Source organism: Vanellus vanellus (assembly GCF_965231255.1).
Source record: "Vanellus vanellus genome assembly, chromosome: 13".
In the NCBI taxonomy this organism is placed as follows: Eukaryota; Metazoa; Chordata; class Aves; order Charadriiformes; family Charadriidae; genus Vanellus; species Vanellus vanellus.
Genome location: NC_138918.1, coordinates 16239637 through 16311725, shown reverse-complemented (window position 1 = coordinate 16311725; position 72089 = coordinate 16239637).

Genomic DNA, 72089 nt, shown 5'->3' with positions numbered 1-72089 from the left:
CTTATTGCTAAAGACTAGAGCTCACAACAACACCTTCCACTCCTAAATTTAAGAGTTGCCTTAAGCCTCTATATTTTTACCTTCCGGGGCTTTATGGTAAGTTTCCTTCCACCTTGAACTACCCAGCACTGCATGAAAACTCACCTATTGACTCCACTAATACATCACTGTTGGCCTAAGAGACATTTTCATGCAACTTGTATCAATGTTTACGATGAAACCCTTCATGAAATAAGGAAAAGAGCACTTGGGAAGATGAACGGAGAAGATGCCACTTAAGTTTTAGAGATGCTTCCTTTTTAAGCAGCTATAGAAAACAACTTCCTAATTAGCGGGCAGAAAGTGTTTCTGTAGTCTCAGTTGCTGAAGCAATAATGCATAGACACAGAGCTGCAGAAAGCTGCCAACCACCTTTGCTTCTTCTCAAAAATCTCTAGTATGTTTCTAGACTCAAGTTAGACTAAATCTGAGGCTTCAAATATAATAATACTTCTGTAATTTTCATAAAAATTCATCTAGTAGCAGAGAAAAATCTGAATCAGTGGCTTTGGGAGCAGAGATTTGCACTGCGGCAGGCATGCCCATTACCCGCGGCTGAGCAGGACACACAGCCAAAGGACACGCTACATGGCTAGTGGGGAGCAGCGTGATGCACATGGGGACAAAAGAGGTGACAGGAGTTACTGTGATGGAGGGTGTGGGGACCCAAGGCAAAACAGAAGGAATCCTGTTTCACTGCTCTTGTGGCAACCTGTTCGCAAGTGATCAGGACTCTTTTTCAGAAATATTTTAACCTCCAGAGATGCAGCACCTGACAGTGATTAAATCAATTATTTATATACCAAATATACAGAACATAGATTAACACTTAATTCTTCTAAATTACTGCACAGGTTCTGAAAGACTGAAAAAAGCAGAGAGGCTTCCATAATTTATGTAAAGCGTGGACTTCTATTTCTGGTAGAATATAATTTTATGTCAGAGTGAGTTTATATTTTCAGTCTAAATATGATTTTCTCTCACACAAACTATTGTTGAACTCATATGTTCCATTTTTATTTTTTTTTTCCAAACTTGATTTTATTTTAATTAAACATAAAAAATATTATTTAAACAATGTGGAAAGATCAATTACATAAGGAACATTTCTGAATTATATGTCATTAAAAGATTTCTTTATGTGTATTTCCTTAACTTAGTATTCACCTCATGGTGGAAAATTACTTCAGTTGTACATTGCATTTTAGAGCATCCTGGAAAATCATGTCAACATTTCATGAGACCAAGTCTCATGTTGTAAACATGAAGCTTTAACTTTAGCAGCCGTTGCCATTCCCCAAATGCCTTTATGGAAACATCCCTCAGAGAAATTTATTTCAAAAGGGCAACTATAAGAAAAACAAAACTAAAACCAGGGACTTTGACACTGGCCTCCAAAGCACTAAGAGCTACGAGCCTTGTCTTGAGATGACCCCTTGGACTTGCCTATGTTTCTAAGGTACCATAAATGAAACTCTGCAAGCACATCGTATTTTCCTAATGTATGCATCAGATTTTGCTGTCTTTGATCACACTAAGAAATATCTTATCTCGAGAATAAGACAAATTTAATATGGTTCTGTGAGGAGTAGGTCACCTTTTGACATGTGAAGATGTCAGGTAGCACTTTTACACATTTATTTTCTATTCTTATTGAAAAACAGGACACCATTAAACCACAGTCAAAAGGATAAATTAAACCTGTGAAATGAGTATATTTGAGAAAAATGAAAAAAAAAAAAAAAAAAGAGAAAGGATGTTCATTTTATAAATACACTGCACTGTGTCAGAATGATTTCAAAAATACATTTCTTAAAATTCTGGGACCAGCAATAGAATATAGCCAAGCCATCAAAGATGTTGAACATATACTTAATTTTCAGCTTATCTTTATGCCTCCCTGGCCTCAGTGAGATTTAAGGATGTGTTTAAATTTTCTATTTAATCAAGGCCTCAGTTATGAGGATAATAACACATTTACAGCATATATTTTTCTACTGTAAGATGCAACTTACAAACCAAATGTGGGGAATATCATGTTTGGCAGCATTCCCTAAGGGAGTCTGGATCTATAAACACATGGATGTAATGCGTTTGTTAATGCAATTCTTCTTCCATTCTCTGACAGTTATAATATAAATAACATTTTCTCCTTAGGAAGCATTCCAAATACAATCAAACCAGTATATTAATATCTGTTAAGGTAATCTTCTACTTTGTAACTGTTTTAGAACTCTGTTTTGTGACAGACCATAAGAAACTGGACATACACATAAGGCAGCAGCCATACATCACATCACGTCGCATAGACCACGCAATACCAGGACAGGTCTGTTACACTTTGTGTTTCTTTGTTGTGGAAGACAGAGGTATCTCTTTGTCTGCCTATAATGGCTACTTAGACATTATTCTTTAGCTTTAACCTCTTCTTTATTCTTTCAGTTTACTCACAAACAGCCATTGTGTGAGCCCTCTGCAATTTAGGACCTAACCTGAAAGCCTGGACAGACGGGAAGGCAGGATGCGGTTCCCGGTCCATACTCAGAGCCATTCCGCAGGAGAATGTATTACTGAGAACGTGTAAGGGGAGGGGGTGTGTGCAGCTTAGATATGAAAGTCACATCTGCTTCCATGATCTGCCACTTCAAAGCAGTTCATTCCCATGGAAAATGTAAGTCAGGCCATCAGGTCTAGTTGAGAGTGGAAAGACCTTTTGTATATCAGCCAGAATGAATCAATTCAGTCTGTATCAAAATGAAATAACTTGCAACTAAACAAAGTCATAGCAGCCACTCATTCCTATGTGCCGGACTAATGAGTAGACATTCAAAAGAGCATGACAAAAAAAGCCAGAAATCAGCCTGGGTTCAGAGGAACACAAGGAATCCCTAAGATGGTTTTTTTCAAGAACTTGCCAGTTATTCAGGAATTATACAGAAGCACAGAATCAACAGATTGGAAAACTCAGCAAAAGATCCAGAAGTTGGAAAAAATGTGGGTTGTGAATATTTTGTTCAAATTAATATTCTGGCAGTTACATTTTGAACAAGCTGTAATTTGTATAAGGCACCTTCTGTTAAATTTGTGGCACAGAATTACAAGGACCAATCCAACTTGAAATCAAACCATGGATTTGCATCAGTACATCTATTTACCCTTACTCACCCAGGTCTAAACTACTGAGAATGAGATATTTAAAATAAGAGAATGCATATAAACACTTAAAAATAATTTTCCTTCAAAAATAAAAGATGCATTTTATCTCTCCAAAGAAACAAAAGTAAAAGGACCCACCTAAGTCTTTGATCAACACTCATGCTCTGATAGCCTTTGTTCTATGTATTAATTTTGTGCAACACAAATTCATAGCTAGCAATGGAGTTTTAGGAACAGAATTAATACACGGGCTAATCTATCAGCTATGTTGTCAACTCTGTATTTAGAGAGATGAAGGCAGAAGTATTAATCTGTCAAAATCAAAGTCATGGACTGCTCACTTCTGCAGAGCGGCTGAATCAAAATTTTTCTGCCATGCATTTTATTTTTGAGTGCTAACCAAAAAGGTAAATCAATTTAAGAGGGGTATGTAGCACAACAGTGACAAAATAATCTAGTAGAGAAATACAGTTGACAAATTACAACTTAAAGAAAAATGACTGACTGACTGGTTTTGGTAGGATAATATGGAAACTAATGGGAAAACAGAACAAACAGCATACATTTTTAAAATAAAACAAGAAAAAAAAAATGTTAGCTTTATTGCAACACTTATGCATACTACCAACATTATTTCAGCTCCTATCCAATGTTTTACATATCTCAATTTTTTGCTCCTTATGTTATTGGTAGTGACATCAGCCATACTGCTTATGGTTATGTTCAGTACAAGTATCAATACATAAGAATCTAAACACTTAATTTTACTTTCCCACCAGTGACCAGATGTTGATTTTTCAGAGGTATCCTCAACTGTTTGATGGCACAAATATCATTTACTGAACATCACAAACCAAAATGGTTCTTAGAATCACTGATTTAGAAAATAACCTTTTAATGCCAGCCAAGCTTTAGAGGCCACTCAGCATTAGGTGGATTGTACATGCTCTTCAGAATGATACCACTGATTTCAGCTATGCTACCATGCCATTTGATAGGTTGATCATGTGCACAGTTTCTCTAAAGTCATATTTTATGTATTCAGTTGGATGGCACATAGTGGGCATGCACTTGATCTATAATTCAAAATAGCAAAGCACATTTCAGTTTTGACGGAAAGCACAGTATATATCTGATATTTGCCTGTTTTCATTAAATACAAATGGCTTTTATAACCAGTACCAAATTATCAATGATCCAACCAGCTTTCATATTTTAATGATTAAAATAATCTGGTTATTATAATAAAATAAGAAAGAAAATATTTCCAGGTCACTGCAGACACAGAATTTGGATACTCCTAAAGACACTCCTGAAAGTTGTATCAAAAAGGTGTAAGAGTCTGTGTATTAACCTTGTGAAGAGTGTGCTGGAAAAGCTGCATCATCCAGGCTTTGGAAGAAGAGTATTCATCCTCCTCTGTTGTTTATTCGAAATGAAATCATTCTACAAGCAGTGTGAATTATACAGTCATGGAATAATTTAGGTTGGAAAAGACCAAAGGAGGTCACCTAGTCCAACATCTTCAAAGTTTGATTCAGGGTGTGGTGGATATAGCTATCTGTTTCTTAAATGAGGTGGACCAGCCAGCCAAAATCTAATATAAAATACCACAGAGGGCATTGATTTTATGAAGTCACAAAACCTAGAAGCACTTCCACCTAATAGATATCACAAAAAGGCCTACATAACACCAGAAATAAATGCATATACTACAGTCGCGTTCATCAATATAATACAGTACCAGCAAACCCATCGTACTGAAGTCTATGAACAACTGCTTGGAAATACATCAAGCACGCACACAGCCTCTCCATTTGCAGTAATTTTTTTCAGTGCAAGATATAAGCAAATATCTTCCCCATGTTAAGCCCCAGAAGGATGTGGGTCGTTGTCTTTGCAAAGTTCCTTCAGAATGGAAGCACAACTCCAGCTGGAAAACTAGCTTACAAATATCCATACCTCTGGTAAAAGCAAAACATAATCCCCAAACCCAGAAAGTTCTGAACTTTTCTCTGTGGACTACAACGTGGCTCCACAAACAGTTTGTTTCAGGCTCCACAATATCAGAAAAAAAGAGCTGTACTGCAATTCTGAGAGATGCAATGTGAGCCTCAAGAGCAGAACAACTGCTCAAGATGTCAAAAAAAAAAAAAAAAGTGAGTGCCTGAGAAGACGGGCACCATGAGGTATACGTGGCTTAAATACCAGGACAACCTTGTGAGCTAGGATGCCTATCCTATGCATAGGAGCACCACAGCTCACCTGCAGTGAAAGGTGCATTTCCTAAGGAGGTACCCCAGAACAAGCTTGGGACCCTGCCTGGGTTGCAACAGACACAGTAACAGACGAATCTCTCTACCTTCCTATGAGTATCTAAGCAAAAAATGTTTGCTGAAGCACCTTTAGTTTCTTCTCGCTCTCTTCTTCAGGCTGAATATAGAAATGTAGCAAATTTCTTAGAGCTGCAGATTAATATAGCTCCTACTTACAGTGATGCTGTCCAAGGAGGAATATTTTAATACAAAGAGCAGAGTCTTCACATGACCTTAAGAGCTGTATGGCCACCCCATATTCAGACTCTGCAAAATTGTGTATTGCGTATCCAAGCTCTGCTAGTGGTGGGTAAGACAAAGCGCTTGTCAGTTATAAAGCTCCAGAGTTCAGTTTAACAGGAAACACTCAGCGCTCAAACCAGTTTGCAAATGGAGTAAAAAAAAGGCTTACATAAGGGTGCGACCGTAACATTTCATAAGCTACCTGACTAGCTGAGCAGCCCCCCAAACTGCCAAAGAGCAATTGCTCTTCAGACATCAGAACCAGCCACTACAACATCTCCTTGCTGAGCAAAGTCACTGGCAGAAAAGGAGCTGTTCTTAGAGACGATGTACGAAACCTCTGACCTCCTGCTAGAGCTATTCCTCTTTCCCTCTTTTCTCCTTCACCATCACTATTATGATTGTAAAAAACTTTAAGCAGGGAAAAGGAGCCCAGATCAATTTGATTTTAATTAACTTTATCTAAAAACCCCTGACAGACTCATTGAATCTGTGTTACAGTAAAACAAAATGTTCCATTTTCCAGAGCACATGAGTTCTTTCTAATACACATGAAACTTTCTTCTATCTCGTCAACGAGCATCAAGCAAAAACCACTTATGTAAGGATATTTTGTGAAGGATATGGAGTTGCATAAATGACTTTGGAAAAAATTGCTTTACATTGTTCTGTTTGACATATAATTCTTTTTCCTCTTCATGCGTAAATTGTAAAAGTATTTCTAAACAAAGTCTTATCATGAACTCATCAGTATGCACATTCTGTGCTCACATTTAGGATCTATTTATAAAATCAATTCTGTTCTGGGCTCTGACAAACAAAACTGAAATGCAGCTGTGTGACATGTTGATAATTTTCATTAGTTCTAAAAAGCCTCAATAGAAATTACAATCTTACTTGTTATAACCAAATAATTCCAGAGAACCCACAGGAAAGGTGACTTTTCTATATTAACTTATTTGTTAATGGAAAGAAAGAAGGGGGAGGAAAGAAGATAAAAATTGAAAGGCAAGAGTAAGATGAAAACTTAAAAATAACAGATGTACATGCTTGAAGCCATGCTGACTGGAGAAAGTCTTTAGCACCACTGTCAGAGACAAAGGTATATTGAATTACCCTTGCATTATTTGCACATCCTTTATTACATTGGAGGAGTATTTGCTCAAATTTTGAACTAGCTTGTTATTTTAAAATCTGAAAACCTAATGGTATTTAATATAAAGACCCAAAATTCAGCAACTAAATCGTTGAAGAAACAAACATAAGCATATTTTGTGCCAACAAAATACAGTAGAGTTTACAATGATTCCTTTTTGAGAATTAGGTCATGGTAAAGAAAATCACAAATACTTGAAAGTAGCAATGGAGGGAAGGCTTCAGAGAAAACGCATCATTAAATTGCCTTTAAATAAAAGTCCATAAAGTAACAGAGTTAAATTAATGTTTATTTCTCTTTTTCCTACGTTTGATAAAAAAGGCACATAAGGCTGTTCTATTTTTTCCTCACAAGTATTTGTGAGGGGTTAATTTTGTTTCCTTAGAAAACAATGCTTTTTAAAGTTTTCTGAAGAACTACCTGAATTTCTTTTTTTCTTAGGGAGAGTTGTTGATTAAAGAGAGATTGTTCTGAAGTATTCTTTAGGCATCAGAATTATAGAAGAGTTGACAAAAAATTATAATAAAAAAGAAATGCCCTAATTAAACATTCCTTCTAATTTAAATTATTAAATTTTCAGTCTTTTATTTCATTAATTCTCCTGGCTACACATGAGTCGCAGAGCAGGCAAACATCAAGTCTCTAAGTGTACAACCGAAGCAGGAATAGAAAAAGGAGGCACTATGTCTGCTGGTAAGAGTCAGGTTCATCCCCCAGGCCCGATGCCAAACCAGGCAGCCACCGCACTGGCCTTGCACACACTGCCCCTCTCAGAGGGCACGGCAGCTCACCCTCGCACACACGCCCTGGTCCATTCTTGTGTGACAAAGTTACTATAAATTCATCCTTCAATTGAGAAACTAAATTTCACGTGGAGAAAAGTTCTAGATATGCCCTTGTTGTCATCCTCATCTTCCGGCTAGCGTGGAAGTCCCCATTGAGCCCCTTCCCAAGGTGCCTGACTCTCCAGGCACTGATAGGGGAACTTCCTCCCACACCTCGTGGCTATGAATTCTTTAACAGCGGTGAACATAAAAATCAGCAGCCCTACTCCTAGCTATCAAACTTCCCTAACTCCTACCTAGGCTAACACTGTGAAGCTTGCTGTGCAGCCTGAACACCGTTTCAGAGCAGACAGAGCCCAAGCTGCTCATTTTTAAGAACAAGACTCAAAAAAACAGGAAAAAAAAAAAATCAGAAGAAAACTGTACTGCAGACAAACATCTGAGGACCGTATTTATTGACACAGAGAAAGAAATCAAAAGCATTTACTTGACTGAGAAGACAAAGTTTTCCCCTTCTGCCCTCCCAAATGACTTAAGCAGTAGTCTTCTAAATATCCACAGAGCAGATCTTTTTAAAGATAGTTCTGAAGAAGCAGACAAGCAGTGACAGTGATGTTCAGAAGTTCCAGACTACATTTGTTTCAAAGGAAGTTATTATATAAGCACTTTTGAGAAGCCACTAACCAATCCTTTACACACCATAGGTATTTTTTTATAGAAGTCACTTTTGAAAAATGAAACATAGGCTCATAAAAAAGAAATAAGCATTTTTCATTTTTCTTCATTTTCTGAATATCACAATACAAAAGAAGTTGGTTGGCTTTTCCCTTTTTGATTTGTTTAAAATGTTACTTAAATTTGCACGTTTTTGTTCAAACTGCTATTTCTTTAATTCCATGAGAGAGATAATGAGGACAGGTTTCTTTGTAATACTAGTATGATATTTTCGTGGGTGGTTTTCAAAGTACATGGTATGTAATTAGGGATAATGCAGACAGTTCCTCTCTTTACTGATGGATACTCTTTTTTTGTTGTTTTTTAATTTGGGGCCTGCAGGGCTGGTGGTTCTAAGTAAATGCTATGTGATTGGACAAAAAGCTGAGAGAGAATTGATGCTTTTATTCACTTGTGGGTATTTACACTTTAACACAAAAATATCTGATTTTAAATCGCATGTCCTGCAGAACATTAAGAGAGAAGGAGGATTTCTTCAACCCAGATGCAAACGATTTAGGAAAGACTGGCAATTATGAAACAGATGACTGCTCAAATCTTCTTGCAGGACAATTGACATAAGCCAGCAAGAGCCACTTGTGACTGCGAAAAGCAAAATCTGAGTTAAAAGTGCATTATTGTACAGCAGTATCAATCTACTGTGCATATATGGCCATACTTTTGAAGATAATGAAAACAGAGCACCTCCTCAGATTCACTGAAAAAAGAATGTGTTCAGCAGCTCTGAAAATCAGGATAACACTGAATGAATGGTTTGTATATAATTATTGGGTATAAAAACCCCTATACTGAATAGCAAAATGTGCTTCTGTGAAAAAAGATCCCAACACCATGCTCAGGTGATTTCTCTTTGTGCAACAGTATGGCAACAAGTGTCTTAAGAGGAATTCTATTACACGTAACCTGAAGTATCATGCTGCTAATGATTTTAACGCATTCTTACTAAATAGGTATAATCCTAAAATGTTTGTATTCAAAGATCAGCAAAAAGAAGAATACATGATATGTGGAATAATAATGTATTGATTTACAATCTTCTATCTATAGTTTTACTTTGAAGCTCTACTGTGAAGAAAAAGAACTAGAAAATTCCAACCACTCTTCATCTGTGTAACTGCTTACATGAACACTTAATAAGACAACATAGAAGACTGTAAATAACTGGTTCTTTCCATTATCGTAAAAAACTAACATGCAGTCAGTTATGAGGGAAAGTTGCCCCAGATCATCTTAAAAGGACATATGGTTCACCCTTTTCACTCTGTTTTTCTTCCTTTGCCTCAATTTGTTTTGCTTTGCTTTCTTTTATACGTTTTACTTAAACTGAGAAGAAAAGACTAAAGCCCTGCTATCAATATTCTCCAGAGATGTAAAATCCTGTTGATAAGTATCCCTTTCCAGTCCTGGAGACAACAGGTTTGAACAATTAACTTCAAATGTACACACACAATGAGCTCTACAATCCACAGCTCGGGTGCATTACTGTTATAATTGTTTTCCATGACATTCAGTGAATTAATTTTGGTTTATATTAGCAAAAGAAATATCTAAACACTGCTCTCATGGAAGCTTGTGCAAACACTGAAATAGAAGTTAACCTCAAGGATAATATAACTTTGCATTTAACACCAATGTGAATAATGTTAACAGAAATTCTGTAACAGTAAATATGAATAAAATAACACATAGTATAGATTAATAATAGATTGCTTAATTTCTCTGTCAAAATGTAAAAATAACCCTTATTATGTTGCTTATTCATTGTTACATTCATTTTGAAAGTCAAGAAAAAGCTTGTGTTTCCTGTTCATGATATCTTACGAATATTATCTTAGTGGAAAATTAATTAAAATATTAATAATGTCCCAAGGTTTTATTCTAAACTCAGTGTTAAGAGGAGTCTGATTTAGCCTACTAAAGGACTAGACCTTTTTCAAAGCTTTTATATTGAGTATTTTTGCCTTGATCACAAAGCAGTCATGGTATGAAGACCCAATTTACAGAATTCTTTTAATGTAAACAATATAGAAAGCCACTTGAAAGTGTATTTGAAAAATTGGTATCATCGATACATTTACCAAGTTACCAGCCACAAAACATACTTCTAGGACTTTTTATTTTAAAAAGATATTGCAGAATTTCAGATTTCCCTTAAAAGACCTGCAGATATAAGTAATTCTGTAACCATTACTTTCTCTTTTCACTACAAGCTGCAGTCCTGTCCCTGCCATTCAGGGAACCAACCCTTCCAAACCCCGGAATACTTGTTTTCCCTGAATTTTACAGTATCTGAGATACAAAAGACCTGCCAAACCATTTTTACACAAAAGGCAGGAATAACTTAAAATAAAACCAAATCTATTTCAAATAGGTAAAACCACAACTTACTTTGCCTTCTTCTCACTTGAAATTTACGTTCAGTTAATAGCCAAACAGACAATAAAGGAACTTCACTCAACAGAAAATGAAGAATAAAAACAGCAGCTGAGAGCATGCTCCTGTAGTCTTTTGGCACTTTATCTGCACTTTATGTGGGTCTGTATATGCTAACATTTTAGCATATATATTTCTCAAGTTTAACAGCCAGACAAAAAAATATACATTAACAAATTATTTTGATCATGTTTCATAATAACTCCTGACAATCTTTTAGATTTGGCCCATTGACTCATTCTTTTAAATGAAATGAAATTGAATCATATTTTCATCATTCATCCACCATCTAGATTAAGAGATTCACTTCCAAAATCTTAAAATGCTGCCAGGGATCAGATTACTGGGAAACACACATACACTTTTCTTTCCAGTGCACAGTGTTAGTTTTTAAAAGTTTTCTGAAGTTTCTTTTTTCCATTTTACAGTAGTCCCACAATACTTCAGATCCTCCGTCCCACATTTAGACACCAGTACAGTTTCCATAATTAGTAAACCTGCCTCTTTAAAAAGCTTTGTTACCTATTAGACCACAGGTTATATACTACAACATTCATTCAGAGGAAGAAAGTTGTGTTCTTTTAACATTTTCAACAGAAGCACCTATAGGTCAATATTTTACGTCTGTTAAGTTTTATCCACACAGCTATTGCTACTAATTTCAAGTGAGAGTGGGATCCCATCATGCATGGACCAGGCCGGAGGCTGACTCAGACAAAAGACTTAGGATTGCTTCCTAAGAGAAAAGAGGCAATTCCAGAAAATTAAATCAAAGGCTGGACAGATGATTAACAGTGAAATTAATGATATACTGTTTCAACTTCTTGTAACAGAAACGTAAAGATTATAAAAAAGCATTCATGGCTAAGCTATGCAGAATTTATTACCATGAACAGGGGATTGGTGCATATGTTATTTCTGTGGACAAGAGGTGGACTGTAAATGAGGGGGCTGGCAAAGCAGGGCAGCTGACATGGAACTGTGTTTGCAAACTAAAAAGTTACAAGCATACTTAGCTGACTCAAAGTTGTCTTGTATTTACGACAGGAGCAAAAAAACCCACTCTACCATTAATGAAGTCACAGAGCCACGTGATTTTTGTTTCCATACAAATCTCCTGTTTGTCATTACATTGTAACAATTTGCCACATGCAGTTTGTACTTACAGTACTTCTTAGATGGGCTACGTAAGAAATGAAAAAAACGCTACAGTATACACTTTCAAAACCATGGAGCTACAGCTGGCAAATCCAAAGCCTAAAAAGAAACACCCAGAACCTCAGTAAGTTCCTTAGCCTTACAGGAAACCAATACTAGAAACGCAGCAAGAGAAACCTTACTTGTTATTGAGATATCCATGCAGGATGAAATACAAATTTCACCATTTGGAAGGAGTTTGATAGAGCTGGTTATGAACAGAAAACATGTATTTCGCAAAGCAACAATCAAAATCCTGTGTGCCTGAATTAATTGCTTTGCGGGCAGGACATCACCCACAGGTTGCAACAAGATAATGCATTGAGAATATCAGCAATGTTGGACAGGCTCAAACCCCTCAGGAATACATTTGCTGAAATATATGGCCTTCTCTGTATTCCAAAATGCAGGCTCACAGACTACTGTAGGTTAAAAAAAATGGCAAGGTTCTCTTCATTATAAAAGAAGGTTGCTTATTTTTTTCCAATCGGTTCATGGTATAGATTCCTCTTCTATGATCACACTTGTCATACTGACAATGCCAAAAAGAACAGATGTGACAAAAATTCGAAGAAAGATACAATTTCTGGAATGGCAACAACAGAAAAGGAATAAGGGGAAAAGGAATAAGGGGAAAAGGAATAAGGGGAAAAGGAATAAGGGGAAAAGGAATAAGGGGAAAAGGAATAAGGGGAAAAGGAATAAGGGGAAAAGGAATAAGGGGAAAAGGAATAAGGGGAAAAGGAATAAGGGGAAAAGGAATAAGGGGAAAAGGAATAAGGGGAAAAGGAATAAGGGGAAAAGGAATAAGGGGAAAAGGAATAAGGGGAAAAGGAATAAGGGGAAAAGGAATAAGGGGAAAAGGAATAAGGGGAAAAGGAATAAGGGGAAAAGGAATAAGGGGAAAAGGAATAAGGGGAAAAGGAATAAGGGGAAAAGGAATAAGGGGAAAAGGAATAAGGGGAAAAGGAATAAGGGGAAAAGGAATAAGGGGAAAAGGAATAAGGGGAAAAGGAATAAGGGGAAAAGGAATAAGGGGAAAAGGAATAAGGGGAAAAGGAATAAGGGGAAAAGGAATAAGGGGAAAAGGAATAAGGGGAAAAGGAATAAGGGGAAAAGGAATAAGGGGAAAAGGAATAAGGGGAAAAGGAGTAAAAGGGGAAAAGGAGTAAAAGGGGAAAAGGAGTAAAAGGGGAAAAGGAGTAAAAGGGGAAAAGGAATAAAAGGGGAAAAGGAATAAAAGGGGAAAAGGAGAAGGAGAGACCGTGGTGTCATAAAATTGCAAAAGCTTGTTTTAGCGTTGCATGCCCTCAACAAATTCACAGTCCTCTCAGAGGCTTGTCATTTAAAGATATCATATACGCAACAGCCAGAAAGCTCACAGGGCAAACAAATTATCATACAAACAGCAAAGGGCAAAAGTATGCAGTTGTCCCTACTACTGAGAAACAGAGGGACTAGCCATTAGCGAAGATACTTAGGGTGAAAGAAATAGATACACACGCAGATACTCTGTGCAGTGCAATGAGATAAGGCTCCTACAGATAAGAGACTTGTAAACCACTAGGAAAACACTTCGCTGAGATGAAGTGTCATCACCACGTACAGCTCCATGGCTGGCTGATTTTGGAGAGGCTGAATCTTGGTGAGCTGCTACTCTTCTGAACTGTTTATCCATTATACACCACACCGTGCTGAGGGCTCTGAAATTTGCATGCCTCAGGGAAAAAAGAATAGAGCCAATCATATCAGAAGATGGAAATAGACATAGGTGGCTCACCAAACTGAAGTAATTAATACCAAATGTGAAGTGAATGATAATCTATTTTCACAATAAATTTCTATTCTGTAATACTTTCACTTGTGCTTATTTACTGTCATTAGAACAGAGATTCAATAATGTATGTATGGCAGAGGCAAAGTGAAGTGTATAGTACAAAGTGAAAAGAGAAGAAAGCACCCAAAACTACTTTCCAATTTTTTTGAGGAACATTGTTTTGACTGGCATTTTTTTGTAACTTGGAGAAATATAAATATTGATTTCTTCCCAAATATTATTTGATACACAAACTCCAAAGACATTTGTTTGCATTTTAAGAGATAAGTGTATTTCAATACTATCAGTACGAAAAGAGAGCAAACGGAAAGAACAAATGGTAAAAAATGTACCAACTGGAACGCAGACTAGATTTAAAAGGACTTGTAAAGAGGCTTAATAGGTATGTATAAAGCTAGTGAAATATTTATAGTCCTAGAAACTTGTACTCTCAGGAAAGATATCACATCTCCCCATTTCTTCACCCTGTCATATGCCAACACTACCTAAAAGAGCAAAGTAAAAGTTTTGGATAAGAAAACGACTGGGTTTCTACGCGCTGGCGTTCCTGCGCTGGGCGCCAGCAAGGCCGGGCTGGGGGGCAGCAGGGCTATACACCCCCTGCATGTGCTGCCCCAGAGTTGCAAAGTGATCCCCGCTGGCTCCTGCCGCAGGTGCCACAGGAACTCAAGAACTTCACTCAAACACCTACTCTGCCTGTGTATGTACAGAGAACTTGCAAACAGATTAACCAGCTTGATCTTAAATGTAATTTACACTCACACCTGATTTCAAAAAGGAGCACTCCTGATGACGCGAGCCCTGTTCTCAGCCACTCTCTCAATCAACCCCTTATGACGCAATCCAGATTGCACGGAAATAAAGCGTACCATGCAGCCATGTACAACTCACTCAAGCATCTATGGGCTCGCATTACATTAACATGTTTGAAATCAAAATAAAGTATATTACTTTGAAACATCCAACACACAAAGGTAAGTTACCATGTTTGAAAAGGCAGCAAAACATTTGCTGAGAAGGTTTCCTGAAATGGTAACATTAGAGATTAACACAAAAATCTCTGTCTTCAATATTAAATAAAAATGACATTCTATTTTTAAAATATATATACATATAAAAATTGGGATTTGAACTACATTCCCAAACTCAGACAGACTAAGAATCTTATAAGGAGAGAAAAAAAATCTTATGTTTATTCATCTTTAGGAAATGCCAATATATTGACAGAGATATGAATAAACAGAAACTCACCATCCAGTATTATCAGAATTAGAATAGCGAATATTGCTGATGGATTAATTATGTTTTTCCAAGCTATTCAGATAATTAGACATACTAAGTTCAGAGCTATTTTTGCAATGATAATGGACTTGTTTTGTTGTGGTCTATTTAACAAACTGTTGGACGTTTTTTCTAAAGCTTGTTTACATTCGTGTACATCCTAGCTTTATTGATATTCTGTCCTTCGGATTAGAGTGTCACGCCAGCAACACTACTGAAATAGCACAAGACAATATAAACCTTGCTTTTCAGAGCTCCTACAATAAATCAGGCTACGGTAACTCTTTAGATCCTTTTTAATTTTATCAGCACGCACACGTGTGCACGCGTGTGAGAACCCTAGACATAATGACTTCCATTCAGCAAACCGCTCCAGAGCTTACATTAGTTAAAATTGTTCAAAATTGTATGTAACCTTAAATCATACATAGAGCACTCACCAAAGTCACAAAGAAACAGAACACAATTTTTATCTTTGTGGTCTCAGTGCTTGTAACTAACACATTCAAATTCAGGCACATACTTGCATGAATAAGCCTAATCATACTTTGCAAATTCTTACCTTTTTACTGAGTCATTTTTTTTTAAGATGCAGTGTATATTGTAGTGATGTCCCACCGGTCTCAACAGCCTAGTATCACATCAGTCACACCAGTCTTTGCATTTACGCTACCAAAGAAGGAGCGCGTGAGGTGCCAGACATCCTCAGCTTCCAGCACAGTCTGACACAACATTCTGCACCTCATGCAGTCAAATATTCCAGAAAAAGCACGTAACCAGCACTGGCTATTCTGAAATATGGAAAGATTTAAAGAGAAGCATTTATACAGCTTCACACTTTCTTCTGCTCGTTCAAAATCTGATTAAGCGATCGAAAGAACTATCTACTCTAGCTGCCACAGAAATCTCATGCATAACAAATATGTATATGCATGCATATGCTTGCTTAAGATATACGCGTATATATTTGTAGTCATTCACGTTGTCTGGCTGCAACGAAACTAAACACAAATTGCATAGCATTTTTGAAAGACTACAAACACTTAACACTAGTATTCTTGAAAGGTATAAGTTTCTATTAGCCCAAATACTTTCCAAAACATGCCTTGGTGTTAACGAGTTACAAATTAATAGAATCAAAATATGAAAGGTAACAGAATTGTAGAATTATATAATTAAACACCACTTCTTTCCTTCTGGGTACCATCACTCACAATGTTCAAATGTATTATGCAAAATAACACAAAAACAGAATCTTCATTTTACCCTAGGGTTCATTCAATAGTCAGGATGAGTTACAGAAAAAGAAGTTAATTTAGGATGAAAATAAGGCATTTAAAAATAAGATTTTTCATATTGTCCTTCAAAGATCAATCCAGAGCCTTGAAAAGAGCAATATGTCTGTTTCAGTGTAGGTCAATTTACATCTCCGCTTTTTATTCATATTGCACATCCCAAGAGTCCCGCAAGCACTGTTTTCTTGCTTTGTTTAAAAAAAAAAAAAAGAAAGAAAGAAAAAAAAAAAGGACTCAGCTATTCTTTATAGTGGAGTATATATATATAAAAGCTCTGAATACTAACTTTGTATTTCCAAAGTTACAATTATGTGGGTTGGAAAGGATTACACAGTCCTGAATCACCTTATGTAAGCAAAATTTTAGATGAATATCCATTGTATAGTCTATTCTATAATCCCAAGATACAAAATTGCATCTATACCTCATCTTTTTAAAGTTGTTTGTGTGGGTTTTTTTTATTAATCCCTCATGCAAATTAGAAATGAAGATTTATTTATTTATAACATTCATCCAAATCAGCTTTGCTGGTTTATTCTTGTAGCTTACCATTTAGCTTGAGATTCATTTTCTCAGGGGATTCATGTTCTCTGTCCATAACAGCTTTGCTTCTTTAAGCAATGCACTGACTATGTACAAGACCGGGATCGCAGGAGTTCATTTCTGTGTTCTTTACTGAAAAATGTTATTCCGTAGGTGGCAATTAAACATTGTATAGTGTGAAACAATATTCACCTCCTTAAGCGGCAAGCCTAAATTCTGTCCTTGCATTACCCTTGAGTCTCCAAGAAAAAACTGAGCTGATGCATATGAGGACTGACACGCTAAGCATGAGATCGCACTGTGGTTTTGGTCAATTTAAGCAAGGATTCCACCCAACAACCCTGCCCTAACTTTTTGTGTCCTTCCCTTGGGCTAGTACTGTGCTTTTACAAACACATAGTGATCTAGTTCATCCTCCCCATCACCCAAGCCTCTCTCCCCAGCAATATTTTGATTATACCCGTACCCTAAATTCTCTCCACACCCAGCCACCAGATTGACATTATACAGAAAAGGTAAAAACACAACATAAAGGCAGAAAAAACAAAGGCAGGACTGTTCCCGGCCTGGTCACCCTAAGAGCCACTTGGCTTTATCTAACCTAGTCTGCACTGGTATCCTGAAACAACATTTGAGATGATCTTCACCTGCTCACAAGGGAACCGTGCCTCAAGGATCTCACAGCATGACAATTCTGGAAGTGGGCTGGCAGAGAACACCAGGGACGGATTCAAAGCCGTACTATATCAATCCCCAACACAGAAAAAGAACAGTGAAGTAGTTAATAGTGCTAGAGCCATGACAGTATAATACTGATGCTTGTTCAGAGAGTGTCCCAAATCACTGACCAGTGACATACCCTGTTAAAAACAACTTGCATATCCAGAACTTCTTTTTAGTAGTATTACCCATTTTGGTTTATCTGTCCTTATGTGAAACCAGTTCGTTCAGTGCTAGGCAAAAAAACATGGCTTTCAGTCAGTTATCAAGTATTAACACTTACTTTTCCATCTAGAAGAAATTCAACTGCAGACAGCAATAAAAATAATAAACATTTCCAGTGTCTTTCCTCTCTCCTCCTTAAAGGAATTAAACTACTGCTGACACAGGAAGAAATGAATTGCTCTTGACTGCAGGTAACACTTCATAACCCCTTCAAACTCTTCTGGCAATCTCAGTTTGAGATACAATGTCCAGAGTGAATGAGCATCTACTATCCCATAAACAAGCCACAAAAATTTCCTTATTATTTATTAGAATAGAATTCTTCATCACCCTTGGCATCTGGGTTTTGCACCTCAAATGACTTGTTAAAACTCAAAACTTCAGTCAAAACTAATTCATATCACAAAACAGTCTTAACGGATAGCAAGAACATACACATTTGTTCAAAGTTGCTCAAAAGTCACTGATGATGGAAAATCAAGTAATCTTTATGCTCCAGGTCTCAGTATCTCTAGCTAAAATGCATTAAAAAAAAAAAGTTTATTATCCCTATCTACATCTTGTGGTATGATGTTTTCCTTTATAGCATTCTGAATCTTCCACCTCCCAAGAACAATGAACTTCAGAAAATAATACAAAAGAAAAATCTCTCTTGCTTTCAAGAATATAATTTCAGAAGTGATTCATTGAAATTAGTGTCGAATGAAAAAGAGTTTGGATAAAAGATGAAAACGGTTGTTCTATTTGCTTTGTATTGATTCTGCTTTAATCTCTGTGTCAAGACTAGATGTTTTTAGGTGTGGGGCATGGCAAGTAAGTGGAATGAATGGGACATCAAAATGACATAATAGTACTTAAAGTCTACTGTTCTTTGTTATATATACTGCTGTATCTATGAGAGGCTTCTCTGGTCTGTACACCTAATTCCAGGAAAAGCAAAGAGAATACTGCTGCTGTTACTATTTTTTTTCCCCAATTTTTGGAAATCATTCAATCAGGCAATTTACTTATAAATCTCACAAAATCAAATTCAGATGAATCTTCTATTCATGTAAATATATAACAGAGAACAAACTTGATTAACTGAAGTCTTCTCTGTTCCTGAATTCAAGCAGCAAGCTATTTAACTTGAACTGGTTTTCTGTCTGAGTTTTCCCAATGGTCACTGGAAACTTGAGGGGCTTCCCCCCTTCTGAGAACAAGAGAGAACTAAATCAAAATTCAGATGCTTACGTCTCAACACAAAAATGAAGCATTGACCTGAACATCAATGCTGGGCTGAACTCCTTAGGAACAGGCAGGCTAATAGACTATACGATTACTCCACTGAGCCAACATGCTATTTTCATAAATGGATTATTAAAAGCCTAATAAACGTTTCTATGAGCCCGTCACATTACTTTTAAGTAAACTGTGTTTCTTCTCTTTTCCTCTCTTCTTGCCTACGCGAAATAATAATGATTTGATTCATAAAATGCTCAAGGATCAAAAAGACAAGAGGCATCCTACTTGCCAATAATACATACCATAAAAATGCAGGAGCAGGAAACAAAAGCCCCCAGCTACTTTAAGGCAGTCAAACTGTAGGTATCCTAGGAAAGCAGCACAGTAACAGCCACACTACAGAATAAATGAAGTGTCATATCCTGAATGAAAATTGACTCATTGATCAATGAGTCAATAGATAAAATGAGCCTACTGGTCATTGTACAGTTTACAGTTTAGCATGATGCCATTCCTGCTGCAGCTGTGCCTGGACAACAGGACCAACTTAATTCTACCACTAAGAATCTTGTAACTGAGCTTGCCATTTAGTAAAGCTCCTAAGGACATTCCAAACCTCAAGTGCCACTTTGTATGTTTAAACTTTTCTGTGTTCACTGTCACATACTTCTCTTTTGATGGCTGGGTTCGCATTTATATTTAAAAGACACATACCTAAGTGCTTTGCTACATGGTATGTTCACAAAAAAAAAAAAATCCAAAGAATAACAGAAATAAGTGGGTACTTGGCTGCCATTATCTTTTTGCAGTATCAAACTCACCTGGGAAAGGTAGCCATTTCTTGGGCAGTACATTTAAGATGCTTAAAAAAATTTACATTTTTAAATATTGCGGAACAACATTTTTCCTCATATTTTTATTCCATCTGACATACTTAAGACTCCATTTTATCATATTATACCAGTGTTCATCCAGCAAAATATTTGTGTTCAACTTTAAGCACATCTGTAGGCTCATGTCAACAAGATTATTTAGCCAGCTAAGAACGTTTAAATGTTTTTTTTGCAGTTAAAGACAGAGAGCTCTGCACCCTGCTGGACAGGACCCTTCTATAAAGCTAGGATAAACTGTAACCCTGCTAAGAAATTATTGCAACTAGTTAGGAAACCAAAAAATAATCCTGTATAATACATTAATATTTTCTTGCACCTTGTAGGATTTATCTGGACCAATTTCTAGTTCTGAAAAAGGTTTTCACAATACCTTTTATTGCTGTTTAAACCACTATCAAAATTGTTTAAAAGTAACAGAACATGATTTTATGGTAACAAAATGGATTTCTTGGTAAATATTTTACAGAATAGATTCAAGACATGACTGACGGAATTCTACTAAAATGTGAGAGAAATGTCAAAAAAACCTCATACTACTTGCAGCAACATTTTTACCACAAACAGTGCTTTTGAGAAAAGATAAAAGATCTTTACTCATAATGAACAGCAGCAAGTTCTACAAATAGACCCCATAACATAATTTAATGTAAGGAATCAATGTTTTGCATGACTTGCTGAACTTGGATTAGAAGAACTGTGGGCTTGATCATGTGTAGGCGCTGACTGCTATGATACAGTGTATCGAAACAAATAGGACCAGTTTCACAGAATCACAGAATGGTCAGGGCTGGAAGGAACCTCTGGAGATCATCTAGTCCAACCCCCCTGCCAGAGCAGGGTCACCTACAGCAGTTGGACAGGATGGCATTCAGGCAGGTTTTGAATATCTCCAGAGAAGGAGATTTGACCAGCTCTCTGGGCAGCCTGTGCCAGTGCTTTCTCACCCTCAAAGTAAAGAAGTTTTTCCTCATGCTGAGACGGAATTGCCTGTGTTCCAGTTTGTGCCTTTTGCCTCTTGTCCTGTCGCTGGGCACCACTAAAAAGAGTCTGACCCCATCCTCTTGACACCCACCTTTAGATATTTATAAGCATTGACGAGATCGCCCCTCAGTCTCCTGGGCTAAACAGACCCAGGTCTCTCAGCCTTTCCTCCTAAGAGAGATGCTCCAGTCCCCTCATTATCTTTGTAGCCCTGCACTGGACTCTCTCCAGCAGTTCCTTGTCTTTCTTGAACCAGGGAGCCCAGAACTAGACACAATACTCCAGGTGTGGCCTCACCACGGCAGAGCAGAGGGGGAGGATGACCTCCCTTAACCTGTTGGCCACGCTCTTTTTAATGCATCCCAGGATGCCATTGGCTTTCTTGGCCACCAGGGCACATTGCTGGCTCATGGTCATCCTATTGTCCACCAAGACTCCTAGGTCTCTCTGCAGAGCTGCTTTCCAGCAGCTCAACCCCTAACCTGTAGTGGTGCATAGAATTATTCCTTCCTAGGTGCAGGACCCTACACTTGCCCTTATTGAACTTCGTCAGATACCTCTCCGCCCAACTCTCCAGTCTCTCCAGGTCTCGCTGTATGGTGGCACAGCCTTCTGACGTGTCAGCCATTCCTCCCAGTTTTGTGTCATCAGCAAACTTGCCGAGGGTACATTCTGTCCCCTCATCCACGTCATTGATGAGTATGTTGAACAAGACTGGATCCAGTACTGACCCTTGGGGAACACCACTAGCTACAGGCTTCCACCTAGACTGGTCCAGTCCTAACTACTCGTCAGTACATACAGAGTCTTCTATTCACACCATTTTCTTCCTCATCATGCTATAGAAAGCATTTCCTCCTACATCCCTCTAGAATTATATTGATAAGAAGCACAGACAGAAGCTGTTCACCTACTTCTCACTTGGGCTGTCCAGCATTGCTTTTTCCTTACCCAGTGGTGGAGCTTACTCAGGCAATGCATGAGGGAACACCTTGTGCTACCGGGGAAGAGAAAAGCAAGCATTGTTGGTCTACAAAGCCCTGACATTAGGCACACTGATAAGAAGGGGCAGGTGCTCACTGTAAGTCATGGGACTCTGATTTATTTTACTTCCATCACCCAATTCAAAGGCTAGATGAAGCTTTCCTGGCTAGATGAAGCACTCCGTCTAGCTACGCACAAAGGAATTTTGAGTAATTCCTCTTTCATAATGTGTTTTGAGAGCAGCTGACTGGTGTTATTTGCCACAGCCATTTGGGATACAGATAAGCCTCTGAAGAAACAGAAGCTGGAGCAAAATGAATATATGAGTGAGCAAAGGAGGAGGAAAGTTCCTGCAATGTTTATAGCTGTAGCTACCACTGCTCTGCACTCTCCAGGGAGTAGAATACAGCTAAGTATTTACTTGGCTTCTCCTTGTAATGGTGCATCTAGAGACAAGACTGGCAAAGAGTGCTTAGTTGGTGTGCATTTTCAGTAATCTGTGAAATCCAGTGCTAAATATGCATTTTTAAGGATGAGAATTTCTGCCTACTCTAATCAGCGCTTATAAACAAGGACCTGGCTGAGAATTCAGCTATCTGGGCTGGATCAGACAGTAGCCTTTTCAGGAATGTTCCCATTCAATGAGAGATATTCAGCATATGTAACAGGGATGATGACAGACATAGGACTCTGTACTTGAATAGTCCCTTTAAATCTGGCAGGAAAAATAATACTAAGTATTATGCACAATAATACACTGAAATACTTGTTGATCATATAAAGGATGAAAAACTTGCTAATGTTCAGGGTGCATAAGCCCAAATATTACTAAGTAAGAGTGTTGCTCCCAAGAGGTCACATTCCTGCTGGTAAGGCAGAGCTCTGCTCCTAAATTAGCATGAATTAGGGTGCCCAGCAGTACTTAATGCTTTTTAAAATCTTCCCACAAAGTAGATTGCTAAGCCTGTCTATGCTAGTGTATATTCAGACTCGTTATGAACTCTAGGCAAGTACTTGATGGAAGGAAGTGTCCCACAAACTCTCATGAGTGACTCTTTCACATCACAGTTCTCTGAGTTTTATAATTCCCATTTTCAGTAACTACAAGACATTACTTTCTGCTGATGAAACTCAGTAAGTCATTTGCAAACAACTCCCTTAGTCCTCTTCTGTTCCACCCATTGTCATGAGCACACAACCAAGTCCTCAGCTTTGCTGGGCTCCGGGTCAGGAATCAGAGATGACAGAGGAAACTCTGGACTGTGCGCTGTGCACGATCCCGAGGATTGCGAACTAGTCCAGCCCACACTGCTACACCTGGTACTCAACTAACAACAGCTGCCATGGACCATTCTGGCATTGGTGATTATTAAATGTTGCAGTGCCTTAATCACTCTTCCTTCTATTTGAAGAATGTTTGCTGCTCTGGGGCTTGTAGAGAAGTTTTATAAAGCAAAACAACCTTCAACCGCTCAACATCCAAAGGACCTTTTTTTGTGTCCGTGAGGCAGCACACTGTACCCAGACAGCAATGAAAAATTAGACTTTACGTGTGTTCTTATAATGCATACATATGAAAACGATAACCTCTCTTTAGTCAAAGTGTCATCACGTAGGCAGTTTAAGTCATGTTAACTGTTCAAATATTTAAAAAGTCAAATGTATTCATCCGTATTTTTTAAACTTCAAAGTCATTCTGATAAATCTTATTTTGTGAGAAAAGCTGCCTTCTTCCTACTAAGCAAAAGAACGGTTACAGAAAGAGATTTAAATATCAGAATCTGTAGTTGCTAGATGTTCAATCCTAAAGATTTTACTCCGGCACACTGTCTTTGAAGTTAATACAGAGTTTTACCTGAAAAAGGACAAAGATTTAGCATCGACTTCTGGCTTCTTAATTGCTTTTAAAGCATGCAGTAGCTTTTCCTTTGCTTTTCATGAAACCTCTCAAACGCAGACTTAGGACAGTTGCCACTAAAGCTTCGTATGAGTGTTCAAAACATCCACCATCTGCTAAGAAGTGGAGAGAAGAGCCAGTTTCTCTTCTGAAGTTGCTATCACATCACATGACAAACAACCCAGTCAGAAAAGAACAGCAATAGTTCTTTCAAACTTTTGTTTCGGTATAAAACACAAGTGAAAACACTATTCAATCTTTACTAGCTTTATAATTAATTTTAGAAAAAGGCAGAACTGAGGCCTGCTTTTGTAAGATAAAATACCAATCCTTTCACCTCTAGGACATCTGTTTTGTCTAACAAAAGTTCCTAAACAACGAGAATTGGGCTTTCTGCTTTCCGATAGTAGCTCATATCACAAAACTGATCACCACAGGTGATTCAGAACAATCAGTAGTCTGGCAGAGGGACTCAGCGTTAAGCTATTACAGGCTGTGAATCATCTCTCATCCTAGGAAGTGTGGAATCGGGGAAAAAAGGGCGGAGGTCAATAGCAATGCAGTGTAATGACAGCATACATTTTTGACCAGATGCAGTATCCGGTTGTACGAATAAAAAGTCAGAACTCTCCATTTTCACCACTACTCTGACCTTCACTGTCCCACTCACTCCAGGATTGGAAGGAGTAAATGGAAAAAGAAAATTAAAATGTTAAAACAATTACAGTCCCATATATGACCTTTAGAAATTTAGATTTGAACTACTGAGTGAGGTTGAATGCATAAAGGTCTGACCGTTGTAAAGTTAAACATTTAATACATATCAAATCCATAATATACAAATGGAAAGCTTTCCAATGAAATCTTAACTATAAGCAGCCTCTGCAAATTTTGAACTGTCAGCAACAGGATATTCAGAATTCTGATCAGTGCTTAGTTTTTGAAGACGTTTACTCTGAAACATTCTCTATTCCATAACCTATATGCCTTGTTTGTCAATGAGTCAGTTCCTGTTACTAAGTCATGCAAAATGATGCAGATTGAAGTTATGCAAAGAAAATTATCTTTCTTAAAACTACTGTGTAAGCTGATTTGCCTACTTAACATGTTGTGACAGCTTCAAGATCTTGAAACTGTCTAGAGATATACACAAACCATTAAAAACTCCAGAAAAGCTGCATTTGAAATAATAGCAAGTGTCAAAATATCCTGGAAAACGTAGGGCAATAAAATATTAATAACAAAACAGCTGTTAAATGGCAGCCTAGCAAACACTTACAACATGTTGATGGTATTTATACAAGAAGAGAGGGTATGTCACATTTGGAAAATGATGTCCTATGTTTCTCCAGGATGGTTTAGGCACGTATTAGGGGGAAAAAAAAAAAAGACCTATTTAACTATTTAAATTTAACCAGTGTAGTAACAAAAAAGACAACTTACTTAACTAAAAAGCTTTCTTTGTACGCTGGCTTTTGACAGCCTTCAAAAAAAATAAGAACAAATAATGCCTTATACTGACGTTACATGTTACCTGTCAGTGATTTTTGTTTATTGTTTGGTTTGTTTTTAAATACCACACACACAACAGCAGCCAGAAGACTCCCATTATCCATACAAGTTGAATGAACTTAAGTAGATATACATGACCTCCAGCTTTACAAGACAAAAAGAAAATAAAAACTTCAGGTGGTACACCGAATATCTAGATTATTCTACAGGACTAAGGATCATCTGAATGAATGGATACATTTTTTTTTTATGGTCTCCAATTTTCAAAATATTGTAAATGTGTAAAATCCTTTAAAAAAAACTAGACAGTGACAGGTTTAAGCACTCCAGTATGAACCTGTAGCTGCAAAACTTAAAGAGCAGTTGCCTTTATGAAAAGGGGTACCTCATCCTGTTTTTTTCAGTTTGATTTTCTGGACTCTTTAAAAAAAAAAAAAGACAAACTTCTACTTTTTTTTTTTTTTTTTTAGAGTGCCATTTTCTTAATGAGAAATTGATGAATGATGACATCTGGCAAGAGAAAAAAAGCATATGGTCTAACTAGCTGTTTCTACAGAGGTTAAAATCAGCTTTGCAATTTTCTCTGGTTGCCATTATGATTGACAGATCATCAAATAAATCACTCTTCTCCCCCCTTGTGCTGGCCCTCTGTACCACCAAAGACACCAGGGGGTAAATTTGCACTGTAGTGTATGAGGAATTAGACACGCAAGATCCATTAACATAAATGGGATTTTTGCACCTAATTCCCTGTACACCATGCTGAAAAATGTAGCCGTAGGATATAATACTCATGTTTTCTTCTTTATTCTATTTATAATTTTTAATTATTAATTTTTAACATAATTGGGTTCTTCTAAAGAAAATGAAATGCCTAGTACATTACCTAAAATATTGTTTAAGACCCCTTGGGCTTGATGTAGAAGATGACAGGGAGCATGTACGCATTCAATCAAAAAACTCAAAGAAACTAGGGTGAAATAGGATTGTTGATCACACGTTGAAATTGGATGCGTCCTGCCCAGCTATTATCTAAACCTTACCTCCCAACCCATCTTATCCTCATCTCTCTCAAAAAGTAATCAAAATGGATATAGTATTTGAAAATTAGAAGAAAATAAAGGGTGTTTAACTCAGTCACTGAAACATAGATGTTTTTGGTTTTAGTTTTTGGGGTTTTTTTGATGATTATTAGAGCAACAATGGTTCAATAAAATGGGTTAGAAGGGTATTGGTTTTGAGGCTTTTCTTTCGTGACCCCTTAAACTGTTAGATTAAAGCAGTTTTTCTGAACGATACTTAAATGCAGTCTGTTTCTATTCCTTTACTTTCATTGAAAAATTCTTAAATTGATTTATCTAATTTCAATCTGCAGCAATTTTAAGTCTTTCATTTTAATAAATGTGCAAATAACCAATTTGGGTTGATCTATTTTCTTTTCTCAGGGGCTTAATGACTATACTGAAAAAATTACAATTCAACTGCATCGACACAGAAATGAGATAAGAAATGAGATACCGAAAGTTCATGATCAGGCCATGATTTGCTATCCTAAAACATTTCCAGTTACAGAATGTATACCTTTCTACAAGCAGACAACATTATTCTTCACTTTTCTGTCTTAAACTGACAAAAGCACCAGAAAGAGTTGTTGAGACTAGTCTGTTTGTCTACGTTAAATCTGTGTGGTATGACCAACATTTTCCAAAGATTCCAAAAGAAGTGTTCCTTCATACTGAAGGGCTCAAAAAGAAAAGGCAACATACAAAGTTTCAGGAACAAAAAAAAAAAAAAAAAGTGCCATGAGGGAAGATGGTGCAGGTTCATAAATGAGTTGAAGAGCAACAAAGAGTTGAGAAGGATGACTTTGCTATCATACAGCTTAAGATCTGCAGAACTGAGATAACATTAACAAATTGCCGGGTCAGACAAAGAATTTGTTACATTTATTAGGCACTGAAGAGAAGGCAAAGCAAAGAATGCTGTATCAGTAAAGAAGTTGACAATGAGGATGAAGCAAGCAAGTCTGATATCAAATATCTTGTTGGGAGATACTGTGAGATTTTGACATAATGGGCAAAAAGAAAAAGTCCAAAATAGCTCCTGGCTCACAGATCTGAACAAGAACTGTCTTTTTGAAAGTGGTGAGGAAGAAGGGGGAAGAACGCTGAGAGATAAAATGCCTCATTCATTTTAGCCAAGATTAATATTACAAAAAAAGGTCAATGGAACATGCCAGATAGAGAGAAAAAAACTAGGTGAAAGAAGAAAGGTCAGAATGGGAGTGTTAATCTTGCAATCTATTCAATACATTTAAATTTGAAAGATACAATATAAAACCATAGGACCTTTATTTCCAGTGTTTGCTACCATGTTTTCTTCTATACTGTCAGAATCCGCTTTGTAAAAAGATACTGTCCTGGTTTGAGGTAAAACAGAACCAAATTTCATTTCAGTAATTTTACTTTTCAGTTAAGTCTCTTCTACCTAATGGCACTCTATAATTAACAGCATGTTTTTCAGACATTTTTACTTTAATTACAGTAGGTTTTGTTTCTTTTAAACACATAAGTCTCTCTCACTATTCTCTCTCCCTCCTCTTCTTCAGAGCATCTGGTGTTTGTTTAGTGGCCAGCCCAGCCTAAACCACGACAAACAGAAATTCAAAGTCTAGACAAAGCATGTTCATATAAGAATGGTATGAACACAAAGCTCATTTTCTATCTTGCCCCCTTTCTGATAAAGCCTGATGAACAGTGTCTGTGTTCTTTACAGGTCAGTTTTATATAACATAAGCTTGTTTTGAACAAGTATTTTAGGAAGCAACAGCTATCTCTGAAATTATTTCAATAAAATAGTCTGCTTACTTTTTAATCTAACAGCTTTACACATCACTTCAGACAACAGAGAAGGGAAACCTGCACCTGTTTGTTTCTTGTATGACAAGTTTTTATACAAGAATGTATTTTCATACAGTATAAGATGCTTTTCATACTTTCATTTTCTTAAGATTTTTGTTTCTTTGTACTTTTCAGAAGCACTTATTGAGAAAATGCTGCAATCTCTTCAATTTCCAAATAGAAAAACACAGCAAGCCTGTTTCCTTCTGTAGACATTTTTTAAGTTTATACAGATATTTTTTTTCTCTCTTGCTACAGCCAAACACAATGGGAGAAATACCTCCAGTTCATATTAATGCTCTTTTAAATGTTAAGGTCTAGTTCATGTTAACATCATCTTATATATGGTCCCCTCATATCTGACATAACCATTTATCCAAACAGTGCTAATACTACCTTCATTTCTGAAGTATATATACATTTTTCAATCAGTCCTGAAATTACTGCGTAGGAGCTTTTTTGGATGGCTGCTAAAATGCACATGGCCATATTTGTCATAATTTCTCTCAGTTTTATTAGTCTGCATTTTTCCGTGATGAACAGAACTTGAACCAATGGCTAAATTTCTAATGTTTCCAGAACTCTTGTTTTCATTTACCTAACAGCTTATGGTAGTCCAACTGAAGCTGTGTGCCCTATGAACGTACTTTCTGTTTACTGTTGGTAGATTACAATTAACATAATCAGTAAGACACAATAGGCAACTCACTGTGTGTCAAACATGGGATATGACTAATTGAGAGTCCAACAGATCCAGTTTTATTTCTGTTGAAGACATGAAGAAACGTCCAGCAAGTTACCAGAGATGGTGCCAAGAGATTAAATCTTCTTGTTAATAGCACAGAAAAATCAATGTTCCTTTCAAGAGATTGCTGATAAATGATTACAGAAATATTCTGTCTCTTACAGGTAACACCTACCCCTGTTGCCTTTATCTTTATTAGGAGATTGAAAATACTCCTGGTGACATACTTAATACAAATTTTTGGATTTTTATGGATTCACGTTTAAGAGTTTGTTTGTTTCCATTCACTTGGGGAATATTGTTCTCTGGTGCTCCAAAGAATTTGATTTCCAACAAGAGCACAAGACACACTGCATATAGGAAGAGTGATCACTAGTTTAATTTGTATATAGGTATGTAAAATAAATATATGCGTGTTTGTGTATAATTTAAGTTGCCTTCATTGTGTTTTTTACTTACCTAGTTTTGTTCAGAAGCCAGTGGCCCAGATAGTCAACATTAGATATATGTTTTGTACCTTTTAAAACATGTAAAGAAAACTGTGAAGGTACTTATGCATGTAACTGCACTCTGTTTGAGAAAGCTGTATGAAAATAGTATATGTTATGCACCTCATCTTATACGTGTCTAAGAAACTCATTGTCTGCCTACAGTATTTAAGCTTTAAAAATGTGGCCTTCAGCATCTTCATTTTTTAATAACAAAGCTTGCGGTTTTGTTGAAATGTAGTTGAGTAGATGAACAATATATCCCTTAAAACGTTAAATGAAATTGCTATTTCCAAATATTACTGTTCTTTAAATCTGACTCTAGCTACCTTATCTATCTTGCTTTTCTCTAAGCAGATTATAATTGATCAGACTTATCAGTAATGTGGTATCTTGAGTTTATTATTTCATGAGGTTTATTGAAAGAGTCTCTTCTTCCCCATTCAAAAGTGGGATGACTTCATATATGCTGCTTATGGTAGTACTGACCACTTTTGCAGCTATATCACTGTGCAGATTAACATCTAATTTGTTTCCCCAATATCACCTCAAAGTCTCTCAGTCTTATTTCTTCACAGTCATTTTCTGTCTGTTGTATGAGTTTTCATTTTCCCCTGATGAACTTTCATTATGAGATTCTACTAAGATAATCTAACAACAAGATATACAAGGCAACAAATACTCCTTTTTTCCAAATTCCTGACCAATTATCCTGAAGAGGAAGGCCCTAAAATCATCATGTGAAATTCTCAGTAATACTCCTTCTTGCTCTTTATCAGAGGCAGCACATTTTTGCCAAGCTACTTAAGTAGTGTCATAAATATTTTTTGTCATAATTTATATTGTGAAAATATACAAACAAATTTCTTCAAATGTATTGCAGCCAATGGCGTAATTACAGCCAGTTGGGAGGTGCAAGTAGAATTTATTTTTGTTTTCATTACACTGATGAGAGACACTGTTCCTTCATTGGTCAACATAATTCTGTCTTCATATTTAGCTTTACACTGTAGAATCTTCCTACCTCGTAAGAAAACCTTAAGCCAAACTAGTTTATGGAAAAATAATTTTTAAAAATATATCAATTAAACTAATTGGCAATATGATTAAAGTCAAATTTATGATACCATATACCTAAAGATTCAAAATCACCAGAGAAACGAAGTTAATTACTACAGCAAAGTTACTCAAATATAAAGTTTTTTGGGGTGGTCCCTTCATTCAGACACACACTATCTTATTTTCTATGGTAATTAATATATTATTTTTTATATATATACACACACACACACAAAACTTTTAAGTTGAGAAACAGATATCTACATGTATGCTCAATCTCTTAATAAAGTATCATATATGATAATTATTTATAATAAGTTACGTGCTAATGAACATTAATTCACCTATTTCCTACAAATTGTTTATTGACTAATGAATGCAAAAATCTTCCCCCACCCCATGGCCAATGATCACACTGAGAAAATTTAGTCCCTCATACCCTTGATGTGATTGTCTATAATTTGAAACTGCAATGCTTGCACATGAAGGGACCACTTTATGGCAATAAAGTTCTTCAAAGATGGCGCCATCTACTGAAGTACCATTTGCGGATCTTAATTATTATGATTGTTTACAGGAAAACTGTGGAAGAAACCTACCATGCAGTTAAAACTATTGGATGAAAGCAGCTTCTCTTTCAGTGGTTTGTTGCTATATTCCATAAAGAAATACACAGAAAACAGTATCATATATAGTCATGTGCATAAAACTGACCAGCTTAAAATGAGCAGATTTTTTGTGTGGTTGTTTTGAATAGTTATCAAGAATGCTAATACCCAACTAATCAATTAAAAACAAAATAATCCCAAGCAGCAGTAACTGACCTTAAATTGATTTTTTTAAAGGTGAGATATTTAAGCATCCAACTTAGTTATGGATTATTTCTTTCTTAAACAGAAGAAATATGTAAAATATTTTATTTTTTTACGTTTTGCATAAATGTGTTTCATAAATCATAAGAAAAGTGCTGTGTTTTGAGGCTTTATTGTAAACATAATTTCTCTTCATTTCATTCGGAATTATATTTGTATTTCCAAACTGAATACAAAAAACAGATAATAAAAGAAGTATTCTTGTGCATAATTTATGAGTAAAACAAAAAAAAAAACATCAAAAAACCCACGGAAAACTATCATCAGGCATTGACCTAAAGGAGAGGCAAGCATAGAAAGGATGTAAAAATTAATTCAAGAAAGAAACAAAACTGCCTATTTATGTTGTTAATTTCATAAAAGAAATGAACAAAAAACGCAACACGAAGAACAGGACAGAATCTGCTTCCTATCTCACATAACAATATTGCAAGTCCACCACGTAGATGTTTTCCTCAGTCTTATTTCTACACATCAGCTGTGCAAGCTAGAAACTTTCAAGACTTTTGTTTTCATGGCTGTGAAAACAAAATTGGAACTGCAAACACCTAAGCCTCAAACAGCAAAAAGGAAATGAACCCATAATATTTGAGTCTTAATTTCAAGCCTGTTTTAGTTCATACAGGTTTCCTATTTGACTACGTAGCATTACCTGTGCTAAGACAGTATCTCATTTTGTCTACTAAACCCTGTACTAAGAACGGAGGAAAGAAGGAAAGATTCTAACCTAAAATATACGGGTAATATTATAGAGAATATATGGAAACTACTAACTATGTGTTAGTGGGCCCTGACCTTCCAGACTTACTTAAGGAATGGACAAAGTGTCTAGCAAAATTTAAAGGAAGCAAAGAACTCCAGACAGAGTAGGTGGCAAGGATAAATCCAACATTAATGATAAAGACAAAGGTCAGGGGGCAAATACATGAAAATTACTTTGTACAAGTGAGGACAGCAACACTATCATATCTGTCATTTCTTTAGAGCCTCTGAATAATAATTTCCCTTGGATCAGGACCCAAATGAGCCCAAACCTCCTTTAAACACAATGATAGCTTAAAGATTACTGGAATAGGAACAAACAACATCACTTGATCACACAGAGGAACTACACCGTTATAAAAGATTCCTCATTACCAGAATGTCCACAAAAAGACATAGGCAGTGCAAGACAAAGAAAGAGCAAGCTTCAGCAAAAAAGGATTCAAAGTCATCAGAATTGGAAGACTAAAGGAATTCCTTTCTCAGTTTGGATATATACTACAGGTTAAAAAGTTCTTTGCTGTGACAGAAGCGTTTAGCCCATGACAAGTTGAGGTGTGTATCCCCCTTCTCTGAGGCATGCTGTCCAGCACAAACGGTGGCTTGCACAGAGAAGTGAAAGATGCGTAATCTGCATCTGTACTCTAAAGATAAAAGAGTAGAAGCCTAGAAAGATTAAAGCAGTACTGTCGTGCAGTTAATGCGAAATCAATGGCAGCAAAATATTTATTAGAGCTTCCAGTGAGGCACAAGCCCAGAGGAGTAAGAGGCCACCACAGGCTGGGAAAAAGAAGTACCTTTTGATGCGAGACCTCCTCCTATGCAAACAGATCTGAACCTCCTTGTTCCTTTGCAACATTGTTGGGGTCTTCAAGAAAGGAAAGATTAGTCTCAAGCTTTAAATATATGTTATTTAGAAAATTATACACAAACTGGTCTCAGCACTCGGACGATAAAATTGGCTACTGTCTAAAATGGAAATATATCAAACTAAGGACATTAATCACAGTAATAAAAATATTTTTTTCTGAACTCCTTTGCAAGATAAAAGCTACATATCTGATAAATTGGCCCTTCTACATTTGTTTTTTGCATTTCCCATATCTGATGGAAGAAAGCATATGCACACATGTGCTCCGCAACTTTGCATCAAAACAATCCATATTCCCATCTGATAAAGCATTATGTAACCCTGTCTTCAGACAACATAATTGCAATGTAAGTGATAAATTCTGAATAAATCACTTATACTGGCAAGTATTTCTGTGCAAATGAAAGTCTAAAGGCACCCCAATACTAGAGGAAACATTCAACCTAAAATAGGAATGACAATTATACAAAGTATTGTCACTGTCTTCATGGCATCCAGCAGGACTGGACAACGTACAACACACTGTTAATAGGATTTCCAAGGGGAAAAAAAAAAATCCAGCTGCATAATTTAAGATTCCTGTGTGGCAGTGTAGTATGCAGCCAGGATTAATCATGACCATAATGGATGGTAACATAAACACAATGCCTTTGTTATTAAACTCTCACATCAAAGTCATAACACTTCCCATGCAGTAGCAGTACAATTCATAAATTAGGGGAAAGCATTTGACATTCATTGGTTAAATAACCTGTTTCTGAAATGGAACAACAGGTCAAGATAAGCCAATTACTATTTACACATTTATCCAGCTGTATGACAGCTGTAGTCATAGGTAAAGCACACACTTGCATGAGGCAAGAAGGCTGTTGCGAATGGAAAATGAACCCGATAATTTGCTGCAGCCGTCTCCCTTCCCAGCTTTGGTCTGTGCCATCCTCCATCCTGCTCCCCCAGCCTCCTCCCCACTGCAAAGGGGTTTGAGTAATGGTGGCAGATCTTTCTAATTGCACTGAGTAAAAAAAATTATTGCTGAGCTTACTTTCCCTAGAGCTAGAGTCACAAAAGCTGAGAAGAGTTTTGAATTTCTGTAACTGCTACATGCTGCCCTTGGTCTGGGGTTGTAATGAGCTTTGCCTCTGGAGAAGGGCAAATCCCCATGCTTGGAGTAGGAAAGGGCGAAGTGAGGAAGGAAGGATGTTGCTTCATCTTCCTCCTGGTTTTGGTGTGTGTTTTGAGAAGAGGACTGTAAAATTAAAGAGAAATTGAGAGATGAAAGCAGAAAATTACAAGAAGGGGGAAAAGGAAAAGACAAAATGTAGAGATAAGTAGGAAGTGATAACACACCACCCTCCCCCAACAAACAAATGAAATACTTGCAGTAGCAAGGAAGCAACAGGATAAGAAAGTTACTCTTCAGTTACTGTTTTACAGGATTCTGTTTACCCAAAGCACAGAGTTGAAACATAAAATGAATAACAGCTGATGGAGTAAGGAATATTTATAACCACCTATCATTGTAGAAAGTAAATTCAAGTTAATGTAAAAAGAAATATCAAACTTGCTGGCATTTAAAATAAGACAGGGTTAGATTATTTTAAATTAAATTTTAAATGCAGGTGAAATTTATAATTTGTTGTACAGCTGCTGACATTTTTGTTTTTCCCCAGACTCCTGGAGAGGCTAGAAGGCTTTATCTCAAAGAGAGGGAGGACAGGAATCATATTCCTGCTGAAAAGATGTATACTTTAAAAACATTCAACCTGCAATATCTCATGGTTCTGATCGCAATCTTAGCCTTTAAATCAGCACAGCTCATTGTCAATGAGCAGAAGATATGGAATGGGGAGACAAATCACACAAGTACATATGGGGAAATAGCAAATCTAGCAAAGTAGATTTTTAGGTGACCTAACAACCCTTCGTTAATATTAAAGACCAGGATGCAGCTACCCTACAGATGATTTCTATCACCAGTTAATCTGTGTACTCCTTTATATCAACAGGAAGTTAATTTTAAATACTTGAACAGACTTTCTTCTTTGGTAGTGTTTTATGCTCGCTTTGCACTGATGCATGATTCAACAGTCATATAGGGAAAAGGACAGTAAAGTCACTGCAAAGAGGTCTGGTGGTTTTAAATAACATTTTAATTTGAATTATAGTAAGGTTAAGAGTGGAATTCTGAAAAGTTCACGACAAGCAACTCCATAGGCCATTACAGCTGTGATCATTTGAACTTAAGGTCAGGGAGATTTTGTTCTAATGATTCAAATTTCATTATGCTTTAGCATCTGTATGTTTCTTTAAGTCAAATAATTGCATTTAAACATGCCTCTGACACTTGGGGTGAGGCTCTGAAAGATTACCGCAAGGTAACAGCAGACAACACATACACATGCCTGAAGTGTTACGTTTGGAACGTATGAAAAAAGCCATCTGGCAAATAATAAAAGACAGAATAAAAATAGGTACACATGGGCAAGCTTGTCACAGAATTTGAGAGTTGCCTGTACTTCATCTTCTGCACCAAGTCATAGCCGTAACTGTGGTCATGGCTTTTTTCTTGTGCTGACATTTTCTTTCCTTTCTTACTCAAATGAACAATTAACTGCCTCCCAAAGATCTTGTTGGGTAGAGATCTTCTGTCTTCGATTTTGGAATCAGTCTTTGGAATAATACCCACCTAATACAAGTGGATCAGACAACACCAAAAGTTTCATACAAACTACCGATTAAAGCATGAATCTTACACATGTATTACACCTGAAGCCAGAATGAAAGTTTATCTTCCCCCCCACCTAATGAGGGTATCCTAAACAGGAAGGTCTGCTTAGGGCAAACTCCTTTTCAAGCACCAACCCCAACTCAAATGCTGGCAATCCCTGTTAATCACTCTAAGTGCATCTCTGATTTGTTTACTAGCGAAACTGCCACTTGTCAAACTGCTCACAGTACCGTTGTTTACAAGCTGCAGATGTAAATCATGATACAACCATAGCAAGGTGACAGCAACAAAATGTCCAAGCTCCTTTGAGGAGACAAGATGACAGGGAATTGAACAGACCTGCTCAATTGTTAATTCCCTGACACCTAACATAGGTTGCCAATTTCAGCCAATATTTTTTTTAGTTTTAAATAAAACATGCATCATTCATTGATCTACAGATACAATCGATGGACATTGCTGAGGAGAACCCACCTCACTTCACAGAGCTGTGGGTCACACAATAAAAGCTGTCAAAGGAGGAATAATGTAAGAGGGTATTTGGCAATGAGATTTTGTCCTGTCTGGTGATTTCACCTGAGTCCACCATGCCCTTCGCCAGGGATAAGATGCATTACTATCATAATGGGGAGTAGACAAGAAGACAAAGACATCTTTTATTTCTCTTTGGCTATTCTTCATGAAGGAAAAATGAACTTCGTTTAACTACAAACATAATGACTTAGATATTTTCTCAAACTTGAGTACCGTGAACCCTTTCATATTATAAAAAAGATTCCTACCTGAACCAGGTCCACTGAAAAATGGAAAAAGTAGAGAGAAATACAGAAGAGAACGTAAAACTGGCATGATAATTTTGTCAGGACTACATAATTAATCGGAAAAAATAGCAACGAACACTCATCTTCATTCAGTAAAATGACCTTTTGTTACCCCTTAAACAGCTTGTTAGTACTCATTATGGCAACAGTTTGATCCAAACCTATTGTAAGTAAAAAAATACTGTAATAAAAAGTTGCTTCGGGTGCACGGGGGCACAGCTGTTTCTGAAACCCAGCTAAGCTGTTGTGACCCCTGTGGGTTCCAACTTGGCCTTCACATGAGATGTACAGCTGGGGAAAAGGGAGAGTGGGAGATAATGACCTTTTAGTCCCCATTATGAACCAGATCTAAAATCTGCAGAGGTCAACAGAAGGATTCCTGATATTTTACTTTCTCCAGAGGTGTTTCAAAGCTTGCTATCTTTTTCTAATTTCTTAAAAGAAATTGCATACATGTAAAATTGAACATACAAACAAGAATGCTAGGAACACACTTAATGGCTTTTCCCAACTGCCCAGTGTTTCATTACTAATTACAAGTTAGTCTAATTCACCATTCCAACTTTGATTAAAAAAAATATTAACGTATATGCTTTAAAAATAGCTTAAAACTCGCAACTAGTGTCCATCCAGAAGTTTGATACCCACTTCTATAGAAAACATGGTCATGAAGCCATACTATCAGGTCGTTTTGTTTCCTTCAGTCCTGTTAAATGTGAGGCTATCAGCAGAAGCAGGATTAACACAGATGCTTAAACAGCACCTAGGTTGGACTGTGGCCTACTAAAATCTCCACCCCGTCTTAACTTTCCACTGTTGAGGAGAGGGTCAGAAAAGCTAAAGAGGCTTGAGAATTCACCTGAGGCACCAAAGGCAGGCCCCAAATACTGTGCTCGCTAGTTTTTTGTTGTTTTTTTCCCTCCTCTCCTATCACGGGCATTCACTGTAAGTGCTCAGCAAGTTTATGACTTATTTATTAGCACATGTACAGAGCACAACTATTGGTACATGCACAGATATTAGTAGATGCACTATATTAGGGCATATTACCATTTTGTGTACAGATTCTGCATGGGTTACATACAGACAAAGAACACGCAAGGGAACTGGACGGCAAGTTTGGTTTTCTTCGCTGCTTAAGCCGAGGACCAACAAAAAGACCACTGACATAATATCAGAGATGCTAACGTAAATATTACTGTCTGGAGATTCAGGTATTCACTACCATAATGGGCTGTCCCTGGCCAGCTAAAAGTCAGACAGGAGGACTGCTTCTCACAGCTTTCTGGTGCTGTTAAGATTATGAACTGAATTACTGGGATAAGCATTTGAATCAGGAATAGATATCAAAGCATACATTATTTCATCAAGTCTCACAGGGAGACATGGCTGCCTTCAGAACATTTCCTTCCACAAAAAGCATGAGTAATGCAGCAGGGAGGAAAAACAAAGAACAGACGGCAACCTCAGACTCTCTAAACGGGGGCACTGTGTTGTCATTAATGACTAACACCCGAAAGTGTCTAGAAAAACTGCAACAATAAGCATAAGGGAAACTGAAGCAATAACATCACACTTTCACAGTTATAAAATCTCTCTGACATGCTTGGCAAGGGAGTTTAGTGTGAAGGGACTAGTATATGCAGGATGTAGTAGCAGCAGAAAAAGAATGAAAAAAAAGCCTCTGCATTCGTTGATTAATCACAAGCGTGTCCTTGAGTTGCCTTCAAACATTTGACTATGATAAAAAAAAAGACTATCCAATGAAAGAGAATGACACCATCTTTTGAAAGCAAAGACTCAAGAAGGCACCATCAAATTTGACAAACTGACGGGAATACACTGTATCTTAGCCTACCTGACTGGATGAAATTAGGGTATTTCAAAGTCAGCAGATATCTAGTAGCATTTTGAGACAGATGCAACTTGTGAAGAAATCCGGAACACTCTTTGCAATACTCTTCTTGTACCCACATCTTTTTTTTGAGCAATTAGTTTGTTTCACTGGGAATATAGATTAAAAATGGAAGAAACTTCCATTTGAAGAAGCTGGAAGTCCTTGCTAAAAATGAGATTTCAAATGCAACACTTGTGTGCTTAAAACATGTAGCAATTTTGGTTCTGGATAAATACTGAGTTTCTCCATGATCACAGTGCTCGTCTTTCATATGGCGTGGCAATTATTTCCTTTTTTTGGGATTCTGATTCTCCATCTAAAAGAAAGCTGTTTTCCAGCTTTTCCATTTTATAAAGACTGTGCTTAAAGTATCCTTTGTTTGGAGTGGCACAGTTTTCCATGAACAAATAGATATTTTGGTTAACTGATGACTGCATTGAAATGAACCCCAGGACCAATACCCATTGTACATTGACAGATTGTTGCAGGCATGGCAACACCTAGATTCTGTTTGCTTTTTTCAGGTAAGTGACCTGACATAAGGAATATGGGCAAAATCATCAAGAAATTAAGCATCTTTTATGAGACTTCTTTTCACCCCCACCGTTTCTTTTTTGGTTTTGTTTGGTTTGTTTTGTTTTTTTGTTTTTCTGTACTGCTGTTTGCTTGGCAAAGCATTTTCTGAGGTATGCTCTAAAATTTCTCTGAGCTATTGGGGACTAATTTCCTCAGCCTAATCTCCTCCACAAGACTGTAAAAACTGTAGGATAAAAGGGGAACTGTGGCGATTTACCTACTAATTAGTTGCTCTTATTAAGAAAAGCGAGATAATTGATTTTAGGATGCACTACCCCTTATTAAGACCTAATTTAACTGTATATCAAAGACTAATTAAATGGCATTATTCCATCTCACTGATGAGTTTTGATGCTTGGTGAATAGATTTGGGTGGAAGATGAACACACGGTAATAGATTTCTAACTCACACAGATAACTACAAACTAAGAAATAGAGCAAAGGGGATTTTGGATTATCTAAAACTAACACATTTATTGATATCCCTTCACACTGATAGTTTGAATTGAAAAATTAAAACATTTAAACACCTGCTGAGCATTACAGGGAAAGGGAAAGACAAAGATTAGGCTCTCACTGTAAACTGTTTATTTAAACATTTAAGTAATTTTCTTGAAGAATTGCATTTGTGAAAAGGATATATGCTTTCATAGCAAATTTCTTTGTTTACTCTGAAGAGTTAGGTAGTTACAACAAATCAAGGAACTACAAATAATAGAGACTATTTATTTGTGCCATTTTTCAAAAGTGTTTAAAGAAAACAGACAGCATCTCTTTCCACCTGAAGAATTATTTGAATTTCTGATTATTCGAATACCTTGTGCCATTCCAAGTTTATTTACTGCTGAAAAGGAATATAGAGACAGGATCATATGCCTCCAGTTCTTCCAAATAGTCTGCAAATTAAAATAAACATAAAATAAGAAAAGATTTTGTTGCTTTTGAGCAAAGGAATGGTGGGAAATGAGTTTACTAATAAATTCTGAGAGTTTTGATCCTTCACTCTTCATTTAAATGAACTCATCTGTCTTAAAATAATTCCTTTAACAATCCAGTGGCTGGTTTAATAAAAAACAACTTACAGTGAATTTGTGTGTGTAAAGTAAATCAATTCAAAGCTTTAATCCCATCAATCTACCCCCTAAATAAAATGTTTTGTCCTCCAGACAGAATTGCTCTGACAATACAAACTCATCGTTCTATTTAATCTGTTAGGTCATGGCCCCAGAGATTATGAAGAGCTGTCTCTCAAAGCCCCAGTGCACTGCAATACAATGTCTCTTGGATAAATCACAAGATCCCCACTAAAAAAAAAAACGACTTCACAACAACTCTAGGGCATATTTCCTTGTTTTTAACAGTTTCTTTCACTGGCAATAAGATAATCTGCACAGAAGCATCAGTCATATGTCACTTTTTCATTCATTTTTGGCCAAGGCATAACTATCCAGCAGCAATAATCTATAGTTTTTAGACATCTAAAATAAACATCACCCTGTAGGGTATTAATCTGAAACTGAAATTTTGCAGGTATAAAGTTTATTCTCTATTATCTGTAGGATATTTATGTGTTAATTATTCTTTTACTAATCCAAATAGAAACAGTAGTACTGTAAAGGGTAAAAATATTTATTTCATCATTTGCACAAAACATTATTTATAAATAGCTAAGTGAGCAAACTATCTGTGTAAACAACCCCTACAGAACACAAGGTATGATCAACCTTGCAGCTAAACTATATGTAGATTTTAGAAGAAAGAATTACATCGTAGAGTTTACTCTTCACTTCATAGAAAGTGATGAGGCTTTCACATATGAAGAGAACCATATCCAAATACTTAAACGTTACTAGACAAAACTTACAGCTTCGTAAAAAGGAAGAACTAAAATGCAAATAATCTTAAATATTACATAAGAATATAATGCTTTTCCTTCTTATTTAACATGCACGTCCTTTCCCAATACCAATAAGCCAACAACTGGATTCAGAAACGCGTATTTCCATGCCCTTCAGTAGACATTCATGTTCATGAACACACATGAACACTGTATGCAAAAATGCTCAACAAGAGAAGTTGCTGTGCAACTAGGCATTGTTTTTATTCATGTTTTTGCCTAGCACTCAGTCTCACTATCACAGCTGTTTGCTAAAACTGTAGGCAAAGAATGAGCACCTTCAGTAATTTGCAGTCAAAATGCAGAGGTTGTACAGCTACTAATCTAACATAATACGCAAAATAAACATTGCTCCAAGACCTTTCCTCAAAGTCTTCCCTGTCCAGCTTTTCTCTTAACTTGGTATTTCATTAAAAACTAGCGGGTTATCTTCCAAAACAAGTCTTTGCACTTATCTTGGACTTAAAAAATAAAAATAATATATCCCACAACCCTCTGGCACTTCTACACAACTCTCTAGCTCCCTATTTTCTTTATTTGCATTTTGCTCTTTCAAGATTTCTGCTGGCATTTTCTGATTAACACCTTGAGAGATTACAGTACCATCATAGTGCTTTCATGTTCTACTTCAGGCCTCTTCTCTCTATACTTAAAACAGAGACTAGTATTATGTGAATGCAACCTTTGATATATCCATAAAGTTCCCATACTACTGACATGAAAAGAGACCTCACTATTGCACCAGAAAACATTTTAGGGAGAAAAATAAACAGTTTGGAGCCTCCACATTAATGTGATAGCACTGCCTCTTCATGGAGTACTAGTTATAACAATCATTGCAGACTTTGGTACAGGAGTCACAGAGAGATTCTATTTCTCAAAAACTTTTTTTTAAGAAGTCCACAAGCAAAATGGCAAAAAATATTATCAGTGCTCAATATGCAGATCCACTGGCAGCCCCTCTTTTCATTTTGTTAAAGATACTGGCACAAAGATGGATTTGGCATTAAATACAGGACATTATACTGGAGAGAAGAACAACTATTTCATTTAGATTTTCACTACATCCTTCTGATGAAAAGGTTAATCATATGGGGAAGTTAAAATATCAAGTTTGATTTTTTGTTGTTTACTCACAGAGCAACAGGAACATAAGGCAGCTAAATAAAAAATAAAAAAAAGGAAAAAACAACTTCCCCCCTTCAAGTAACATTTTAAAAAAGGAAAATCTGACAGTATTCAATAGCCAAACTTTAGGAATTATTAAAAAGCATGACACAAATACATAATCAAGTCACATATTACAAAAGAAAGAAGCAATGCTAGAACATGCTAAACAGCAAAACAAGTAAGTGCTAATCCAAAAACAGAGATTCAAAAATGACTGATAAGGTTCTCCAAAGCGATAACATGCTATCCTGGCTGCAAGTTACTATTGCGTAGACACTTTGCTTCCTTCCGGTGAGCAGTAACTAAATAACATGGTCAGCAGAGTTTTATATTCTTTTCAGGTCTCTTGCCCACCTTGCTAGAATTTCATCCTTTCTTCTATGCCTTTCTATCCTCAATTAGAAACCTGCTATTAATTTGCAAGACTGTGCATAATACCAACTTTCTTGTCTATTTTTCACATCACGGTCCTAGGAATGAGGCAGAGAGTTTGTATAGAGGAAAGAGATTTATCTAGTTTCTTTTTTTTTATTGTTATTTTTACCAGTAATGTAAATAAGAGAAGCTTAGGGATCAACTGCATTTGAATTTCTCCTGATGTTCATCTGAACTTACTGTAAAATCAGAGCACAGAAGACACTGGGGGGGAGGGGGGGGAAGAAAAAAAATTAAAAGAAAGAAAAAAGGAGTAAACCAAAGAAAAAAGCTAAAAGGAAATAGGAAAAGAAAAAAAAAAGAAATCTATAAGAAATAGATGGTGCTGATCACTTGATTCCTCAATTTCAATTTATATTTCTTAAGATTTTAATAAATATGCACATTTTGAAGAAAGCTGGATCATACTGACATACAAAAATTGGTGTCAAATAAAAAATATAAAGTATTGTTAATGCAAAGATTTTCTTGAAAATTACAATAGCAAAATGTGTGTCTAGGAAGTGAGTTGGATGGAGGTCTTTTTTATGACAGTTTCACACTGATATCTTCTTATAACATTCCTCCCTAATTCAACCAGAGTTGTTTGATGTAGTTAACATCGTAGTGCAAGTGAGGTTACAGAGGTCATAAAATATGACAATGACTCTACATATTCCAAACATTCCTGCTAAAAATTACATCCAGCACATTTGAGAATTTCAAGGCATATCACAATCATGAAAGACAAAGAACAAAGCCGAAATTTGATCTAACATTCATTACATCATTAAACAAATAGTTTAGGATTCATGGTGTTTTGCTTGCTCTCTCCTGTATAAGAAAGGAATAGAATTTGCAAAGTAACCCAAAGTCTTGTCATAAATAATACTGTAACTATCTCAACACTTGTGCAAGGTCCATGTAAAACTTCAGGAAATTAATCCACTAGTTGATGAACTCTACATAAACAAGCATTCTGGAAGGCCAGCAACAACGTATGGTAATAAGTTAGCTACAATTAGTAATAGAAGCCTTAAAATAGCTGCATCTTCCCAAGTTTGCTGTATTGTGGAAATGATAAAATATTATTTTCCACTGTAACTAAAATGGTAATTGAAAGCTGATTTAGGATCAAAGACAACCTCAAGGTTATAAATATTGTAGTTGGCTGTGAAGTATTCTCATCAAAACTTCTTGAAAGAGGATGCTCCAATGATAGTACACTTCCAGGAGCCAAAAGAAATAAGACTTTCTGTCAAAGACTCATATACAGAAAAGAAAATGAAAAGGAAAAAAAAAAAGAAAAGATTTGAGGGGGGGAAAAAATCCAAATGTTTTACCACTGAATCTAAGTGCTGTTAGCTGAAGATTATTATAAAATGGTCTATTTGATGTAGCTGAAAAAAAAAAAAAACAAACCAAAGATCAACCCCAACACCACTAATGAGTAAATATTGATTGCCATTAAGAAGTCAGAATTACTTCAGTAATTCTTTATTCTTTCCATCCAGTGTTTTCACAGGACACCAGCCATTACAGCTGCTTTGCTTTTTCTTCATGACTAGCAAAATCCTTATTTATAAACCCTCCACGTACTGACTTCAATATCTGCACATCTGTATTTAAATTATTTTCTTCTAATGTACAATAGTTTCCAAAACAATATACTTTAAGTTTTTAAAGCAATTCAATAAATATTGCAAGTTTTTGACATGTTTTTTAATGCATTAGACAAGACAGCAAAGCACGACAGAAACAGTGGAAATTTTTAGAGACAAAAGAAACTGTCTACCCAATCCCTTCCTCAATTGAGCCAAGGTTGCTTGTGGAACTAAACAACCTAAATAATTCTGGGATTGAAATTAAGGCATTAGTTCAAAACTTAGCTGATCACGTGTAGGGATATTAAAGATGCAAACAAACAATTCCCACACAGAAGAAAGGTATGAAGTAAATATATTGCATAAACCACAGGCTCTTCATTTACCTGAATCTCAAGAAAGAAACAGAGAATCTGGCTTCGAATTGTTGAAATTTACCTTACATTTCCTTAAGTGTAATTACCATCTCATGAGAAACTGTATTAACACACCTAGTCAATATGCAGTATGCAAAAATATCTCCTGTGGATCGCTACTATATATTCTAATCCAGTTATTTGGGGCATATCCTCTTGATTGCATTCACTTCCTTTTAACACATTTATTATTTAAAAACTGTCAGTAGAACTACTTATTCTGAATTGTTGTCCTCTTGAGCAATCTGACCAATTCATTGAAGGAATTAATATAATTAATAAAATTTAAGGGATGACCTACGATACAAAATGTCAAATTTCAAATTGTTTTTCTCCTTTAGTTATCAGTGCTGAGTAATTAACGCATGCACAAAACCCAAATTCATAGCTGAAAAGTACACTTGAATATTTGAAACCTGATTAGAAACTGATGACCTTTCAGGTGTTGCTGCTAAGAAAGTGAGCGATCAGATCCAACAAGTTGTTCATGGGTTATGGTGTATTAGCATAACAAATTCCAGAGTCTGCGGGACTGCAGAGGCTAGAAGTCATCAGGGGAAGGCTATGACAAAATTAAATGACGATGACAAAATTTAAAAAGTCAGGTGACAGAGAAGGATTATGATCTCCCATTGTCAATTAGTGTAACTCTATGTTTATGACTATATCTTCCCCTGACAAGTGGGTTACTTTCCTCAAAGTTGACTACTACTAAATTTTCCAGAATAATTACAGTCTAAATTTTTCAGACTTCTAACACAATGTTTTTCCTGCCTGTACCATATACAGGCTGCAGATTTTTCATCTGGCAGCTCTACATAACCTGCAGGTAAGAGCAATCTTGTGACCAACTGTAACTCGCAGACTTGTCTCCCCAAAACCAAACCAACACAGTGAAATCACCGAAGTAGCATTCTTAGGTGTTACTTTGTTGAATCTCAAAACTCAGAATTAGGTCTTTCAGCACATCTGACTTGCAAGTGGTACGGGAAGCTACAGACAGATAGAACCCCTCACATCACTGATTTATATGTGCCATAATCTTCTGCTGACAAGATCTTTTTTTAGCTGTGAAAAAGAACCATATTGTAAAACACACCACTAAACACCTATGGGGGAAAAAAAAAAGTGCTAGAGTAGCACACAGGGACAGAAAAAAACCCTTCTCAGTAATTCCTTACAACAGTGAACTGCAAAACAGTGATACATGGTTAGCAATTTACCATTTTCCTGCATCCTAATCTAAACAATACAGTAATAGTAATCAATACAAGTACTTGAAAAGACTCATGATTACATCCTATGTCTTTAATTTTCAACAAGGAGCCAAAGCACTGTGAATAACATACCCATTTTTATTTTTCCAAATATTAAGCCTTTCACATAAAAGAAGCCCAAGAAGAGGGAAGCAGACCGCTGCAAGAGTGTCAGTAGGAATCTAAAAAACTCACAACTACAATAGATGATGTTTATTCTGCAAAGCACGAAACTATCAACACAGCTCAGGAAGCAGACCAATAGATTATAAGGAACTTAAAGTCATCACAATGTCCTCTCTTCTCAAAAAAGAACCTCACTTATTGATTTAGGTGCATATATAGAGTTTGTTTTAAGTGTAGTAACAAAAGTTGTAGGTGTGTATACATATACACACACATACATACACATGCATATATGTTTTTATATACACATATATAAATGTGTATTCAGATGCAATTACTTGTTTATACACAGACATAATTCTTGAGGATTTGAACATAAAAACATTCTACCAGAGAATCCCAAGGTAAATATTACACTGGAAAACCTTTTGAAACTCACACAGACAATGAGCTTATATACAAACTGCACTGGAACTAGACTCAGTTATTTCAGAAATAAAGTGCACAAGCTCGTTAGCATGAACATACATGCAATGAACACCAAAAATATTCTTAATAGAGAAGTAAACTAAATAGTTGCCTAGATATGGCAAAAAAAGTAAGAACAGCTAAAGGCACTAATCAAGTTGCTTTCTCAAAGAGAAAAATTCAAGCAGGATATTGAGATCAGATGACTGCAAAAAGGAAAAGATAGCACAAGCAGAGATATGAAACTGAAAAATTTGGACAGTAGCATAGAAAGTGGAAGTACGATTTAAAAAATTAACCAAAAATAACCAGAACAAAGACTTGCATGGCTATTTAACCAGCAAGACAGACAGGCTGCTGCTGGTGCTGAGAGGAATAATGCAAAGTATAGAATTCACAACCTCTTAGGATGAGCAAGAAGCATTTTTCAGAAATTTTGTTTACAATACGCCTGCTGTCATTCGTAACCATTACCTTAGAGGAGACTTTCAGCAGGGGATAAACTCCGAAAACACTTCACAGAGAGGTGTTTGGATTCCTCTGTTGAATCTGAAAAACAGAAAATCACTAGTTAAAGCCATCAGCTTATGACACAGAGGTAACACTGGCAAAAGTGATAGAAAATATCCATGTAAGAAATCTGCCCAATGAACACAGAATGTGCCAAGGAGAGGGGTGGATTAGTGGGTTTATCTCAGAAGTGACAGATTTCTGCATTTCAAAAGTGCCATGCTGGAGTGGGTGATGGAGGGACTTACATGATCAAGAAGAACCTGTGGTTCACCAATAGCCAAGGGTTTTGATTTGATCTAAACTCTGTTGTAAAATCCTGAGATTAACCCCATACAGCCACTTTTCCCCTTTGAATTTCAGGAAGATTTATTTCAGGGAGGTTGAACAGAACTGGAAATATATCCAAATAACGTAACCATATGAGGACTGGTTAGAAAAGAGTGTAACACGAATGTTTTTAACCTTCCTTCTAACATCCACACCCACTCAAGGAATAAAAAGCAGGTTTGGGTGGCAATAAACTTTGTCATATATGCAGCTGGAGGGCAGCATATTCTCTTCATTTATCATTTAAAGACAGATCATCAGGAAGTCATTACATTGCAAAGACTGTATCTCTGCACAATTGTGGTGTAATTGAGCACTGCAGTATGCAAATATTTTAGCTAATAAACCAGAAAATGGTTTGCAGTATTGGACTTGTCCTTTTCCTACATTGTTATGTCAGGTTTAATCCAGTTAGCAAAAATAAAGAAAAGAAAGTCTTCTCAAAGCTCACACAGACTTTGGTGGATTGGAACCTATTTTATTAACTACCGTTAAGCTTTAGAATTAGGTAAGTTTGGCCCCCAACAATGATTCTAGCTAGCTTGTGGCTATGATCTGAACGCCAGCTCTATCTGACAGAGGGTTACAAGCATGAAAGGGGACTACTATAAGAATATAAAGAAGCAGTAGGGAAGGTGGAAAAGCAGGCAGTCCAGCTTAATGGACATGTCTCAATTCACAGGTCAGTAGAGGCTATACTGCTTTTAAGTCAGCACCAATGCTCTGACAATATTTTTAAACTGCTTCTTGCAACATCAGCTGCAACATGAGGATCACCATGGATGACAGACTTGCTGCAGGCTAAATTCAAGGAATATGCAGAGAACCTGTAACGGTTACAGATACTTCAATATATCATGTCTGTTTTGGCAGGGGATATTATTAGCACTATTGAGATAAGGATGCAGTAGTGCTGTTCGAAAATATCTGTACCCTGCCTGCTGGGCTGTGATAAACAGTTGTGTGTTTCACACATTAGGTATGAGTATTAACAGTATGCATGCAGGCACTTAAAAGCAGGAGGAAAACACAAATAAGTTTGCGAGTTTGATCAAGCTCGCAGTATGCTGGTAGTAGGAGCAAATCTGCATAGGTAAACTTGTATTGCTTAACTTCTATCTCACTTTGTGATCTTAAAAGCTCAACTCAACACTTACTGGGTTCAGGTTCTGATTAGAGAATATGATAAAGATATGAAGTGAAGGGGCAGAGAGGAAATATTCAACAAAGAAGAATGGAGCCAAGTGAAGACTACATAGATGTATATACTCTGACAAAAGAGGGCCAGACAGAAATACTCTATAAAAATATAAATACCACTTCTCTATTCTACCAGCATCAAAATGACACAACACCACTTTTAAGAGATGTTTTTGTTTCTAATACACATCAAAGAATTCTCGTCTGCTACAAAAGGCACTTTTGTGTCAGTGTCTTCAAGAAGAGAGGATACTCAACAATTGCTTAAGATTGAAAAAAGAGATCGGAAAAAATATCTGCAATCAAAATGGTTTTTCTGTACTGACAACTAGTTAGAGAGGTTTACAAAACTCCACCATGCTCTATGTTCCACTCATTTCCACAATAAATTATTGCTTTTCTTTCTCCTTGCTACATTTGTTCAGTCTGTCACTGTGATTAAATACTACCTCCAAATTTTCTAAGTATTCTTCTCTGCCTTTTGAAAAGGCAACTTCTTATTTAGAAGTGGCTTTGCCAATCCAAATGCATACATCAAATTGTATCAGAGTTCTGAGGCATTAGGATTTGTTTCAGATGTAGAAGGAACAGCTGTGGAATTTCCAAAATGGATTAAGGTTCTGGAATTCTTGCTCCCCAATAATTTGGGGCCAAAGAATTGCAGCTCAAGACACTTTGGAACTGTAATTCTTTTAAAGAAGAGCGACAATAAGTTCTCGTGGATTTGTAGTCATGGAGAGTTGCTCCTCTCAATTCACTTCTTAAGTAGAACTGCTTAAGAATTATTGGAAGAAAATGGAAAAAGCATTTCCTTCAGAATACTCTCTGTACAAACAAAAAGGGTAACTACCCGAAAGTGATTTCCTTCCTACAGTATATCTTAATATTAACATAATCATAAACACTTAAGACAGCATTACCCTCAGATCTCCATTATTAATCTCTGAAAGCTGAGTTATGAACAACATAAAACATTAATCCATCATGCCCTAATAATTATAGTCTTATTAGAGCAGTTGACCAATATGGCTTGTTAGACAGTTTGTGTTCATAAGAATGATAAGTTTCTATTTACGAGAAGATATTAAAAAAAAAAAAACAAACCCAAACCAAAAAACAACACACCCTGTCAATATTATCTCCATCAACAGCATTTTTATAAATTAATAAAAAATTAATGAAGTAGACAAAATGTAGTAATCTGTTTAAATATTAATTTTATACTTCCTAATTTTTTTAAGAGCATGTCTGCTGAACTTTGAGCACTATTTATTGACAGCACCAGAGCCAACACCCTGCCCAGCTTTCTGTACTCACAGAAAAGCAAAGTGATCCCACTCACCCTACAGCCCCAGCCATTGCACTCAACAGCTGGCAACCAGAAAGAGCTAAAGTCACAGCACCAACCATTCCACCATCTGCTCACCAATCCCTGTACTTGCTGCTCACAGCCAGCTGAATAGCTGTTTTCATGGCAAACGGTTCCTCAACTGGAAAATCACAGAATGGTCAGGGTTGGAAGGGACCTCTGGACATCATCTAGTCCAATTCCCCTGCCAGAGCAGGGTCACCTGCAGCAGGTTGCACAGGACGGCATCCAGGTGGGTTTTGAATGTCTCCAGAGTTGGAGACTCCAACACCCCCCTGAGCAGTCTGTGCCAGTGTTCTGCCACCCTCAAAGTAAAGAAGTTCCACCTCATGTTTAGATGGAACTTCCTATGTTCAAGTTTGTGCCCGTTACCTCTTATCCTATCACTGGGCACCACTGAAAAAAAGACAGTTCCCATCCCCCAGCACTCTCCCTTTAAGTATTTTTAAGCGTTGATAAGATCCCCCCTCAGTCTTCTCTTCTCCAGACTAAAGAGACCCAATTCCCTCAGCCTTTCCTCACATCCTTTCCAAACATTCCCCTGGACATCAAACAAATGCGAGCCAAGCACTCATCAACTTCTAAGAAGGTGAAAAAACACATCCCTAAAGGAGATGGGGGAGTCGTCAACCACACGTGAAACTTCTGCTCCCTGAACTCTTAAAACTTAAGCCTTCTACTGCGTGTTTCATTACACCAACAAGATAAATTAGCAGGTTTGTAAGTTCAATTGTATGCTACTAAGAATTTTGATAAACTAGCCACTGCATTCAGACTAGAGGAATGAGGCTTGTTTTTCAATTTCTGCTTCTTGCCTAAACATCACAACTGCTTGCTCTTTAATTACGAGGTTTGCAGTCAGTGAACGGTGACCCTACATGAAAGATTTATCTTTCGACAAACTTAGTTATACCCTAACTTCCAAATCCTACCCTTCCATAATCATTTTTAGATGACTTATCAAAAATAAATGAACCTCTTCTAGTCTTTATTGCATTCCTGCTCTAACAGAGTAAAAATCTGAGACTTACATTTGCTTATTCTTTTGTCCACTGTTGCACAATATGTAAGAGGCTATATTTTTAATTTAGCAGAGGAAGCCAACCCTGTACAGACATGTGACGAAGGAGCAAAAACATTTTGAAGTCTTCTGACACCTAACACACTTCAAAATGTAAGGATTTAAGTTTACCATTTTCTATTCTGAGAGACAGATCTAAAGATCTGGAGGTTTTTTTACGTATTTTGATTTGATCATTTGGTCGTATGGCAGTCTGTCACAGAGCTTTTTAGATCCTTCCATAGTGTAGGCCACACAGCCTGTGCTGCTCCACTACTTTAAATCTCCATAATGCTCTTTCACACTGTGGAGCAAAGATTTGCCAAGAGGCAAACCCAGATTTTACAGAAAACAGGTTCCCAATCTCATTATACATCCTCTACTCAACTGAATAAGTTTTAGATCAAATGGTAGTTTCTGCCTAAGACAACACATTTTTACTCTGGGAGGCAGCGGCATTAGCCAGTGTGGGATTTTGACAGTTAGCAAATTGGGAGCCTTCTACTTTTTAGTCAGGAGGTTTTTCTGTGTGGATTTTCCAGGCAGATGTGGGCAGTCATCACTACTGTATGCTTTAATTATGTTTTCTCTAATAGTAATAGTTGTGTTCATTCTCAAGTGACCTACACTCAGCATTGCATTCACAAGTTGCCTTAAAGTTCACGTTGTGATCCTCCTCATTCAGTTTAAGTATTGCTGATTACTCATAAAAACCTGTGAAAAAAAATCAGACTTAAACCTCCCCACGATTGCCTATACACCCAAGCCTCATCAAAAAGATGTGGCTACCTAGATGTGCAACCTAGCTGTTGTATCTCTTCTCAAGGCTCCACAAAAATGGAGTTTTGAGAGAACTTTTAGGGCTTAGAGAACAGAGTTTTCAGCAAAACAATTTTTTTCATAGAAGTATGTATTTTACTGGGAAAAAAAAAACACAGCACATGAGGGTCTGCAAAAAATTTAGTTCATCTGATTTGAAAAATATTGTTGTAGCACCTAGCCACAATTTGGGTGCCCCCATTCTCATCTTTCCTCGTGTCCTCATCAAGCTTCCTTGTAATGGAGCGCAGCCAGGAGCTCATCTAATGTATGTGAACTCAGCAAGAGCAGGCACAGGATACCCAACGTGTTAGCCCACTAAGGAATTTGTCCCATAGAGAGTAGAATGGATACAGATCATAAACATTTCTGACCTAAATTTTTCAGTGTACCACCAAGAAATGCAAGTTTTATTTTCTGGAGAGTTTACCATCTTTAGTAAATATCTGAAGCATTTTAAAATTAACTATAGCTGTATCCAAAGTAAATTGTTTCTGGGGCAACCCATTCGTGCTTGCACTCTGAACCATTCAGTAAAAAGTTGCAGAAGAGGGGTTTACTACAAACAAATTTCCCATCAAAGCAACTCCTAACAGGATTTCATTAATAGAAACTCAGCCCTCAGCCACAGTGAGGGTACTAATACATAATACTCATATGTACATTTGTCAAGAGAGGAACTGCATGGCAGTTTGAGCAGAGAACCTGGAAGTACGGGTCTGTGCATTCTAATTCCATCTCTGTCACCAGCTGTCTTGGTGATCATGAGCTAGTCACAAAGTGTTTGCTTCCCTTCCTTCATCTGTCTAATGGCAATGATATCTAACTCAGACGGATGCTGTGAGGATTAATTAGTTAATGTTGGTAAGTGCTTTGAAGATGAAAAGGGCTACAGAAGAGATAATCAGTTTTACAGTCTCTAAAAGCTTTTACCATGTCTGCAGAATTATTTTGGAGTACCACATGAACATTATCTGAGAGAATCTGTCATTTATCACGTACATCTAGAAAGGGGGGGGGGGGGGGGGGGGGGGGCAGGGAGGGAAGGAGCCAGTATGCAAATGTTTCAGTGTTAAATCACGTATCCTGTTCCAAAATATGTTGAGACGTTTTAAGAATTCATTTCAGAGCCCTCATAACGACATACAGTATGCTGTTTTGTATGCTGACTTTATCCAGGGGCAAACTCAGTGGCAGATGCCGATAGTCAGTGGATTGAACCCAGGCAGAGCCCAGGGGCAGAGCCAGGGCCCAGATTCAAACAGCGCAAAGCTCAAACTTCCTTGGTTCATCAAGGAAGTATCATCTCAAAGTATCATCTCAAAGCACCTGGATGAAAAGAAGGTTATCAGAAGTAGTCAACATGGATTCACTAAGGGGAAGTCGTGTCTGACTAATCTGATAGCATTCTATGATGAAGTGACTAGATGGGTGGATGAGGGGAGGGCAGTGGATGTTGTCTACCTTGACTTTGGAAAGGCTTTCAACACTGTCTCCCACACCATCCTCACATGCAAGCTTAGGAAGTGCGGGCTAGATGAATGGACAGTGGGGTGGATTGAGAACTGGTTGACAGATAGAGCTCAGAGGGTTGTGGTTAGTGGTGCAGAGTCTAGTTGGAGGTCAGTAACGAGTGGTGTCCCTCAAGGGTCAGTACTGGGTCCAGTCCTGTTCAATATATTCATCGATGATCTGGATGAAGGGATAGAGTGTACCATCAGCAAGTTTACTGATGACACTAAACTGGGAGGAGTGGCTGACACGCCAGAAGGCTGTGTTGCTTTACAGCGTGACCTGGACAGGCTGGAGAGTTGGGCAGAGAGGAACCTAATGAAATTCAACAAGGGTAAATGTAGGGTACTGCATCTGGGGAGGAATAACCCCACGCATCAGTACAGGTTGGGGGCTGACCTCCTGGAGAGCAGCTCTGTGGAAAGGGTCCTAGGAGTCCTGGTGGACAACAGGATGACCATGAGCCAGCAATGTGCTCTGGCAGCCAAGAGGGCCAATGGCATCCTGGGGTGCATCAAGAAGAGTGTGGCCAGCAGGTTGAGGGAGGTCATCCTCCCCCTCTACTCTGCTCTGGTGAGGCCGCATCTGGAGTACTGCGTCCAGTTCTGGGCTCCCCAGTTCAAGAAAGACAGGGCTCTGCGGGAGAGGGTCCAGCAAAGGGCTACAAAGATGATTAGGGGATTAGAACACCTTTCATATGAGGAAAGGCTGAGGAACTTGGGTCTCTTTAGTCTAGAGAAAAGAAGAATGAGGGGGAATCTTACTAATGCTTTCAAATACTTAAAGGGAGGATGCCAGAGGGATGGGAGGAGTCTTTTTTCAGTGGTGCCCATTGATAGGACGAGGGGTAACGGGCACAAGCTTGAACATAGGAAGTTCCATCTTAACATGAGGAGGAACTTCTTCACTTTGAGGGTAGTGGAGCACTGGAACAGGCTGCCCAGAGAGGTTGTGGAGTCTCCCACTCTGGAGTCGTTCAAAACCTGCCTGGACGCTGTCCTGTGCAACCTGTTGTAGGTGACCCTGCTCTGGCAGGGGGGTTGGACTAGATGATGTCCAGAGGTCCCTTCCAACCCTGACTATTCTGTGATTCTGTGGTACAACCTACCTGTGCACTGCTACCACCTTCTTCAGGAAACAACACCACATGGCTGCATTGACTTAACCCTTCTTCCTAATTTGAAGTTCTGAAATCACAGACATTTTCAGGATACTCTGGCTTTTTCTCAGTATATATATTACAAAGGACTGGGAGATAACATCCCATTGTCTGAAGAAACACCCTCAAGGCAGAATATATCTATTTAGCTTTGGTAGATTTATTTTCAGTTGCCTAGGAAGTCTTCAATACGTACATCCCAACTGCATTTCCTCCCTTAATTGATTTGCATTCTCAATAATCAAAATGGAAGCTTTTAACGAAATAGCAAGAGTTCACTTAGATTTTGTGAAGTCAGCCAGGATACAGAAGCATAAATGGTTGGAAAATTTCAGAATTTTCACAAAAAATGTCTGTACTAACTCCACCTTATCCAGATATTTTCATATCCCAGATAAGAACAGCCATATCTTCTCTTTCAATTTCAAGTCAATTTCATGAATAATATGAAGCACAGAACATTAAAAGAATGTCAGCCTGCATACATGCAAATACTTCATAGCTTTTATGTTTTTCTGGATAAATTGCTTCCAAGTGTCATAATTACATACAACATTTTGATTAACAACATATTCCTGGGTACACATTTTTCAAATAGCCATCAGAAAAAGAAGAAGAAGAAAAAAAAGATTTATTCCAAAAGAGGCTCTCTACATAGAGCACAACATGGCTTCAGTACAGATAGCTGATGTATACCTGCACTTTATTACAAGCTAAGTGCAATACTCACTGCACCAGCTACTGTCAGAAAAGAACACGTATGATTTCTGCAACAAGCAAACTTCAAAACTTCATTAAGCCACACTTTCCTCTTAAAAATAATGTCCAGTGGCGGTCTTAATGATTATCAGTAGTTAGAGTACCATTAACACATTATCAGACAATCCACGTTCAACATTACTCTGCAATGCAATATATTTTACTGTTGCTTATAATCACTACATTTTGCCAACAGCCCTTCTCCTATCTTATGCCAAATGTCGACATTGACAGGGCTGAAGGAAAAAAAAGCAAGTATTTTCAGCTTGCTCTTCTTTCTGAAGTCCTTTGCGCTTCACATGGCAGTAATAATTATTTACAATCCCTCTCTGTTCCCAAAGATGCTCGCTAATCTCCCAACACATTTAATACTGCAAAGCTACACTTCTGTTTTGTAAGAGAAAGTGTAATGTCTTGACTTCGATGTATCTTTTTATAGAGGAAAAGACACCGCAAGATTTAAAGAAACACTTAGATGTCTGGAAAATAGATTCTGGAAAACTGAGACAACCCTTTGCTATCGCAATCATCCCTGTTGTTATATTCTTTGCAAACTGACACCCTAAAATAAGTCAGCTCTGCTGACCCCATTAAACTATTGAAAGGTGAGTCTATATCCTCCAGTAGGTAAGACAGAACCCAGTTTAATCATGACCAGATGGCACCTTTCGGTTGTTTTACCAACATTTTCCTTCAGATAAAACAGTTCTTTTCCCTTTCCCAATATTTATTCTTAATGTGTTCATAAAAAGTAGTTATAAAGTCAGATCCTTTCTCATGCACCCCCAATGAGTAAAAGCCTTTTCAATCCATTTGCAAGACAGGTTACCCAGGATCCGAATTGTCATTGTACAGTACTTGACCCATCCTTTTTTTCCCTCCATTTATTTAACATGGAAAAACAGATTTTTAAACACTGTGCTTCAACGCAAGGTCACTTTAACACTTCCCTGTCTATAGCAAATGTTTTACAGATCGCACTCTACGGGCAGGCAGCAGTGGTGGCTAGCAGCCGGGCTCCCACCGGCCCAGGTCTCCTTGGTGTGTCCCGCTGAGGAGCTCCAAACTCACAGCAGAAACCTTCCCACTCCTTGATTACATACCCCACATTTCATACTACCTGATTTAAATTCTGTGTCCGTTACTGCTGCCCTCAAAGTTATCCAGCTTTCCCGTACACCAGAATGGCAATGTCTTCTTATTTTTTATACCAACAAATGTCACCTGCACAGGTATGTTTTGCAGCAGTTACAGAAGTACAGCAGAAAACACGTTCTTCAACAACTTGATCCTACTGCTTCCAGTACCGTTTTGGTGGTCTGTTCTCTAGCCCGTCACCACCTCGGGTCACCCGACTCCTCACCTCCCGCCTTCACCCGCTCGGCCTCAGCCCGCCGCTTCCCGCCGCCGCCGCGCGGGGCGCCCCGCCCGGGCCCCGCCGCCCCTTCTGTGAGGAGAGGCCGCGCGCGGCTGCGCCCCTCAGGCGGGCTGGCGGCGCCTCTGGAAAAACACCTTCAGGCAGGCAAAAGGCTCCCTGGCAGCGAGGAAAAAGCGTGAGGAGCAGCCCTGCGAATGGCGGGGCCAGAGCAGAAGGATGGGGGGAGCCCCGCCGGGGCAGGAAAACCGAGTTTGCGTTTGGCTCCCGCAGGATCGCTTCTCAGTGGATTGTGCCTCCTGTCTGTCATACTACACATGAAGTTTTCAGGTACTTGTTGCCAATTTAATAAATATATATAAACAAATTTTGAGGGTTCCTGTATCTTAAAACCCTAGAGCTTTTCAGTCAAGTTCAGGTTCACAATTTCACATGTGTTCCTATATATGCAGGGATAAATCACAGAATGGTCGGGGTTGGAAGGGACCTCTGGAGATACGTATCCAACCCCCCTGCCAGAGCAGGGTCAGGTGGGTTTGGAATGTCTCCAGAGTGAGAGACTCCACAACCTCTCCGGGCAGCCTGTGCCAGTACTCTGCCACCCTCAATGTAAAGAAGTTTTCCCTCATAACACTTTATTTAATACCAGTATTGGTTACAACGACAGCGACACCATCAGCATTGTCCCCTGAAAAACAGTTTCAAAGTTAGAAATGTCTTCATTATTATTTATTTATTCAGGGTTGTTTTTAAAAACAACCAAACAACAACTACCATATGCATCAAGACTCAGTAGCACCCATGAATTTTTTTCCTCTTTCTCAAGGGTAAATTCCTCAAAAATTTCTTAAAGAGGATGCAAGACTATTATTTCGTATATTGTATTGCCTCCCTTTACAAATGCACGATTCCTGCTGCGTATCCAGCACCTGCCAAGACAATTTACATCCCTCAAAACGCACAGGACTTGGTGTACCAACCACACAAACACTAACCACTAATTTCATGTTGCTACATGTTAACCAATAAAAGAAAAAATATGAAAAATTAAACAATTGCTAACTGCTGGAAAAACTGCTGTATGCTGGTTCCTAGCCCTCAAGGAGCACTGGTGTGAGCTCTCAGATCAAACCTGAATTTTCTGTGGAGCAATTGACTCTGAGAGGAAACAATCTTGATAGAATTAGAAACGCATAACTTGCCAACACAGCTTTAGCAGTCATTATGCTACATACCCCCCCAGCAACATTCATGAATCGTACATGCAGACACAACAGTAAGTTATTTATCTCACCTAACTCACCTGAATTCAGAGACAGTCAATAAAAGGGCAAATACCTTTCTTAAAATAATCATCAACCTCTCTGATCTCCCACTCTTGATGATCAACAAACAACACACGCTCATTCTGGGGAATTAGCAACAGGTCATCTTTCCCTTTACAGATGTATCCATTCTGTTCTGTCTGCGCCAACTATGCTTCTTGCACAATCAAGTCTGAAAAATGCATCTCCAGTTGTCTAGCTTATTAACATCGTTAGAACACATACCAATCTGAGTACAAGTTCAGAAAAACTTCTGTGTTTTTATGTTCATATCAGACTTGATGTACAGTTTGTATGCCATCTTCACTTAGCCTTTTTAAGGCCCAATATAACATTACAGAATTAATAAGGGTAATACCCTCCTGGACTATCTACAGGTTTTCATACTGCAGAAGCGCAGCAGAAGGCTGGGAAGGGAGACTGTTACACGTACTTCTTCACAAAGGTTTCTACTGCTGCCTTTTCCCCCCCTCTTTCTTCTTTAAGGATCAGGTTCTAGTACTGTTTTCCTTTGTCTTCTTTAGCTTCAAAACTAGACATTTTATAACACAACTCGTACCATATCACCCATGTTCAGATCAGAAGGATTTAATTTAGCTGGATTTGCCTCTAAGAGATATCCAGCAACCCAGGTGTACATGGCTACCCAGCTAAATACAGTGGTTTTCCTAGATCAGATTTATATTTTGTCATACTAGATTAGAAAAATAGCAAAGTCCTATGACTAGCTTACGTGGTTGTTCTTAGCAAAGCTGTTACTAGGAAGAAAACAGGCAAAATACCTATTTCTCTGTTTGAACTCTAGGAAGAAAACAGGCAAAATACCTATTTCTCTGTTTGAACTCTAGGAAGAAAACAGGCAAAATACCTATTTCTCTGTTTGAACTCTAGGAAGAAAACAGGCAAAATACCTATTTCTCTGTTTGAACTCTAGGAAGAGTCTACAGCCTTTCAAACTCCTGCATTTCTGTTTGTCTATTTTCCTTCTCTGACAGAGTTCACAATTAACACACAGTGACCAGTCTTTACTAAACCCTCCTCAGTGATCAGACACATCTAAGAGTGTCCCTCAGAAAAAATGATGGGGCTCTTTTTGGACAAGGTAGAGAAATGGTGAGGAAATGAAAGGAAATGGGAAGTGAAAGAGAGGGAAAGGTATGCAACATAAAGCACATCAAAATATATTGGCACATTCTTCCCACAGAACCTTTTGAAATAAGACAGAATGCATTTTGGATTGATTTCCTCTTCCCCTTATCTGTTTAATAAACATACTTCTCAGAATTATATTTATAGTCTTTCTTGCTTTGAGAATGCTCTCAGTGAAGAAATGTTTATAAGAGATGAACTAAGAACGAACTGAATTAGCTTTCTCTCTTCCTAAGTTTTCTAAGGTATTTTTCAAAAAACCTTTTTAATCACAGAGAAAATATTTTTTTCTTCATTACTGAATTCCAGAAGAGTTGGAGAAAGTACATCTGCACTACTGTAACATACAGATATCACTTCTAAGTAGGCAGCTCAAGCACTGCTAAAATTAACACAGCAGCTACATAGAAATGCACTTTATCTGTTAAAAAACAAAGAAACAAACAAACAACCAAAACAACAAAAAACAACCCAGGGCAAATACTCAGGTAGTTGATTGTTAGGAACAGAGAACTAGCCAGCCTGCATAATAACAGTAAGAATTGTCATTGCAGCAGTATAGACATACACTATTATTACCTCAGTTTGGCATAATAACAATTAGTTGAGGGAAGAGAAAAAAAAAAAAAAAAGAGAATGGGAAAAAAGAAAATAAGAAGAAAAGAGACACTTTAAATTAATTATATTTGTTTGTTCTATACATAAATACTACCTTACCTAATCAGAAAATAGAAATATCCTCCATCTTGCTTCAGATCTGCTAAGGAAATAACCACGCTTACAGCAACTATCCATTAGCTGCAGCCAGCTCAGCTGTAGGTAATTTAAAGAATCACAAGCACAGCAGTATGAAATCAAGACAACTTAGGCAACTGAAAGTACTTTAACTGCATAAGAGCTCAGGAACCCTTAGTTCTGCTTCTGTTGTGTGTTCCAGCTGTGAGACAGTAGTTAGAAAGACTGTTATAGCCCCAAGAATTTTAATTAGAAACCCCATCTTTCCAGAATCTAGGAATTTCTTATTTCATTTCAAAATAGATGTTATTTAATACCTAAAAAATCACTTCAGTTCCTTTCAAGTCGCTCCATTTGTGACACAGGAGAAAATATTACAAGAGTTTTGATCTCCTGAATCACAATCTACTAAACTACAAGGATCCTTTGTTTTCAAACCTTAAATAGTTTTCTTTAGGTAATTCAATTCTCAAATTTTGTAAAACGTATTACCAGCCACTAGAAGCGGAATAGGGAGGATAACTGGGTAAACTTACAAGAACACAGTTGCATCTAAAGCTGCATTAACTTTAAGCATGTTCTGACAGGGTTGTACAACACAGGAAGACAATTTTGCTACTTCAAGTTAAGCTGAGCTGGGCTATGATTTCTTAATGGTGGGCTGTTGACTTGACGAAGTTGTTGCCAACATCCGTAGACTCTCTGCCTGCTTTCTGAAATGTCTCCTTACTGCTATTTTGTCTGCTGACCAGGTTCTTCTGGCTCACTCCCCTGTTACCTACTCTCAAAAGCACTATTGAAACTAAGCACTATGGAAACTCTCAAAAGCACTATAGATGCTAACCTCTTCCCTCCCAGAATGCACTTCTCCTCAAGTCAGAGCTCCTCTCTTGATAGAAAGATGAAACGGTGCTAAAACGTTGTAATATTTTGAAGCGTGCAAAATGCATCCATTACCTGGTGAAATGCAAACTTTGGGTGACAGTTCTTGGGGTGACAACATAAACATATAGGAGAAATTTCAGAAGTAGACCTGCTGGTTTGCAGAAATGATCTGCTGATCAGGTCAACCTGATTTTTCATCCTTGGCACCTGGAACTGAAACAGGGAGCGGCAGGTGGGGGTAGGGGTGGGGGTGTGTGTGGGTGTGTGCATGCAGCCTTCCTCGGTCACCTGATGTGACATACAGGGATACAATGTCTCAGCACACATCATTCATGACTGAATCATCATCAATCTGCCCGTTACACGATTTTCATCATTTCTTTCATGAAAGGGATTTAGTCCTGAGGGGAGAGGGTCATTCTCAAAATGCTGCCCTAAGAGGGGGGAATATGTCTCTTAAGTATTTCATTCACTAGAGCATTTTCAAGAAATAATTAAGTGGGCCTTGAGATCCTAGTCCCAGCCATGATCTGCCTAATAAGAACAACAATAATGGCAAAAAGAACATGCTGGAAAGACCGTTCTGCTACAGACAAGTTGGATAAATTTACATGGCTATTGTATCTTCATGTAAGGCCGAAAATTGGAAATGTAGTTCAGGAGCTAACTGAGCTCAGGGATGGATTGCTCAGAATGGGGTCAAAGTACATCTTTCGTCTAGGAGCTGGTCATAAACTGCCAGTGCTTTAGCCAATTAGCAAAGTTCAAAATGAGTTGAACTTCACCACAAGTATTCTTTTTATCTATTACATCACATGATATTCCTAGTGGCTGAGAAGCTGCAAGTATCAGGCCAATGTGTCAAAAAATCAGGAGCTGCTTATTTTAAGTCTTTGTATCAAGGCAACTTTTCACAAATCACTTGGCACAAACAATCACATCTAAAATTAAGCAGAAGTGCTTCAGGAAAATGCCCATCATAGGCTGTTGGGTAAAGAGGTTGTAAAATCTCCCTGACAAGCCTTTGAAAGATCGTTATGAGACTCTGCTCTGACTTTGGCATAATAAATGTATGCTACCCCAATGAGGTGGTAGAGGTTTATTCGATTTCAAATGCCATATTGGTTGCTTAGTACTAATACTACAGACTGGAAATGAAAAACATCTAGCACTATCACCACTAAATAATTTATTCAGGCCTTAATGTTCTGTATAATACATTACTCAAAACAGACTTGTTGCAGTGCCAGCATGTATTGAAATATTCCCAATAGGAACCGATCATGTAAATCTGACCTTGCTTTTTATAACAAGTCAATGTAAAGAGTGGAAGGAGAACGATCTAAACACTGTTTAACACCTTCAGCATCTGTTTGAAAACAAAAATGAAGACTAATGTTTTCCTAGATAACTCATTCTGTGTGTATGTTAATGAAGGCAAAACAAGCAACAGAACAACTGTTGAATAGAACTACAATAAAATATAATTTTTTTTTCAGACAAAAGGGCACAAAATCAGTTTTCATTTGGCTCAGTGACTATCCTGTATTTGAAAAGAATGTTACATATTCATTTCATTTATCATTTAAAGTCAGATAATCAGGAAGTCATTATGTGGCCTAGATTGGGCAGCTATTCGATTAGAGAGTAATTGAACACTCTGTAAGGCAGCCAAAGCTGACAGGTTGGGAATGCATAATATCCTTCCCATGATATTTTGAAGCAGGGGAAAACTGTAGGAAAATCATTGTCAATCAAAACCTGACAAGCAAGTGAGAAAGGCTGGAATCTCTGCTACTTTGAGAACAGAGAGCCAACTTTATTTTGTAAGCTACTGAGACATGTTGTGCTTTCTGCATTTATCAAATTATAAGGCATTGTTATTAAAAGATTATAACTGAAACCAGAAGGCTTAATTTGGTTCACTTGTCTTTGTCATTTATCTGAGGCAAACCAGGGATCACATACGAAAATGAAAGGAAAGGTTAGACTTACCAGCACAATGTTTTAAACCTGGCTTTGAAATGTGCTGATTGCTGAGAACACCTATTAACAATGCACACACAAAAAAACCACAACACATAGTTTGCAAAAGAATTGGCCTTCCAGTTGCTGAGTATTTAAATTACTGACCAGTATTTTAAGAAGCTTGAGATTAAAATGTTATTTTTATTAAGAGATTTGAAACTGTATTTCCAATTAGTAGCAATGAAAGTTTTCTAATGAAAAGCGTGTTTGTTTCCCAACATTACCAGTATATATTTCAGTAGAAATTTACAACTCCTTTGGTAAGCACCTATGCATTTTTCTGGGTATCTAAAATATGCCCACACACGTAGTTCAGTAATGTGCACGTCACTATTTTATCAAAGAGCAAGGAAAGGCCTTAGAGTTGTAGCTTTTACTTGCATAAATATTCTTGTGTCACTAGCAAGCAGAATAAATAACAGGGCTAGCAGATGACGTCTAATAGGACTGAAATGGATAAATGTGTATTTCAACTACTCGCAGGAGACTAAAAACACTTTTTAGACACCAGCATCTTTAAGCAGCTGTAGTTGGTATCATGGAAAGCAGATGTCTTAAGCTTTCCAGACTGTCCTTGAAGACTGTACTTCTCAGACTAACTGCCTGCACAGCATCGCACGTCAAAAAGTGTTAGAAGGTGGTCATGAGGTGATAAAAAAAATGCATATGTAGTACATTTCTACATGTGTATGACTGAGCAAAATGGAGGGAAATAACAACTGACCACTGAAAGATTAGTCTAATTTTTACTTGGTCGCCACAGTGGTTTTCTTTTTTTTCTTACCAGAAAGCTAAGTCTATACGCCCTGCACATAACAGGTTGAGAAAACTGAGTGGGAAACACAATCAGGAAGCTCCTCATGTTATCCAGACAACACAATAACCTCTGATAACCACCATCTTAAATCATTCAGCCTATGCCACTAACAAAGCCTGGGAATATAATGGAGCCTTTCAGCACGAGCTGTAAATCACTTGAGGTAATTCAAAACCCAAGGGGAGTTGTATCGCAGGCTAGGATAACCCCAGGCATTAGATGCCTGCCTTTAAAACAAAGGCGGCATCTTGAGCTCTTTTGTGGGTATAGTGTCAAGACCTGGAAAGCAGAAACGTGCTGCTTCAGGCTGCACTCCATTAATTCCCCACAGTTGTCACACCCCTTGGGGTTTACAGTGAAATTAGCATGTACACTAAATTTCAGAATTTCACTCCATGGAATTTAGCTATCAAATGTATCACTGGCTGTATGCTGGCATGGAGGGTGTGCACTAGGGGGGTCTGACATCCTGGGAGAGCACCTTGTCCCAGTGTGGAAAAGCTCTAGTGTGAAAAGGAAAGGAAGAAAGAAAGGAAAAGGAAAGGAAAAGTGAGGAAAGAAATTGCTTGGAAAGACAAAATCCTCACATGTATTCTCTCTAATTCTCTAACACAAAATACTGACAAATACTAACTATATGTTGTTCATGAGATTCTCTGAAGTTATTTCACAGAAGATCAGCACCTGATTTACAGAAGAAACAGTAAGTTACTATATTTAGGCTTCAATATCAATTTATAATTATTTTAGTATGTGTATTTATGCCAATTAATTTGTAAACTTGCAAATTTTCTAATCTAGTATTAAAGTCATAAAGGTACTTCAGTCTTTCCAAGCATTTACCTTTATTTGACTTTCCTCACACTTTTTTTTTTTCTCCTTGCTGTCTGGCTTTTTGCCTTCTAACGCTAACAAGCACGAACAGGAGTAAATCCAGTGAAGCAGCACTAAATTGCATTATTCTTCCAGAGGTCATCTCTCTCCTCTATTTAAGGAACAGCCTAGGGTTTGCACTCCGCTGCATTATCCCAGCTTTGTTACCCGATACTACAAATCTTAAGAGCTGTTAAGGATTATATCCAATGAGGAAAGAGTGGAGAAAATTAAACGAAGAAAACAAGAATTACTTGTCAGACATCTTAACATTTCATATGTTTTGGGGTCTACAGCCAAGTGAAAATATTAAATGATAAGAATTTTTTATTTTAATTTTTAGAGTAGAGGATGGGACTGTACTAAAACTAAGTTTGATGGAAACATCTTTATCATTCAAAAGCAGTAAATGTTTGCACACAGACATTTCTTTTGCCATCTGACAAAAGAATTCAACTGCAAGAATTTACTGACTTCTAACAGAATCAGTCCTTGATTTTTTAAAAGCTAAAATAAAAGGGGCATAAAATAGTCCTATGATGATGCTTAAAAGAGTATGAACAGTATGAAGAATTGTAATGCATTTGTTAAAATTATTTCACCAGCAGGTCTCCTCTTATTTAACAGATTCCACAATTTCCTTTCATGAAGTTGCATGATCCATCTGGATTCCTGAGACCAGCCCAGAGCAACTTTGCCCCTTGGTTTAGACTAAACTCATGTATTTGTAAGGGCAGAATGTCCTCTTTCTGGTGACAGTATCTCTCCATCTCACGTTGTGTTGGCATTGTTCTCTGTTTTTGGTCAGAAAGCTTATTACTAAATATCTGCTGAAAATTAGATCCTGGGGCCTGGGGAATATAGAAGTTTCCAAAGTTCTTAAGGGGCTACAAATCTTTTCAACACTCCTGCTTCCAGGAAGGGCTGACTTAACCCAAATATAAGTGCAACAAAATCTTTGGGTAGTTTTCCATTTAGAGATGACACTTTCTACTCAGATTCATTTCTGTCTAAATTTTAATCATAAATTTGTAATAAATCATGAAGCACCAGTAAGGTACCCACATCTCTTTTGATTCCTTCTGTCAGGCTCCCAAAATAGGAGAATATTTGTAAAAACAAATTTATTTCAGCTGCTGTGCAGCATCAAGTTTTATAACTTATCTGGACATTTTTGCAAATTCCAGAGGGTTGGCGCTGCCTTTCTTAATTTTCATTCAGTAGGGACTTCTGTATTGCAATTGTATTTAGTACTCATGTAATGTATACTTAGAATATGCAGACAAATTTTACAAGCAACAAAATTCATTTGTCCACAGTGTGTGTCAGGTCAACATAATTTTGTATTAAAAGTAGTACTAGAATGGAGATATCAGGAAGCTGAAGAACATATCTGGACACACGGGAAAAGTATTACATAAGTTCCATGATGGTATTCTGGCAAAAAATTAGCCCTGCAACTGGTCACAGTGTGGCTGAAAAGATAGCGCTACATTTCACAGAAAACCTGCACACCACTCAAAAGCCTGAAATATTCAACTTAAGGGTGTAAAATGGGAAGCTATAATTTAAGTAAGATTCAAAGAGCGCTCCAACATGCGGCTTTATGGGATTTTCAATTATAACTAAAATAACTGAAGATGTAAACAGAGACAGAAATGACTGTACCATCAAACATCTGCTTCATAATTATTTGAACAGCAGAATGCTTATGAATCTCCCATCTATTTATAATCCTGGCATATACTGAAACCTCACATTTTGTTTTAGTCTACTTAGAAGGATACAGCTCAGTTAAATTATTATTCCCCACACTTGTGTTTATTCTATGAGATAATAGCCTACTCTTTGAGAATTGGTTGCATGCTGTTTAAGGTTGTGATTTTAAGAAATGATGTAAGAAATCACATCTGGCAGTGATCTACATCATTAATTATCTAAGGTTTGGTACTGCACAACATGAACATCTTTTATCTTCTTATCTGAAGAGAAAATGTAGGCCACAAATGATGCTTCCAAACACCTCTTTAACAAAAAGCTATAAAAGAGTTCCACACAGAAATGTATTCTAAAATGAAACCATGTAGAGCATTTTTCCCCATAATTCATAAAATTAAAAAATACATGAAGTTGGAAGTGACTCATTATTACAGCGGTCTAATATAATCAACTTTAGTCTACAGAAGTGTTATTACACACAAAGTTAACTCAAGCGACAAAGTCTCTCCAACAAAAAAGGAAAGGATGAAATGAATTGAAATTTAAATCCTTCCATTGAATTACTGGGTGACTGAAAACATCTGAGATGGTCATAAAATGCATGGGCACAAGACCACAACTTTGAAGGCAGGATCATTCCACCAGATGGCTTTACAGTGGTTTAAGGAAAGATTTCTACTTATTTATTTTGAAATGTGAGGCAAACCCTTACCCTCTAACCTCACCTCTCTTTTCATAAAGTGTATACGTAAAATTTTCATTTAGCATCTTTAGCAATCTTACATCTGCTTTGAATAGTACATTTTCATTTCATTCATCATTTAAAGACAGATAATCAGAAAGTCATTACATTGGCTGACACCAGGCCCTCCGCTCGATTGTATTGTAATTGAGCACTGCAGAGCGTGTGCCAGATCTAATGGATAATGAATATATTATGTCAGCAGAACCGCCTCGGCAAAGCTCCTGGGGAATCAGAGGGGGCTACTGCAGTGACATGTAGGGTCACAGATGTTGTGCTGATTTACTGATGGAGTGATTGTGTAATTAGGTAATCAATGGTGGGTAGACGACTATATGTGGAGAGCTTATTTTATACAAATAAAGACCATACAAGTACGAGGCTCATGTTCTGGACAACATAAGACTATATTTTTGTTTGGCTTAATGATTTGTAAATTCTCAATGATACATTCCAAAAGTTTCAGTGTGGAAGGCCAGCAGCGGAAGTCTAACTCCAATTCAAACACTACAGTGACCTATTTTCACCAACGTTTTACAATATTACCCGTCTAATTTAGAAGGATCAAATTTTCTACCTTGATTAAAACAAAATTCACCTTGCTTTTTGGTTCAGCTGTACTTGTACTACAGCTTTTAACGTTTCATGCACAGGTAAAAAGTAGTCCTTTTAATAAAAATGTGAAACATCTCTAAGCATTTACTCTACATTTACTCTGCTCTCACTAAAAGCATTTAGTAACATTTACTTTGTTCTTCTGAATGACAGTACATTTTCCAAAAAGAAAAAAATGTAGAGGGTTCACATCCTAAAATATCGTTATAAACATTATGCATGTTTGTGAGAGAAGAGGCTGTTAATAGAAACGTTACTTTTTTTTACCGCACCTCTTTCTCTGGTCACATTTTAGCATAAGACTGACACTCGGCTTCACATTCCACGCTCAGCAGAGGTCTGTGTAATCCAAGCACTCTCCAATACGGGAATACACCTGTCTGGTTCCCACTCATGTTAATGACAGTGTCTCAGTTGAGATTTTGGCATCCATAGGAGATTCCCTACGGTGTCTGTGACAACAAGTTCCAGTTGGGGTTTGGCATCCATGAGGATTTCCTCCCAGGAGTCTGTGACAAGTTTGCAGTGACGTGGATCTTCAGAGAAAAGCATTATTTACTCATTACTCAAAATATAAAGTAGGGAGACAAAAGGTATGAACAGGCAAAGACCAGCAAATATGGTTATCACTTATACCAGTTTGTTTCATCCATGGTAAAGAGAAGCAGATGGCTTCTGCTTCATTTTCTACCTTTCTCCCTCTATAAGCCTTTGCCAAACTGTCAGCTTTTCACTGACACCCTGGGCATCATTTACTCAGTTCATTCAGTTCCCCTATCTTTGCTGTGAACATGGGATCTTCTTTGATTCCAGGCTTTAGCCCCGGAAAGAATAATCCATTCTAGCCGGAGGGAAGCCAAATAGAGAACATGCCTTAACAAAGCAGGTCAAATCCTTTTTTTTCCTCTATCCTACTACATTCCTTCAAGATTTCTTTTTGGGCAACTCCATCACATGCAGACCACAATAAAGAAGCAAATGGAAAAGCAAGGCATGTTCATAACAAGTAATGCAGATTTTTCTGTTTACCACAATCAGAAATTTCATCCCTAACAAACAATTTGTAAAGAATTATATAATTTTGATTCTAAAAGATGTTTTTTGCTGTACTCTCTTTGGAGCTATACAAACCTCTGGACTGTGTTGTAATGATTTGGAATTATGCACTGTTAGATATCAAGTATTTCTATCCTATTTAAGGATGCATATATAGAGTATGCTGTGTCTAGATCAACCTAAACTTCACTATTATATGGTTTAACACCTCCTCCCTCTCCCCCCAGCTCTGGTCTTGTGCACCCTTTGCTAGCAACTATATAGGTTAGTACCTAGAATAAAAACAGGGTATTACTTTACCTTACATTTTTCCATCTATTTGCCCACTTTCTCACCCCACTATGAGATGAATACTCGTAAGACCCTCATGCTACAAATCCTTTACTGCTATACATATTTGGTAAAAAGTATACAATATCTTCAAACTTTTTGCTTGGCATTGAGTACTTTCCTTAATTAAGGCTTTACTGGGCTATCTGTATGGTGATTTTTCTGTTTTTCAGCTCCTACTATAATAGATAAGTATTCCCTCCTCCCAAATCATCATTACTATTCATGAGTCCTAAGAAGTTGAACAGATACACCTGCTACTTAGCAGGAACAGAGAGGTATTTGCTAAACCAGGCTTCCAATACAAGACAGCAATTCTTCACTGCTTAACTGTGAAGAGCCTGGACAACACCTATCAAATGTGTATCTGCTTGGATTTTTTTCCAGACTGAATTTCACAGTCCCAAGATTCTAGAGATCCTTCAGTGCCAACCTCTTTCTGAAAATAGGACTATCCTTCTGTTACAGAGTTGTGATTAATGTAAACAAGATTTATACACCGTCTTAACTAAGACACTCAAAATATCCTTGGTGTCATTAAGGAAACGCTCTAAATCACATTGTTGCAGTTTTGGGTTTTTTTTAATAGCACAGACCAAACTGTCCCTTGCATGGACAGAACAAGCAAAATCTGTGTGTATATTTAATGTGCTGTAAATTTAGCCTTTTTTGGTTATCAAAATACCACTGTTGTTTAACTCTGTTCTCAAGTAAGGATATGTCTCTCCATAATCAAATCTTGACAGAGATTTTACTGTAATTTCAGAGGAAAAACTAAGGGAAAGCTTGTTTATAAATAAACTTCCTATTTTTATTCACAAACATGACTAGGAGATATCAACCATTTTTAAACCGAAAGCCCTTAAATCTCTTTATGACTGTCCAAGCACTGAGCATGGACAGCCTAAAAAAAAAATTCGAAAGACACCATACACAAAGAAGATTTGTTGGCAAACACAGACCAAAGTAAAGCTTTCCTTAGTATTCCAGCACATTCAGCCTGCAAGAAACTCCTCAGAGTACCCCAAAAAGAGGTAATACCACTATCAAGGGGAGGTAAAGGGGTTTTGAATGGTGTTTGGTAATGTTGCAGGATATTTATGATGATAATGAGATAAATCACTCACTTCTAAAAGATACTAGGAAAGAAAAATGCATATTTATTTAAATAATTAACTTCAATCAAGCACAGTCTACCTACCTCACAAAACTGTCTATACCAAGTACTTTACAAGTGGTAAGGGTCATCTTTGAAATCAAAAGTTAACCACCTTGTCCCTACAGATTTCCACCCCCACCCCGCCGCCATGAATCCTGTAGATCTTCCGAGATTCTGCAGAATCTCAGGATTACCCTGGAGCCAGACCCCTCGGCCTCATGAGATAGTGAGCAAGCCTGTGCAAGGAAGACACATTCCTCTCTTCAAGAATCATCCAGAAGTACATAATGAAAATAAAACCTACCAGAAGACATTTCCTTTGGCACACAGGGAATAGTTTTTATTCACAGGAGTTATGCTATTTCAGGCCAGAAACATGTGTTGATTGTGGGAGATGACAAGTGAAAGCATAATTCCCAGAGCTGATGATTAGGCACACCTCTAACACAAATCAGTAGGATGAGTAAGTTTTAAAGATTTTTAAAAGCCATACTAAAAATGTCTTATATCGGCTATGTCAAAATGATAGCAATTTTAAAACTGAAATTTAATCTCACCCTGCTTCATCTTTCTTATGTAGGAAACTAGGGTTTCTTTATCTTTGGCATTAGAATAACGTTATAATGAAATTTTGAATAATGTTTTTATTGATCTTTAATATTTGCACAGTGCTTAGCCCTTTTAAAAGTGCATAGAGCAAGAGGGTGAAAATTCTTTATGATATAAAGAGATATTGGCTGGAACAAAGTGTGCTCTGGTGCTTTACAAAATCTAGAGGAAAGGCTGTGAAAGACATGCCTGAGAAGGAGGGGGTAAACAAAAGAAATGTATAGATGAAAGAGGAATCCTTCATAAGGATTCCTGAATTCTTAAACAAGAACAGAGAAAACAGTCTTCGTACAATAGAATCTTTTCAAAGCACAGAGAAGGAAGGAAGGAGAGGAAAAAAGAACAGACAAAATAAGTAGATAAAAAATTAAAGGAAAATGAAATTGAGGCAGATGTGGATAGAATTATTATTATTTCTTATAATTATTATTATTATTATATTATTATTATTATTATATTATAATTATATATTATTTCTTATAATTATTATTATTTCTTATTATTTCTAGCCATGTTTACTGTTTTAGAAGTACCTGAAACATACCTTACAAGGCCTTAACTTAAAGGACTCTCAACATTCTCGGGCAGACTTTATTACTATGTTACTTTATAATTTACAACTTCCATACTGCTCAGCGTGGATTTTATGATTAAATCCTTGACAATGTTTTTGCAAACACCTTAAAAAATCAGGTTTAAATCAACTTTATCGAAGGACTCAAATACTGAGCAGAAATAACTTGGAACTATTATAATATAAAATAGGATATATAATATTAAATAAATAATTACAGTATCAAAGGAAACAAAACATATTAAAATATTACAAGCAAAATAAGATGTTTTAATACCAAAATTAAATGGAATTTAAGTCATTCAGATTAATTATTCCCTTTCAAAATTTCACAAAATAATTACTCAGTATAAAACTTCTAAGTTTTCAATAAAACAGCATTTTAAAAGAATTTTTTTCCATGAAGATTTTTTGAGCTGATTATAATTGAAAAACTTCTTGTTCTTAAATACCTTTGTATGAACACAGGGCTCCTACACCTTTAATCATCTCCAATGGTCAATATAGATCTTCTTCTATATAAATACAAAGCGTTGTTCATTCTTAAATTTAGAGAGCTTTTTCTATGCAAAAGAGGATGTGGCATTTTAATTGTGAAAGAAATACATGTTCCGTTAGGCTCTTCTAAGTTTTCTTGGACGTATTGATAACTGATGTGTTGAGGCTCACTGTCAATTTCTATGGTTTCATAAGGGATTATTCCCAGTATTGCAGTGTTTGTTGCTGTTTGATAGTCACTTTAATGAGAGTGACTCTCAGTAGTTAATATGTAATGTCCTTAATTCAGCCCTCTTGTCACCACATGCTGCCATGCCATCCCGAGACTTTTGGATTACCCTGCGACTTTATTTGGCAGCTA